The following is a 72,089-nucleotide window of genomic DNA, read 5'->3' as shown; positions in this document are numbered from 1 at the left end:
AAATTTGGATTTTCCTGAGGATTTCACTGAATTTCCTTAAGGTCATCAAGTCTTGGATGAGATTTATGCATGTATGCTTTTTGCATGATATGTAATGTGCTATTGGACTGAATGATATGATTGAGTGAAATGATGTTATTAATGCATGATGATGATTTATGCGATGATTGATCAATGCATGCACATGTTATTTGATGTGCGTCAAATAAAATTTAGACTTTGGAGTTGAGCTGCCAGACGAGAACTGACTTTGAAAAAGGACTACTATACGGGAACTGGTGGAAATGACAACTGTTAGACAAGAACTGACCTTGATAAGGGCTAGCAGATGAGAACTGGATTTGGAAACTCAACTTCCAGATGAGAACTGGATTTGATTTACCCGTCAGACGAGAACTGACTACCAAACAGGAACTAGATTTGATTTAGGCTACGAGACAAGAACTGGTGAAAGGCTGTCATACGGGAACTGACTTGAGAGTTAAGCCTCCAGATGGGAGTTAGGTTGACTACCATATGGGAACTGAATTCCAATATTAACTTTCAGACAAAAATTGGATTTGAAAAGTGATTGTCAGACGAGAATTAGACTTTGAGGTACCAAAGAAGGTTGGATTTTTTATATATATGGGTGACGCCATAATGCACAAGATGAAATGCATGATCTAATGCAAGAGAAATGCTAATGCATACAAACATGATCGATGCTAATGCATGAGGATGAATTGGTTGTTTGAACGGTGAGGACCAAGAAAGGTTTTTGCAACAAGTTTTCCGTCAAGAAGATTTTCTGCTAGCATAATTCCCCGAAACTCGCTTTGAACTTAATAGTTGTTGATGTACCTTCGAATTTCACTTGAGCATCTTGAATGTATAAAGAGGATTTATCCGTCTGTATCGTACCTTCGCCCAACATGTTGGCTCTCTGGAGAGATTTACCTTGAGAAGACATTTGGAAGTAGTATTACCGTACTATAACTTTAAGATGGCTTGCCATAGTGTTTCGAACCTCGAAGTAGGTTGCCCCTGATTAACCGATTCTTTAAGGGATTTACAGAGCCTTGAAGTGATTGTCCCAAATTGACTGAATCTTAAAACGATTTACCTATAACGATAGTGCCTTTTGACTTATTTCCCCTAGTCAATAGGGTCCGCTACGGCTGATCGAATTCTTCGACGATTGCTTATTGTTTAAACTTCTTTGATGTTAAGCGTTGAATTGTAGATAAAATTGTTTATTAAAAAATGGTAACTTTAATGCAATGTTTATGCAAGTTTTGAAATCAACGCCGTTATTTAAATAATGTGGAGAAGAAACAGTAAATAGGTCACATATTTATTCAATGTGTAAACAATGATATAGGGAATTTGTACCAATATAGATGATTAGTAATTATCTTAGGATTCAGGATAACATAACTTTGTTGAGTATGCTTTCAAAAGAAACCTTGCTACAATTAGGTCTTTTTAAGGTTGTGACGTAGCATGGTTCACGGTTTTTCGAAACAAAGGATATAAAGCTTAAAATTTTAATTTTAACCCACCCATTCTCGTTGATGATCTCCAGTCCTACGTTCAGTCAATTCGACATAGGCATTCAACTTCCAATAGGTTATTGAAGGTGAAGAGTTATGGTGTAGGAACCAATGACATTTTTTGCTTGAGGTAGCAGTCACATACCTTTTGTTTGGTAGTCATACAAGTTTATTCTTGTTTTTTATTTTGTTAAGGATTTTTAGTAATCCTCCATTTTGACTTTTCTTCTTATCCCTAACTTTTTCCTAGATTATTTCTTTTGAGTTGTCAGTCCAGCGGGATGTCCTAAATTTTCCTTAAGTTATCTTTAAGATTTTCGACTTAGCGGGTTTTTTTCTCTTTCATTTTCTCATTTTTTTGGGAATAACTTGTATGTCATTTGTCTATTTGATTTTTATTATTGAAATGGTTGTGACTGACATGTTTTGATGGTTTAAGAGACACAACTGTTGTAAGCTTTTGAATGTTCACTACTTCTTTGATATTGTATGATGTGTGCGAAGAGAGGATGTGGTTGAACCTCATATTGAATGGCTTTTTCTTGGAATTCGAATGTGTAGCCGAATTAATCGAACAACTACCATGCCCCATGTCAAGATTAAGGGTTTTTTTGCACAAAAAAGAAATACCAACTTCTAGGCTCAAGGAGTTGACTAGAGATTAACTTTTTATATCTTCAGCGTTTGAGGATTGAAACAATGTCTTACATCATCGACAAGGTTTTATTTAAAAGCATACTGTCAACAATTTAAGGTATTTCATTTTCATCATTCTCCCTCCAATCTTTGCTTAAATAAGAGTTTGATAAAGAAAAGTGAATGAGAGAAATATTTTTATTTTTGATATAAATGGGAAGTGAGTGAATTACAAATGGATTGATTCAGAAAATGCATGTTCGTTTCATTAATTTTACCATTTAAAAATAACAAATTCAAAAGCAAGTAGTACTTTAACAAACAAAGAAACTGCAAATGAAATTGAAAAATATGATATAAGAATCATCACCTTTGAGGATGATCTTTTCATCTGATTCACCAGCTTCAGGGAATTCTTCTTCTAGTCTTTGCATTCACTCGAGTATGGAGTTGTTGTTCACCAACAGGTTTCCTCCTTGAAGTGTTGTACTTTAGCTTTGAAAGCATTGCAGCCCTCGGTCGAGTGCCCTGTTGATCCGACATGATATCTGCATGTGACGTTTGGGTCATACTCAGATGGGAATGGTTGTGGAGGTGGCTTAAGATACTTGGGAACCACCAGCGAGCTTTGAACCATATGTGTCACAAGTTGACTGTAGGTCATAGGAATTGGATCCAAAGGAGCATTCCTTCTTTTCAAATTATTTTGATGTCTATGTTGATTATGATGATGATTCTGATATCTACAACCATGGGCTTCCTAATTTGCATGAGAAGCGACCCATGGTTACGGGTATTGAGGACTGAGATATAATGGTTGTCGGAATTGAATAGTTGTTGCATATGTATGTTGAGGCACTAGAGACGGAGCTTGTGGAGCTTCCCAGATTGTATCAGTATCATCCTCCTCTTCCTTTTATGAATCGCTAAAAGATTCCTTCTTACTAGTATGACTACTAGTATGACTACTTAAAGTGCCTTGGAGTCTTTCAATTTTGAGTGCGCTCTCGATGTGCTCTCCGACTATCACTAGGTCAGAGAAGCCTGAAGAAACAATGTCTATCATTCTTTCCAAGTATGGGCTTTGCAAGGTACTCAGAAACATATCAATCATTTCCCTATCAAGCATTGATGGTTGAGCACGAGGAACCAACTCTCTCCATCTTTGGACGTACTCCTTGAATGACTCATTACTCTTCTTAGAAAGATTTTGCAATTGAGTACGAGTATGAGTCATATCAGTGTTGTATTGGTACTGCTTTAGGAATGCCATAGCCAAATCTTTCCAGGTGTGGATATTATTTATTTCCGATAGCATATACCATTTCAATGATGCCCCACTAAGACTATCTTGAAAACAGTGGATGAGAAACTTGTCATCATGAGCGTACACGACCATCTTCTGAATAAACATCGTCAAATGAGTTTTTGGACAATTAACTCCTTTGTACTTCTCAAAATCTGGAATTTTTAACTTTGGCGGGATTGCAATGTCTGACACTAAGCACATGTCAACAACATCTAGACCATAGGCATCTTTTCCTTCTAGGGCTCTTATTTGTTCTTCCATAACACGACACATTTGAATAGATTTGATATCCTGATGAGTTTTGACATTGATCCCTAGATTTACTTCTTTAGGGTTTTCAGTAGCGTGAGGAGGCGGGATATGCCCAACTTGAACAGTGGAACATCCTTGCACCATAGGGATTTTATTGGATACAACATCATGCACTGACTGAGGTTGGATATGATTATCCATTTGGGGAGGAGAATCGTACAATGATTTATTCACCATAGTAAAGCCTAATGTAGGATTAACATTCTCTATAACGGCATGCTGGAAATTATTCTTCGACATAGCTAACAGAGCTTCCAAGATTTGGCCCACCTTATGGTTCATAGTTGTCATACCCCAAAAGTTACCCTCCTTTTTCCTACCTTTTGCTTAGTTTTATTTGCATACATGGAATCATATCATACATCATCATAACTTTAACATGACCTTTTGCATTTGGTCATTGGCTCACAAGCATGGCCATATTCTTTGTTTGATCTTAACATTAAGGTTTTTTCACTTTGATTTACTCATCAACTAACCAAAGCATCAATAAGAGATGGTACTTGTTTGTTCCTTTGTTCATATAGGTGATCATGCCTCAATTCAAGACAAAACAAAGGTTATTTTGGTCAAGAAAGATTCAAGCATGGTTCATTGATTGAAGGGTGGTTCATGTGTTTATGCCACATCACTCAATATTCAAGCCATCCTCAATATAATTCAAGATTTAATCAAGTTCTCTTCAAGGGATGCTCATTCCATCATCATTTTAGCTTGGTATGCAAGAGAACTTCAAGTTTGCACAAGTTTGGTTGACCTAATTTGCAAGTATGGTTTACTTTTGGTCAAAACCCCATAAATTCTTCAATTTTCAACAAATTGACAAGTTTCTTTGAGCCAAATGTTCATAATTAGTTCCTATACAACTTTACTTCAAGGCTCAAGCATCAATTCAACCCCTAAGGACCTCAATTTTGGAAAGGGCAAAGTTGTCAAATTGAGTCAAAACCTTGTCATGACCCCCACTTGACAACCATGCCATTTTCATCTCAAGCATCCTTTTAGTATCATTCCTTTTGCCCTTTGTTAAGCTTATGTCAAAGTTCATTTGGCCCAAGTTTGGCTTAAAATTCACAAGAGACTCAAAAGTTATTCAAGCATTAACATGAGGTCCCAAATTGCCCAAATATGCAAGAAGTTGCTTTACCTAATGTCTGACCAAAGAACCTTGCCACTACCTCAACTTTACCACCATGTCATTTTCAACTCAAGCCTCCTCTTGATGTTATTCCTTTTGCATTCAATTATTTGCAATTAAAGGAACAAAATACACGAAACAAAATAAAAAATGCACGAGTGTATTTCATTTGTCCTAAGTGGAAACATGGTACCATGAACTTTGTTTTTCACGCAAGTTTCAGGTCACCAAATCATTCATGCTTCAATCTGGGACCACCTTCACATGTGCAAACTTTGTGTAACACCAAAAGACACGCAAACAAGCCTCAAACGACCAAGTTTCAAGACCAACTCACACTTTCCATGCCTCACTTCACACGGGTGTTGAATTGAGAAAATTCGACCCTAATCCACACGATTTTAGATCCATTCCACATGTGTGAGCTTCTCAACACCTTTCCTATAAATAGTAGAGTGATTTTCCTTCATTTGCAAGCTTGAAAATCCAAAAGTCCCTGCCTCACTTGAACTCGATATCACTCCAAAACTAGTTTAGGGTTTCTCCAATTCAAGCTCTTTCAACCTCAAATATTCGCCCAAAAAGCTTCATCAGCATCATCTGAAGCTAACTGCATCATCACTTTACCTTGGAACCTCTTACACTGTGCTTCCAATTTCTGTCATTGTTGACCTTCGAAGCTTCAACTGGTAAGGTAGCTACGGGTTAAATCCTTGAGCAAAGAAGTTACCAGTTTCTTCGCATTGTTCCACATATAAAAACCCTATATTACATTTCATTTATCTTTTGTATTAGTCATTTAATTTTACTTTGAACACTTAGGGTTCTTCGTAATGTTGAGCAAAACTCTCCCTGCTTAAAGCCAATCAATGGTTCTGATGCAGGGAGACATGAACGATGATGTGTTGCGAAGCTAACTCCATGCTTGAGTGTAGCTAAAACACAACTTCATGGATTTGAAAAATCAAGCTGAAGGTTGAAGATGAAGTTGAAGATGCGCGTGCTAGGGTGCCAAATTTAAATCTCAACCAATCACATTGCGCCAACGCATTTTTTGAATCTCCTGACCGTTGGTGCCTTAATTCTTTATTTTCTTGTTCTTTTATTTCATGTCTTTTCTAATTAATTTCTCACTTATTTTTAATTCAATTTGATCCAAACTTTTTACACAAAGTCTCTAAAAATATTTTTTATCAATACATTTTTCTCCCATTTTTTAAAATCATTTTTGCATTTTTGGTTATTTTTATTTCATTTTATTTTTAATTTCCTTTTGCAATTTATTTTTTGAATCATTCTCAAACCTTTTGGCATCCAAATTTTGAAATGTTTAATGCTAGATTCCATTTTGGACTCTACCAAGGGTCCATTTTATCATAACTAAGCAATGTGATGTCTTACTCATGGATGAAAATGAGTCGATGGCCTACCAAGGGTCCATTTTAAACTTTAATGCTAGATTCCATGAAATATGAAATGGATTCCAGGCACACTAATAAAGTATGGACTTTAGTGGATCCACTTGAAGGTGTTAATCGTGTAGGATGCAAGTGAGTCTTAAAAAAGAAGACATACATTGATGGTAATGTACATATATATAAGCCGTGACTGGTTGGGAAAGGTTCAAGCAAATTCATTGTACAAACTATGATGAAACATTTGCATCAATTGCAATGTTAAATGTGTTTGAGCTTCACTTGTTATCATTGCATACCATGATTATGAAGTATGGCAAATAAATTTCAAGATTGCTTTCCTTTATATAAATCTTTCAATATTGCTTTATATTCATAATACATACATAGACAAAGTTTTGAGACACTTTAATATGCATGATTTCAAGAAAGGATTCTTTCCCATGTTAAATGGTGTGTGTCTATCAAAAGCACAAACCCCTTCAACAAAGGAAGAAAAGGATCACATAAATAATATTCCTTATGTATCCGCATCTGTATTTATCATGTATGTCATGTGGTGTAGTGTACTTGACTAGATGTCTTATATGCTTTGAGCACAACAAGCGTGTGCCCGTATGATCATGGTGGTTGTCATTGATTTGCTATCAAGAATGTCCTTAACTACTTGAGAAAAACTAAGGATTCGTTCTTGGTATTGGGAGGCCATGAAGAGCTTATTGTAATAAGTTACATCGATGCTAGATTTTTGACAAGTAAAGATGACTTTAAATTACAACCTCGTTATGTGTTTTGTTTAAATTATGGCGTTGTGAGTTGGAAGAGTTCAAAGAAGGAAATAATCGATGATTCTATCACAGAGGAGGATTATATATTTGACTTAAATGAAACAAAAGAGACCATTTGTATCAAAAAATTCATTATAGAACTCAACATAGATCCTAAAATTATGGATCTCGTTGATCCCTATTGTGATATCAATGGTTCTATAACACAAGGTAAGAAGCCTAGATCTCACAGGAGATCCAAACACATACTTCGGTGATATCACCCCATTTGGGAGATAACCGAAAGAAGGGATTTGAAGATATATATAACATCCACACTTGACAATATTGTTAATCCACTCACATAACCTCTTTCTTGATAGAAGCATTATGGTCATACTAGATCTATGTATATTAGCTATATTCTTAAGTGGCTCTAGTGCTAGCATGAGAGTGTTGGTGTAAGCCCTAGAGGTCAATGGTTTTATGATTGAACTTAAAACTTGTATCATGTTTATTATTTATAATAAATATTTTTCTTTATTATGTTTGTTTTCAAAATAATAAAGTCCCTAGAATAATTAATTTGTTTAATGGAACATTAAATGTGACTTAATTATGATACACCATTAAATATAAGGATTTCATTGTAAAAGTATTATCGGTCTTAATTTATTGTGAAATATGACAACATTCATGCATAGAAACTATTGTCGCGGCGCGAAAAATACCCAAGCGTAAGGAACGCTCGAAATATAAACAAAACAGAGTCGCCACCAATCTTTATTTATTCCCAAAGAGGGACAGGGGAAATATCGATAAAACCCACGAAAAACAAAAAGAAATGGTCGTCACAACCAAATCGGGTTCGGGAGTCGGTTATGCAAGGGGAAGGTATTAGCACCCCTCACATCCATCGTACTCGATGGGACCCATTTAGTTAGTTTCGTGTTAGAGTGTTAGCGTGATATCGTTTGTGAACTTCTAGTTATCGAGCGAGAAAAAAGAGAGAAAGAAAGGAAAGACTTAAGGTTTTTTAATATTAATGTGCCTGACAAGATTTCACAATCCTGCTCCTACGTATCTCCAGGTGCTATGAAGAACTCAAGGCATACGTAGTTCTACCTAAAGAGAACTACTGGGTAGATCGCTTTTAAAGAGAGTGATGCTTGGATCACATTTGAGCGATTAAACCTTTACTTGCTGCTCACTCTTGGAGGCTGAAGTCTTTGTTTGTTTCGCATCAAAATAGATGTTGCATACTCTTTTCTGAAAATGTTTTCGGAGTCGCACAAGGGCAGAAAACAAGTTTGATGAGTTTTGAGTTGATTTTAAGCGGAGACAAGTATCCAAGCAGGGAGCTCTACTGCAGTACCAGAATGCCTGAAAAGGAAGAGGCCTAAGCCTAATCACTCTCTTTTCATCCAAAAGTTTATTTATGAAAATGTGTGGCAAATTAGGTCAAAGTTTATTAACAGAAGACGATTAATCAGACAGAGAGCTCTACAGCAGTGTCCAAATAATTGGGAAAGAGAAGGTCGATACCCAATCAATCTTTTTCTTCTATAAGAGAAATGACCTAATTCTAGTAATTACTGTATGTTAATATGGAAGACGAATGTTTGGACATTGAGCTCTACAGCAGTATCCTAACATTCGAAACAGAGAAAGTCTAAACTTAATCAGTTTCTTCCATTTTTATTGTGAAAAGATTTTAAAAACAGGGGGACGACTTGGCGTTAGATCAAGTGTCTCAAGTTGACTTATGAAAATAATTTGGATGTGGCGGGGGTTAAAAGTTTTTTTTTAACATATGACAATTACTCGAATGGCCGAGTAAGGCTACTCGTATCCAAGTAATTGAGGAGAGGAATCGAAGGCTCAAGACCATCTCCTCTTTCATCCATTTTAAAACAATTTTTAAATATGATTATGTATTTTGGATTTGATTAAGGAAAATGCACTCGATGTTTGATCAAGGTTCATATCATTTGCGTTTGAAACGAAAGACATGAATTATGAAAGTGGTTTTGAATAGGAATGAGATGGAATTGGCTTGGTTTGAAAAAGATTGTGAAATGATAGTGAAATTAGTCAATCAACTTTTTTGTTAACAACATTAATTGACTGAAAATAGATTAATAAAGTTAATTAAGATTAATTATCAAAATTATTTGATTAAGTCAAATAATTAAGTTAATTAAAATTGATTACTTAATTTAAACGACATAAAATTTTCGAATCCACAGATGACAAACTTGACTTATCGCAATGAAATAAATAATAGAACCATATTATTGTATATTATATCACCAATCACGCTATCTTACGAGTCTCCACCCAAAAGTTCAGCGAAACTGGAAAAAAATAAGATTAATTGCTACAGTATGTTGCACCAAAATATGAATCAATGCTAAAAAAAAACTTAAGTTTTATTTGATCAATACTTCAAACCTGTATTTTAAAAATAAATAAATAAATATGATATATATAATATTTAACCACTAAACTCAACTAGGGGTGGCAAAACGGGCCCGGCCCGCGGGCCATGCCCGTTTTACCCGTCATTTTTGGCGGGGCGGGCCAAGGATTTAGGCCCTCACCCTCAAATGTGTCCGCCCCGCCCCGCCCCGTTTTTTTCGCGGGCTTTTGCGGGCATGTGTATTTAGATAAATTTTTGTATTTTTAGGCTTAAAGAGTGCAGTGCCCGCGGGCTTTCCCCGCCCCGCCCTCACTTTTTTGCGGGGCGGGTCTAAGTTTTAGGCCCACATCCTCAACTATGACCGCCCCGTCCCGCCCCGTTTTTTTGCGGGCTTTTGCGGGGCGGGCCTAAACGGGGCGGGCATGCCCGTTTGCCACCCCTAAACTCAACCAACAATTACATTACTATAACAAAACGAAAAATCTAAATAATAGTAGAAAATATTCTATAAACTAATCAATGCTAACAATATTAGTGGATAATAAATTGTAATTTTAAGATCTCAATACAACAACAATTATATTATTATAACAAAAACAAATCTAAATAAATAATAGAACACATACTACTAACTAATCAATGCTAACAATATAAGTTGATAATAAAAAGTAAATGAGTTGTAATTTCAATATTTCAATACAGTAGCAACTATCTTACTAAAACAAAACAAGTATCTATAATAGTAGAACACATATCACTAAGTAATTAATCCTAACAATATCAGTTGATAATAAAAAGCATATGAGTTGTAATTTCAAAATCTCAATACAGTAGCAACTATCTTACTAAAACAAAACAAGTCTATATAATAGTAGAACACATACCACTAAGTAATTAATCCTAACAATATCAGTTGATAATAAAAAGCATATGAGTTGTAATTTCAAGATCTCAATACAGCAGCAACTCACAACTTAATATGCACAAACAATATCAAAAGTTAAATGACAAAAATGAAACAATCCGAAATCAAATCGAAAACTAAATGCGACAAACAAACTTAGATTCTAACATCAACACAGAAAGCACAATCCAGAATGTAAAAACTGACCACAGATGGATCTAAAACTCGGAATTGAATTATAACATAATTGGAAACTAAATCAAGCTAGCAAACAAACAAGAACATAACCAAATTGAAATGATACACAACTCAAACAGGATGAAATTCGGATAGAAATATACCGAACACTATGCGAGTGAAACCGTCAATGGAAGCTGCAAGTTGTTGCTGTTGTTTTGAAATCTCCTTTATTGTTAAGCCTGAATCTCTTCCTGATAAAACCTGACTGAGTTGATTCAAATGATACTTAATGCCTTTATGTTACTAACCGTGGAAGTGAAATCGTGTTGCTTCAACATGTGCGGTCATATGAAGCATGGTCGTTGTGTTATGCGTGTCTAAGGTCGGTCGGACATGGTGTTGGTTCATGTATGACGGATAAGGGTGGATTTCACTGTGGTTGAAGAATGGAGAGGTTATGGGTGGGTGGTTGAGAAGGCAGAAAAGGAAGTCATGATGATGAAGGCGGCGTGGCAGAGCCAAGGAGAAGAGGAAGATGGAGTGTGGCACGATTGTTTATGTGAAAGAACAAAGATGCAATCAGATTTTGGATTTTTTCATGATGAGTTGAAGGTATCAATTTGAAGAGAGAGGTCTATGTGATTAGATTTAAGAGAGAAAAAAAATAGTGTCCTTTGCTTGCTGATGGGAATCGAATATATGAAGGAAATTTCATGTCAGCAAAGTTGTGTTATCTTATCAACCAAAAAGACAAAATTAATTTTCCTTTGCCAGCTCATCTGATCATTACTAATGAGGAGGAGATATTTTGTTTTCTTAATTTTTTTATTTTAAAAAACTTAATTTCTAAAAAAAATAAAATCAAAGTCTAAAATAAATAAAAATTTATAAAACAAAATAAAATTACATTTATGAATATAATTGATTCTAATTAATTAGACTAATTAAAATGGCTAAAAATAAAATAAAAATAATTGGATAAAAAGTAAATAAAACTCGGATCCAAAAGTGTCTCAAAAAATAAACTGAATGCGTCTAAATTATCAGTGTGAAACAAACTTCTCGGAAACATACAGATTTTGGTCAAATTTTGAAATAAAAATTGACCGGTCAAAACACTCAAACTGATCAGAACGCGGTTGAAAAAGTAGTCGAAAAAATAAAATGAGCACCCCAGGTTGAACTATGTGAACTGTAGATAAATAAAACTGACGTCTGAAAGCCCAATATTTAAATTTTTCATCCGCTAATTCGACATACAATTGAGAAACGATTCGACCGGTCTTTCTGTAGATTCAAAAAATTATTCCGAGCGACATTTTAAGTGTTTATGCAAAACAAAAATTCATGTTGTGATGAGTATACAAATGCAAACATCTTGTAAATGCACCGAAATGTTAACTAAATAAACGTAAACAGACAATCAGATGCAAATGAATCGCTCTTGGACCATTTGCTGTTGATTTTCAAACACAAATAAAACCTATAAAGATTCAGACGATGACAACACTCTTGATTATCATCTTCTGAACCTCTGAAACAAGATGCAACATAATGAATGATGCATGGAGATTTGAGAAATCAAGTTTTTTTTTATTTCTTAATCAACAGATGACTGAATGAGTGTCATCAAGACCAGATAAAATGCCAGAATTCATGACTTTTCATCTAAACTCTGATAAATGCTTTTAACTTATGAAATGCGTGACAAAATGGATCAATTTTACTATAAGGATGCAAGTGAAAACTCAGGGTAAAATTTAGGGTATGACAACTATTATATGAGTAGATCGAGGACAATATCTCACAGGTCATGGATATGAGATATCAAGTCTTCACATTGATATAAATATTAGGAGTAATATTTATATTGGATTTACCCATAATGAGAATAATGCATAGTATGTTATGTAAGTTTCATAAGTTATTCTCACTGTGATAGTATTGTATATCACCATTTGGCCCGAAATAGTTGTAGTCCCTACTTGAGGAATTGATCACTTTAGTACCTTCAAGTAATGTCTGTAGCGAGACAATTGTGAAATCAATTAATTGGGTACTCAACAAGTCATATAGAGGTACATATGTGACCTATATGATGTGTTCCCCTCCTATATATGTAAAATCAATATCTACGAGCACTAATCGAGTATGAAGGTAAAAATGCATGGTTATATTGTAACAAGTCAATATGGGATATCGAGCTTATATATTGTTACTAAATAAACTCAAGTATCAAGGAATATAATGTTAGACTATAAAAGAGAAACACAAACGATGCCTAAGGGGAAAAGGGTAATATACATGTCATAATTATCACATACAGGTTATGTTAAATCACATGACATTCTCGTCACTTAGGTAGAAGTTTTATGTTTATAAAAACTACTTTTTTCTTATAATATTAAATAAAAAGATTTAGTATTTTTACATCAAAAAATTCTTAAAGTCAAGTATGCTTCTAGGATTTTCACATGGCCAATGTACATCTCGGGAATTTTATGAGGTTGGGGAATTATTGTGAAGCTGGACAACGAGTTTCATACTCATCCTAGACTCAATTTACCGGGCTCTAAAGGACCGTCCAAGTTCGAGTCGTTATGACATTCCAATGGACGAATCCGTTATAGAACAATTAATAAAAAGTCAGTTACAAATGGTTAATAGTTACTAATTAATTATTTAATCCATGCATATTCAGTATCCAAGAAGGAGGTGGTAAGGTTTGTAGATAAATAGGTCATGAGACTAAACAAAAAAGGGGGAGATCGATGAATAACCCAAAAAGGAGAAACATGTGAAAATCTTGGACCACCAACAATGGTGGCCATGATCCCTTCCTAACATACCTCCTGCCAGACAGGACGATTGTGATCCCACCTGACCAGCTTCAGAGGGATTTATCAAATAATATTTAGCATGAACATTTTCCGCCCACCGTGGGGCTCCTGTAAAACTCTTTCTGACCACACAATCAAATCTCAAGCTAGCTATGAATATGAAAAGGATTAGAGGAAGGGAAAATGGATCTATTGATCCTTAACCATGGAAAAATATTTTCATTCCCATGATCCAATAACCTTTTAGTAACCTCATTTCAAGAGTTGTGGACAATGAGGTTGTAGGTCTGCTATGGCGAAACCATCAGTCTATGTCACCGATTCGAAAACAACGTTAGGTTAAGAAACGGTCTCCAAGTAGAGACTTAGACAAGGGACCACCACCTGGTGGAAATTGATGTCATTCGCAAAGTAATCATTTGTTCTCAGTGATGATCACTACGACAAATAGCACTTCTTATGACGAAGCTTTCACCTCGAACATGCCAAAAACCGATATAGTTCCTGGGAGCGACATGTTCGATTTTAAAAAACAATAACTTTTTCCCTCGATTTTATAAAAAAAACGAGGTAATAAAGCTATAAGTGAGCGTCATATTTTCTCCATATAAAAACCTATTACCTCAGTGTTTTTGAAAACCGAGGGAATATAACTATAAGGGAACACACTTTGAATCTCTGTAACTGCATTTAAGGGTTTTTTCAATGATTTCTCACTTGGCGCCTTCCAATCTTCCCTTTTTTCTTAGTTAATTTTTCCCCACTTTTTTCTTGTTAATTAGTAATTCTCAAAATTTTTGCTATCAATAAAAATGAATAGACAATAATATGAAAATGAATAAAACGAAGTGTCAATGCAATGTTAAATGTTCTTAGGAAGTATTGATGTTGTTGATGTTCAAAAGACTATATGTACCATGAGTATAGTATAGTTCATATGCATTAAGTGACTTAGCAGAGATTTGTTTTTTAGTGTTGTTATTGAGTAGTATGGTTCTTGTTTACACAGAGATGAGAAATTTTACTAGCAGCTATCATACAACCTCTGCTAATAATAAAAGTAAACAAAAAACTAGAGGTACTATGATATTGACCAAGGTGTCAAAATCAATAAAAACATAGGGACCTTTTTATCTCGGTTAGAAGCTTGAAAAATCTGAGGGGAAAAACAATTCAGAAACCTTTCATAATTTTTTTTAACTAGATGATATATCTCGTCAGTTTCCTTAATACCTAAGGGGTAAGATAATCAGATTTTACTATTAAAAACACTTGTTAAACATATTTTACCCTAATCCTAACTTATATGTAGTCGCTTGAAACTCGAATGCATCATTCTTTTGGGATCCATCTCACAAAATGGTGTTGATGTTGTTGTTGTATTTAGAAGCTTGAAAAAGTTCTCTATGATGGATTGCAAGTGCGGAAAAACATTTTTTCAATGTTGGAACAAATAATTCCTTTAGAAGTTGGATGCATTCAATGGTTAGAACAAATAACTCATAAAAATTGGATGCGTGCAATATTTGGAACACATAACTTCTTACACCAAAATTCTTCTTTTGTTGTATTATTGTTTTTCAATATTCTGTGTAAACAATGTAATTTTAAAAAAAAAAAAAATCATGTTCACCTCGGTTTTTAACAAAACCGAGGGGATAACTTAGCGTGATTATTTTAACAAAATCGTCCTTAAACAAATCTTTGTCGTCCATTTTATAATTATCAATCCTCAAGACACTAACATTAGTGATCCACGTAAAACCTAAATTTTTTCCATTATAAAGGCCCTATATCTATAATTGATAAAGAAACTTCTTGATTGAAACTATATACATCCTCCACTTTAACTTAGCCATTAAGAGTTCTCTATGATGGATTACAGTGCAGAAAATTATTTGAATTCAAGGTTTGTGTTTTTAAATATTCATTTGAGCAAAAAAATCATTTTTTTTTGTCTAACCCTCTTTTTTTCTAACCCTTTTTTGTTTTATATCAGAAATAAATAACTGCAAGGTGAGGCATTTGATCTTGCCCAAATATCAAGGAGTCGAAGATCCAACATATGATCTTCAGAGATAAATTAATTTTTATTTTAATACTCTGTGTAAACAACGTAATATTCTGGGTAAACATTGTAGTTTGTAAATAAATTATTTTGATTTATTTTCTGTGTAAACAATGTAAGAAATTTCAATTAAAAAAATCTATCTTACCTCTCGGCTTTATTATAAACCGAGATGTACGAGGCAATAGTTTTGTAAATAATAAAAATGCAGATGTTGGGGTTCGAACCCATGTGCAAATTAATTTACTCCTTAGTGTTTAAAAAACCGACATGATAAGCCATTATTTTTCATGACACCCTTCATTACCTCGGTACTGCAGCTGAGATAAAATGTATTTCGCGTTCAATGCTAAAAGCACTTTTTGTAGCAGTGGATATTCCTTGATCCGATCCACGACGACGATGATGATGAGATTTCACATAACACATCAAAGTGGAAGGCCTCTGAATTGGCAAAAGATCAGAGCTTCCTTAATAATTACTTATCTAGTGCAATAAAGAGATAAGTTATTCATATTTATTATTCTCCCTTTCTAATTTGTAAACCGAAAGTTATTGTACTGCTCAATTTTTAAGGTATTCATGTGTGCAGCAGAAAGTGACCCTTAATGTGTAAACACTTCGGTTTTAAGGTGTCGACTGCTTATTTTACTATGAATATTAGGTGTTTGATTAGTCGAAATCCACTCAGAGAGGTGATGTATGGCTAGATTTTAGATCGAGACGATATATATTGACTTCACCGGGAGCAATTGTAGAAGAAGAAGGGGTTTTCGATAAAATTTGTTACTAGAGTGTTGAACTGCAATGCTAACATGATGTTGGCACTAATGATAAAGGACATAATTATAACTCAACGATTTGAGCGAGAGTGGTCATGATACTAATGCCGCTATTAAAAGATAAGTAATTATTACGTTTCTCATTGACTGTTCAAAACTGACTGCTATCTATTAATCAAAGTATCTAGGATGCTTTTGTGATGATATGGTTATTGTGAGTTATGCTTATATGATGAGTTGGTTATCAAGTATCATGTACCGCATAAAATAAGTTTACAAATTAATATACCTTAGCTAAAAATGATTTTCTTGATATTGTCGTGATCTTTGATGTCGAGGAGAGTTATAGTTTAATTTTGTTAGTATAGTCTCAATTGTGGTTGCACACATTTTCTAGTTAAACCCTGAAAGTAGAATCAATATTGTGTTGTATTTGATAATATGGTTAATTTGTGGATTTCTAATAAAATGGTTAGATGAATGGATGGTATAAATTTACCATGAAAGAAATTGGTTTAAAAACTTTTTATGAAACTTGATTTGAAGAGTGTAGTTTGATTGCATAAAATAACATAATTTGAATTATACTAAGATGACGTTGACGTCGATGATAAAGGACATAGTTACAACTCTACGATTCAAGCGACAGTGGTCACGATACTGATACCTATATTAAATAATAAGTAATTCTTACGTTTCTCACTGACTGTTCACAACTGACTACTATTTATTAATCAAAGTATCTAGGATACTTTTGTGATGATATGGTTATTGTGAGTTATGCTTAGATGATGAGTTGGTTATCAAGTATCGCGCACCGCATAAAATAAGTTTATAGATTAATATACCTTAGCTAAAAATGATTTTCTTGATATTGTTGTGACCTTTGATATCGGGGAGAGTTACGGTGAATTTGGTTAGTATAGTCTCAATTGTGGTTGCATAAATTTTCTAGTTAAACCCTGATAGTATAATCAATATTGTGTTGTATTTGATCATATGGTTAATTTGTGGATTTCTAATAAAATGGTTAGATGAATGACTGGTATAGATTTACCAGGAAAGAAATTGGTTTAAAAACCTATGAAACTTGATTTGAAGAGTGTAGTTTGATTGCATAAGAGAACATAATTTAAATGTTTTTAAATGAAAACATGATGGCGTGTGTAGGAAAATCAATGAGATAAGTTTGTTGTTTCAAAGTGTATGAGCGATGTCTCGATCAAAACGGCCATGATACATGAGAAAAACCGAAGACGTCAGTCAATGACTCATCCATCATTCACGTTTGGAGAAATACATGTTAGACGATATGTTTAGATCTAGAGAGGGATGAATAGATCGCTACTTAAAACTTTGATAAAAAAATAGTTTTGAAAAATTTATGGCACGCAGAAGCAAGCGGAAGTATCCCATACCAACATTGTCTAACCGAACCCGCTATCAAAAAACTCGAATATGCGTAATCGTAATCACAGTATGATAATGAATAACAAATTGACCACATAATTAATCATAACCAGTTGAATGCAAAACAACAAGGATAGTCTACTTCCAATGATAATACACATAAAAAATCTGTTGAGGTAATTTGTTGAACACCTAGTGTGCAATCAATATTGTTTGAAATTTTATGTGGTATTGTTGATCTTAAAACCCAATCAACACCTAAGGAATTGTGATCAACTTAACAACATCAATTTCAAAATGTAATAAAAAATATTATCCAAATAAATTGATCGTACAATCGATGAAATCAACAATTTGCAAACAGAAAATAAAAGATAAATAGATAGATAGATAGATAGATAGATAGATATAGAGAGAGTACACGGGGACTTTTTAGGCAATTGCCTAATCGGCCTCACTATTGGTACGTCAACCCTTAATTTGAACTCGAATTGAGATAATGAAATTAACCTCACTTTGCAAAAGTATGTATACAAGAGAGATGTAGCAATCCAATCCTACAAATCCTAAGTTTGATATTGATTCTGACATCTTCTCTTTCCTTGATCAAAGCTTGATCAAGTAACCCAACAATGCTAATTTGATTCACCGTCTTACGCTACTTCTTTGTAAGAAACCCCTTGTTCTTCAAAGCTTTCACTAGATCAGATCCAAAACATTCAATTGTTGTAACTCAAGATTTACCAATGCGACCCACCGTTCCATGCTACTCCTTTGCAAGAACCTCCTGTTCTTCAAAGATTTCACTCAATCGGATCCAGATTGCGTAATCTTGTCCAAAAACTTCAAATCATAAACGATCAAAGGTCTCAATCCAATTTACAATACAATCAACCTAAATTGGAAATTATCAAGCCTAATTCTAGATGGTATCCAAACAAAGAATGATCATGTGTAGTTTGTTTGTGTGTATGCAGAGAATGAGGTTAAAGATGATGAGAATGCTTTGAAATCCTGATTGCGTATAGGTTTTACTCTCTAGAAACCTTCCTAGAAAATGATGCTTGTATCAAGTATATATATATGTAAACAAGTATGAAGCAAAATAAATGCAAAAGGAATATAAAACAATGCAAATTTTTAAGATTTTTAATGTATGTGTCGTCCTATGCAAGTCATGTGTCGACACATATGATGCATGTGCCGGCCTATAGAAGTAATATGTCGACATATACAGGTTATGTATCGATCTATAGAGGCGACACATCTAACAGAATCTACATGCTTTAAAAATGCAGTACATGAGTCGACCTATAAAATATATGTGTCAACCTGTAGAAGAAATTTCCTTCTATAGGTCGACCTATAAAATGGATGTGTCGACCCGTAGTCTGTTTTTCACATAAAAATGAGTTTTTGATGCATAAAACCTTCTTTTGTTGCATGGATTTTTTCTAAACCTTTTCCAATATGTTGTCATGCTTCCTAATGCTAAAATGCACAATTAGACTCAAATGATATCGTTCAATATAAATAAACGCTAAAGTATCTTAATTTTAATATCATACAAAATACATCTAATAAAAAATTACACTTACAATACTCATCGACATTCAAGAATGTGAGAGATACCCGACATTATTCTTTCAAGGCTATCGTCGAGCTTCACTAATTCCACCTTTAAAATAACAAATGAATATGAAGGAGACCAACCTATAAAGATTAATTATGGTCCATGCTAAGCAAAGCATATCAGATTTTCTTTGGGATAGTTGATAGGATTTTTCTAATATAACGTCGGTGTATGAATATCTAAATGACAATATATCGGCAAGATCTCTAGAGAAAGTTACAGGGATGCATCTGAAAACAAGAGCTTGGTCGTCCAACCTTTGTGTTCCTATGGAGTCCTGCATTTAGTCCAAATAATGAAGAGATTCCTCATGGTGTTATTTTTAGTACAAGAAATACTTAACCTCAAACGTTGACGATTAAATAGTTTCATACCAGTAATGATATCAAATTTGAGGTCCAAAACGAAATGTCTGTCTACTAATTCCAGCATTAGAAAGTGTTCCTCCCACGGTTCGATAAAGATAATCAGTCCAAGAAACAGGTGCAAGACCATATTCAAGTGTAGCATATAAAACATCAATCCATGCTAGCCATGTCAAGTACAACTCCATCACGTGCCATGGCTTTTCCATTTGTGGAATGACCTTGTCCTCCAGTTGATATGCTGAAATGAAATGAGCTATTGTATGAGAGTTTTATTAAGGCTGTTATGTCTTGTATTGAAGATGGATGAAACGTTGCTATTGGAGATTCATGAACCATGTTGCCATAGTCATTGGAAGCCGGTTGGATTTCTTCAGGGTCGTAATGGAGTTTGTTAGATTATGATGTCGGTGTACGCACATCTAAATGGCAGTATACTGGCAAGATCTTTAGAGAAAATTATGGGGCTGCTATGGCTATTACTTCTGATGAAAAATAGCCTTGCTTGTTCCTTCCAAAGCAACAGGTGGCGGTCTCTCATTTGCCGGATGCATTCAGCTTCTCGGCTTCTGTACTTTTGAAAGTTGTGTTGGCATATTCTGGCCATCTATTATAAATATGAGATCCTGATACATTCCTGAAGAATTCAGGAGCGCCATCATGAACTTTTTCCGCATTCCTCTAAACATTTCTGTGTGTGTGGTGTTGTACAATATTGATGCATTCCTTATCACTGTTATGTTTGGAATGTGCTCATTTTTTCTCTTCATGACTAGTATCTTACTAAGGTAACTACTGGTGATTGCAGATAAGCCAAAATCAGAAGATTGGCAATTGAAAGAAAGGGACACCGAGTCAGAACCATTGAACCTGTAATTAGTCATTAAGTTTTGGGGAGGCATTGAACGTTGCTGCTTCGGACTTACATAACGCAGTTTCTGTCTAAATTGTGTAGTTAGTCATTAACTAGCAATTTTTTTATGTTAAACACGTGTAGTTGTTAGGAAGTGATCAGTTGATGCTAATCATTATCTCAAATGACATGTTGCTAATATCCTTTACTTCCCTTTACTTGTCGAGTCAATATTTCGCTCACGGTTTACCGGTCTAGCAACAATGGTTATGTAAAGTGATTTTCCATCACATATATGTTCATCTTATATTCATGTAGCCAAAGCTTACTGAACATGGTTAAGTCACAATCCAAATATTTCGTAGATTTACATGTTTACAGTAGTTTATTGAATAATTTACATAATTGTCGATCAAAAGGGGAGGAAAGAACTCTCTGATTTTTCCTTTTCCGGCACTAGCGCGATGAGTGTGACAACATATATCGTCACTAGCGCGATGGGTGTGTATGTGCTTCATAGGTCCCAGAGTTGAAGATGTGTGATGAAATTCTTATCAAAAAAAGGAATGATAAGCTTTTTATATATGATTACCTCCCTAATAAAAGCTTAGATAACGAACCAAGGAAGTTAATCTTTAATACCTCCTTAAAAAAGGGGAGGTGGTCCACATTACATCATGTGAACGAACCAAGGAAGTTAATCTTCAAAATATTTATTTATCAAGCGAGATCGTCGATAAATAAGAGAGTTGGACACATGAAGTATTGTGCTTTAATTAATTATTTATATTATTGGATAAGACGAACTAAGTTCTCTGTCGTTTGTAACTAATGACCCATCTATAATTTACTTTAGGCAATAGGTGTCGCTCATTTCCCCTGCGATAGCGGGAGACATCTTTTCTTCTTTAACTCTTCAAAATTATGCATGGTAGTTGTCAGAAGAAACTATATCCTATCAAAGAACTCAATTTTTTCAGTACGAAGACATCAAATACTATGATCGAAAGAAACCAATGTGTCACACAAATTAAGCAAATCGGAAGTTGAAGAAGAGAAGTCAGTTGATCTTGTCGGGACAACAATCTAATGCAAAATTTGACATCACCTTATGAGTATTATTAACTATTTATGATTTTTTATGTAGTTCATTAGGTATAAAGTCTGACATAGACTTATTCTCTGACAAAAGTAGGGACCGAGAACGACAAAGACCTCCACTGAGAGCATTCAACCCAAGACCTCCATAGGGGACACATCGGCCACGTAAATGAGAAACCTTTGGTGGAGTTATGTTAATAAAACCTTTAACCTAAATAATCGGCCACGTAAATGAGAAACCTTTGACCGGATTATGTTAATAAAATCTCCGACCTAAGTAGTCGGCCACGTAAATGAGAAACCTATGGCCACGTTTTGTTAATAAAACCTCTTACCTAAGTAAACAACCATGTAAATAAAAACCTCTGGTTGTGTTATGTTAATTAAAACCTCTGACCTTAAACTAAAGTCCAAGTAAATAATAACCTATGGCAAATCGGTCAAGTGAATAGAAATCTCTAACCGAATTATGTTAATTACAACCTCTGATCTCTGGTTTAAATCACACCAAAGATTCTCGAACATTAGACCCCTAACTCACGTAGGTCATGTAAAGAATTGAGCAAACTCGAAATTTGCCAATACCAGATCATCTGAATATTTCAGGATTTGGTTAATACTAATATTCGAAAATCCACATGGCTATCACAATTATGATAAAGCCTTAACTTAGTTAAAATGGGAAGTTAACTGGTCGAGATGCCACCTGGGGCTCTCTGACTTATATGTCTAGAACTTACTGAGTTCTACGACTGCAACGGATCGAGATCCCACTGGAGCTCTTCGACTTCTTTATGTCTAAAATCTACCGAGTTCTACGATACCAACAAGCTGATATCCCACTAGGGCTCTTCGACTTCTCTATGTCTAGAACTTACCGAGTTCTACAACTCCAATAGGTTGAGATTTCACAAGGGCTCTCTGACTTCTCTATGTCTATAACCTACCTAGTTTTACGATGCCAACAGGTCGAGATCCCACCGGGGCTTTTCGACTGCTCTATATCTAGAACCTACCGAGTTCTATGATGTTAACATGTCGAGATCTCATTGAGGCTCTCCGACTTCTCTATGTCTAGAACCTATTGAGTTCTACGACGACCAATCGATCGAGATCCCACTGGGAATCTCTGACTTCTCTATGTCTAGAACCTACCAAGTTCTACGATGCCAATAGATCGAGATCCCATTGGGACTCTCTGACTTCTCTATGTCTAGAAACGGTTTGAAAACCTTGTAGAACTAGATTCATGACTGCATTCCCCATAAAACCAAATCGGATGAAAGCACAACCCATTCAAGAAGAAAGAATTTCAAGATTCTTTGTCCGAACATTTCATCCCATTAGGCTTCATGACCAGTGGGCTTATCTACACCCCAAAATTCTTAGAGCCGAGTATGCTTCTAGGATTTTCATATGGTCGGTGTACATCCTGGGAATTTTATGAGGATGATGAATTATTGTGAAGTCGGGCAACGAGTTTCATACTCATCCCGGACTCAATTTACCAGGCTTTGAAGGACCATCTAAGTAGCAATCGCTATGATATTCTAATGGATGAATTTGTTATAGAATGTTTAATGAGGAGTTAGTTACAAATGGTTAATAGTTAATAATTAACTATTTAATCCATGCCTCTTCAGTATCCAAGAAGGAGGAGGCAAGGTTTGTAGATAAATAGGTCTTGAGACCAAAAAAAAAGGAGATCGATGAATAACACAAAAAGGATACACGTGAAAACCTTGGACCACAAACAATGGTGACCATCATCCCTTCCTAAGATACCTTCTGCCATACAAATAATGTTTAGCATGAACGATATTATTGTCATCGTTACAAGAACCTACACCATCACACAGACAAGGACATGTTGACAAGAGATTAAATGAATGAGATTCATTTTTTATTCAGTGGTTAACTCTTATGATGCATTAACGCTAATTAGGGAAACCCAGTGTACTGTAAGTTACAATGTGTATAAGTAGGTCTATAAATATAAGCCTTATACTAAAGTGACTGCCACTTATACACGAATTCTGAAAACCCGTCATACTAAGATTCTGAGTCTATTTTCTCTCTCTAAGACTTTCGTTCGTTCATAAATAGTATTTCAGGTAGAGGAATCACTAATTAATTTGTTACATATTTTGTTCATGTGGATTAAGTAGAAGTAATACCATTCTTTTTGTTCTCGTGGTTAACCTATTTTGAATATCAAAAGTTATGAGTTACAAGAGGTAATAAATCGTTTCCCGCCTCATGACCATGCATAAGGATCCATCGTAATGTTTTTTTTTGTATTTTATCAGATGCATTTACACCAATTTACCTTAAATAAAATATATATATAAAGGGGAATAAGGAAATACATGTAGTAAGACTTCGTGATAAGGTGAAGAAAATAGAGTTCATAAGAGCAGATGAAATCGCAAGATGAAATAATTTATAAGTTAAGCAATTACAAGGCAAGTGTGTAATAGAAATGGGAGACAAATGTTTTGGTATTTATAAAAGGAAGCAACTCTTCTAGCTTAAATAATCGTCATTAGCATATAATCGCCATTAACATAACATAACATCATGGTCTCTGCTCACAAGCATGCAAGTCAATGGATGGCCTAGATCAACATGTCCTTCTTAAGACACTTTTATTCATTTCAGTCATTAATGACACACTTAATCTTGTAATTTGACCTTTTGATTATAAAACCAACCGTCTACACCATTTGGACCACTACGATCAAATTAAATCATAATTCTTTAAATGGAATTGCATATGTATCACCCTTAACCACATCGCCCTTACACTCCTCGTGCTTGCGGGATTGCGAATTGCCATGTCTCTTACTTAACTACATCTCCCTTACAAGCCTCATTGTTAAGGGACTCTGTCATGTCTCTTACTTAACCATTCTGTCATTATAGCCTCGTGTTTGACTATCACGTCTCTTGCTTAACCACTTCGCCTTTAAAGGCCCCGTGATTGAGGGAATATGGACTATCATGTCTCTCGCTTAAGCATTTCACCCTTACAAACCCCGTGTTTAAGGTGTTATGGACCTTTATTTCATAATTTAAACCCAATGAGTGTCAATGTTTTTAGCCCATTAATATCTCAACTCGGAAGTAGGACATCAAATACTAAAAGAAAATATGGTGAGGTCACATGGAAGACATGAAGGCAAACTTACCATGTCCTTATGTTTTATAAAGGGTAATGTGTCAAACACATTCCAAGCAACTAACTAAACTTTTTTGGTCATAACCGAAGAACTCTAAGTTTTACTGATTGACTAATCATGTCTCATATATTAAAGGGATACTCTCATTATTAGATCAAGGCAATATTGCATATGGCTGAAGTTATAGGCAAAAGAATCAATGTCTCTCAAGAATGGACCATAACTATAAATATCTAACTTAATAGTTAGATTAAATCATCACTTATTCACATATCAAAAACCTAAATATTATTGCTTGATTAATCAAAGGCATGGTCGTGTCTATGTACTCACCATAAGTACATAATCCTATCATATTATTAGTAGGGGTGACAAATAAATATGCATGTCCCGTTTCAAAAAATTGGGCAGGAAAAATAGAGAGGGCAAGTTGGAACCTTGGCTCGGACTGTCAAAAATGGCGGGCTAAACAGACAACTCTAACCCATTTGCCATCCCCAAAGCCTAAAAATAAGATGCAATCTTGTTCGTCCCATTTAGACCCGCGCCTACCAAAAAACGGGATGAGACAGACAAAATAGATTAAGCGAGTTGGAAACCTTAATAAATCCGTCAAAATTAGTAGGGATTAAATGGACAGACTCGACTAGTTTTAGTACCCCTAATTAGTAGTAAGATCCAAGTTTATTTGTACTTCAAGAACAAAAGCAAATTTTTTACTCAATAAATAAAACCATATCATTATACTTTTAACCAAAAAGAGAGTTAAAACCATATCATTCAAAGTTATATAACAATAACAACACTCAAGCCTTATCCCACTAAGTGGGATAAGTTACATAGATCAACTTTCACTATAATGTTCTATCTAGGACATTGCTTTTATCCAAATCGTTAATCTCGAGATATTTCTTAATAAATTCTCTTATAATTTTTCTAGATCTTTCTCTCCTCTAGTTGTTTGACTTCTCTCCATCTAATATATTCTACTTATCATAAAATCTAGAGGTCTTCTCTCTAAATGCCCAAACCACTTAAGTCTATTTTTCACCATCTTCTCAACTATAGGTGCTACCTCAACACTCTCTCTAATATTTTCATTTCTAATCTTATCATATATAGTCTTATCACATATCCAGCACAACACCCTCATCTCTGCTACACTTACTTTATTCTTGTGTTAATTCTTAACTACTTAACATTCTATCTCATACAACATTGTAAGTCTTACCATATTTTGATAATAAAAAATCCCTTCAACTTGAGTGGTACCTTAACGTCACATAAAACCCATGAAGCTCTCCTCCATTTCAACCATCCAACTTGAGTTTGATGGTTTATATCCCTTTTTATTTCTCCATCATTTTGTATTACACACCCAAGATATTTAAATAGTGTGACTTGAGGGATGATATAGTCTCCAACTTTCATCTATAGGTTAAAAACACTTATTCTTTTGTTGAACTTACATTCCATATACTTTGTCTTACTTATACTTAGGCGAAAATCATGAGTTTCTAAAGCTCATTCGAAGTCTACAACCTCTTATTTAAATCCTCATTTGACTCTCTAAGTAATAATATATCACCTACAAAATGCATGTTTCTTAGTGCAGCTCTTAAATGTGTTTCATGAGTACATCCAACATTAAGGTAAAAAGATAGAGGCTTAGGGTTGAATCTTGATGCAAATCTATTGTTATGAAGAAATCGTTTGTCTCTCCATCCTGTGTCTGCACACTAGACGACATTCCTTCATACATATCTCGGATAACTCGAATATATGCAATCCCGACCCATTTCTTTAATTTTTCATAAAATCTCTTTACACACTCTATCAAACACATTCTCCAAATCAATAAAAATTAAATACAAGTCTTGTTGGTCAATATGATAATACTTTATCATACATCCTAATAGATAAACCACTTTCATAGTCAACTTTTCAACCATAAAACCAAATCAAATTTTAATAACTTGAATATCTTTTCGTAATCTCCGTTGAATCACTCTTTCCTTTATTTAAGTCAGATATAAATATAAATTTTATTTCAAGATATTTTGTATTTTCAAAAATGATAATATCTTTTATCTTTTTTGAAAATGTTAGAATCTTTTCTTCATCTATGATCCTCTAACCATTTTTAATTAGATTTGGCATAGGTAACAACGTTATGGAATCGGATTCCTTTCCAATTTCCATATATAAAATAATACTATATTATTTTCATAACACGTGAAACTATATATCTTTTTACATTTCCTTGTAGTAACCGTCTTTCATTTATATCCTCCAGATCTAAGTACACAAATATTCTAATCCTCACCCAAACCCACCAAAAACCGTCATTAAATCCCCATCACCCTTTCTCTCTCCTCACTTCACTCTCTCTCCGAGCACGATGCAGTACAACAACCTCGGCCGATCAGGTCTCAAAGTAAGCCAGTTATCCTACGGAGCATGGGTAAGCTTCGGAAACCAACTCGACGTCAAAGAAGCCAAGTCACTCCTCCAATGTTGCCGTGATCACGGCGTCAACTTCTTCGACAACGCCGAAATCTACGCCAACGGCCGAGCCGAAGAGATCATGGGACAATCCATCCGTGAACTCGGCTGGAAACGCTCTGACATCGTTGTTTCGACTAAGATCTTCTGGGGCGGTCAGGGTCCCAACGACAAGGGACTTTCGCGGAAGCATATCGTGGAAGGCACGCGCGCTTCGCTTAAGCGCCTTGATATGGAGTATGTGGATGTTATCTACTGTCACCGGCCTGATGTTAGTACTCCGATTGAAGAAACGGTTAGAGCTATGAATCATGTGATTGATAATGGATGGGCGTTTTATTGGGGGACCAGTGAGTGGTCGTCGCAGCAGATTACCGAGGCTTGGTCGGTTGCGAATCGGTTGGACTTGGTTGGACCGATTGTTGAACAGCCTGAGTATAACCTCTTGAACAGGCACAAGGTAAATTCTTCTCTTCCAATTTTTATTCAGGTTTCTTACTATACTATATTTTATTTTGTTTATCATGTAATAGTGTTGGACACTTTATTTTAGGGAGTATGTGTTTTTTATTCATTTTAATTGGACATTTGAGTTGATTTGATATGAGTGTGAGAATGTGTGTTGCAGGTTGAGACTGAGTATCTTCCACTGTATTCTACATATGGATTGGGTCTCACCACTTGGAGCCCACTTGGATCTGGAGTGCTCACTGGAAAGTACAAGAAAGGAGTTATTCCCTCAGATAGCCGTTTTGCTTTGGAGAATTACAAAGTAATTAACTTTTCAACTGGTTTTTATTTTTTTTAGAAATAATTCAGAGTTGTCCATTTTTGTGTGTTGTGGTTGCATTTTGCAATTTAAAATGATTGTAGATTGAGAGAGCATGATAGAAGAGGGAGTGATTTGGGTTTATGAAGGGACTAGGAAGGGACCAATTTGAGTTTTTCTAGATGAATGAGAGTTCAAAGAGGAATAACAATATAACATAGGGACTGGTTTGGGTTGGTAACCAGAACGAGAGATCATAATATACTAGGGGACTAATTCGAGTCTATTGTCAGTGACCGATTTAAGATTTTTTTAGTATGAACAAATTCAGTGGTTGATACAGGGACTAATTCAGCCCAGAATTTTGACATATGATTACTGTTTTATTGGTGAGATTGACGGCCATATCAACACAGTAACTGTGTCCATCATCAAGTTATTATCTATTGGAGAGAACTAAACAGAGGGAGTAATGTATCGCTCATTTGTAATGAATGACTGCCTTCTAAATTGACATAGGTTGTAACTTCATTGTTGTATGATGGATGGGAATGAAATTTTTGTCGCCCCTTTTGTTTAGGTTACTGAGTAATTGTTTTTCTTTTCCCACTTTTTCTCATGTGTTGTAGAATCTTGCATCTCGATCACTGGTTGATGATGTGCTAAAAAAGGTTGATGGCTTAAAGCCGATAGCAGATGAATTGGGTGTGCCATTAGCACAACTCTCAATTGCGTGGTGTGCTGCCAATCCTAATGTTTCGTCAGTTATTTGTGGTGCTACCAAAGAGTCTCAGGTTAGTTTTCACATTATCAATACATTTTGTAAGGACATCATTTCAGTATTGAGAGCAATTGTGTCTCTATTTATTACATCATACATTCTTTTCATTCTTGATACATTGTGCATTTAGCAAGGAACACTAGTCGCAACTGGAAAATGTTTAGTTACTTACGTCTGAGCATTGGCATGAGATAACTCAAACTTTCTGTTATGTGTTATTAATACGGAGATGTATTCACATATTACCCAAGTGTGTAGAGTTTGGAGATGTTCATTGTTTTCCTAATGTCGTGAAACTTTTTCAAATAGAAGTGAATGAAACTAGTAAAAGAGAAATAGGGGCACTTTTAGTTTTGTTTACATTTTCTGGTTTCACTTGCTCTTGTATAAATCTGTGACAACAAAAAATTGACTGAAATCAAAATGACGTTTTTGTTATTAAAAGTACTATAACAAGAAATTAAAACAAAAGAGTGGAGAAAAAATTGAACAAACTCTATAATGGTATTGCCCTGCTATTAGCTGCAAGCAAATTTTAAAGATGCAAATAGAATTTGAGGCAAATACTGATGTATTCAATGAAACAGTACAATCTAAACTGAAAGTACAACCAGTTATGAGTGGAGACCCATGTAGGAATTTAACTAATATTAGAAAGGTTAAAAAGTCGCAGCAAAATAGAAGGGAATGGAGACCCATGTAGGAATTTAACCCATCGAATTTCAGAAATCAAGCATAACATTTCTGACCATAAATGTTGTGGTGGGAGTGTAGTAGAGGCCATAGGTGATGCAGCAAAAGTTGCAGAGCTTAGATGTAAGGAGCTCAAGTGTGATTTCAAGCAATCCATTCAAAGCAGGTCACTAGTGCAGTGTTAGAGATACTCAGCATGATGCTTTCACTGTCCTCACATTTTCTTTCATGAGTGCAGCAGTCAATGTTTTGAGCTCAGTTTATAATTCTTGCATATGTGTATCGTCAGCTATTGAGAGGAAATGAGTCAATGGAAGCACCAAATATAAGGAGGGTATTGACCCTTTGATGGTAGCTGCAAGCAATTTTTAAATATGCAAATTGAATTTGAGGCTTAGTAATGATATGTATTCAATGAAACAGTACAATGGAAACTAAAATTACTACCAATTATAGATGATGATTTATCTAGGGAATTTAATTTAGCAAATACTGAAAAGGTTGAAAAGTAGCAGCAGAGTAGTTTTATATTTTCTTTCTGTTTTCTTTGCTTAGACTCAGGAGAACATGAAAGCAATTTAATGTCCTTAATTTGAGACATAACTTGCTAGAATTCACTCTGCATTCTTTGCCATTGTAAATTATCTTATCTTTTCTATTTTTCTTTGCTTAGATTCAAGAGAACATGAAGGCTATTAATGTCATTCCACTACTGACTCCTGCTGTGATGGAGAAGATTGAGGCTGTTGTTCAAACCAAACCAAAGCGCCCTGATTCATATAGATGAGTTTAAGGGTTTTCATATGATACACGACATATATGTGCATTCAATGGGTGGTTTCATGATCCCATTTCATGGGATTGCAACTTTATGTGAAAGTTGATTGTTGTTACTGATGTTTACTCTGGTACTGAATATGCCTTTTCAATTTTGGGTTTGAATTTTCCCAATGGGTTTTAGGAGCAATATACTCCAATGATTTATAACTTGGGTTTATTTTCCTCCCTAATTGATATATGCTTATGGTTTTGATAGTTTTTTTTCTTCTTAAAAGTTTGGATTTTTATACTATCCAATTGTTTCTCTCAATCCTTGTAGTTATCTCTGTCGTGGGACAAGACATGATTAATAATTTTAGCTGTTTGAAAAATGAATGGGTATACTTTTATTTCACTGATGGCATATAATTGAAATGCCACATATCTTTAGCTGATGATTCTTAAAAGCTAAAATGTTTCATTAATGGTTTTTGTTTGTTTGAGAGGGAGTAGTTCTCTCTTTCTCTCTCTCACATAGTGGCACAGTTTGGTAAGCAGCGCCTAACCTATCTCTACTAGGGATATGCCAATACAAAAGCACCTATGAGGCCACCGAAACAAACTTAAAACTAGAATAATTGGGCCAAGTGACCTGCCAATAAACCTCTAAGCCACTGCAACAAAACCAGAAGAATAAAATCCAATGCAGTAACATTAAGCTATTAGAAGAACTCCCAAAACAAGCTCCAATGATTTCATGATCAGTCTCCACACTCAAACCTTCCTCCATGCAGCCACCAACAACATTCTTGACATGTCCAGAACCGATGTTCAAGTATGAGAGCTTGACAGGACTGATCACACGCACTACTGCACCTGAAAAGCACCAGAATTCCTAAAACTAAAAACACAGCAAGCACATCCAGCAAAACTACAAAGATTACTATGCTAGCCTCCTAGAAATTGCAACATAGCTAAAGCCATGAACATCCAGAAAAACGAGCTAAAAACAAACAGGCAAGTCTAGCAAAAACAGCCACCCAAGTGCTTCTCACAACGCTTGAGTTTTATTTTCTCTAACATGTGCTTAATCACCAAACTTCTACCAATTTTTTTTAAGAACTTTATTGACAAAAACAAAATGCTCTATCAAAACACTTTTGAATAAACAAATCAATTTTTATTAAATTTCTCTCAATTTGATAAAATTCTAGTATATTAATTAAGTTGTTTTTTATTGGACTTTGGACTGGGTTGTTTTCTTTAAAAGTTTTTTATGGGACCCTAACTATTTCATGTAAATTTTCACAAATATCTCATGTTTTTGGAGATATATCTCCGGATTCATTCAAATGTAAGGTAACATTAAAATATTTTGAGATGTATATCCGGAATATTTTGGAACATAAGAGTCGCGTCAAATTCTTCTCCCGTAACATTATTCAACTTCATCAAAATCATCAATTTCAAGTAAAAAATTTCGATATTTTTTTTAAATGTTTGAGATTGAGTGTAAATGAGTAGAAATCAATGATTATGGTTAAAAATGTGTGAAATCACATGTAACATAGTTTAGACATAGTGTATAAGTTATTTGTTGGTTGAAAATGGCAATCATAATATGTTTTTTTCAACTTACATGTGGTACATTCACCATTGATGCAATTTTTGAGTTACATAATATTTCGGAGATGCATCTCTAGAATTGTTAAGCATTTCATATACTGTATGAAATTTCAGAGATCTCCGAAATATTTAAATGTATTAGTTCTCTGTTGCTTCCGAAGATGCATATCTGAAATATTTAAATGTATTAGTTCCCTGGTGTATCTCTGAAATTTTCTGCAGTATATATATATATATATATATATATATATATATATATATATATTATTTTCTTGCTTGTGTTTTGTTTGCATGCACTAATGATATGTCTTACTTTAACTTATTGACATACATGACAAATTGAGTCGTGGCAGGAAGCACTAGGAAATGTCCATAATGTTACAGATGAGCTTGATGTTGCTTTTGTTTGTATAATGTTACAGATGAGCAACATATACAAGCAATTATATAATGTCCATGTCCGAAACAACAAGGCGATGAGAGTGGATATAGCGGAAATGTAACAATTGTTGAAACTTCTGAATAATAACCATTATGTATCTAAGTGCCGAGTGTGCGAGGATGGAAAAGCTATTTCAGATATATTTTGGACTCACCTTGATTTCATAAAGTTGTTCAACACAGTTTCCACTGTATTCACTATGGATTCAACATATTACACTAATAAGTACAAACTTCCACTATTAAAAATTGGTTGTGTCACTTCTACATAAAATAATTTTTCTGTTGGGTTTGAACTTTTGGAAAGCAAAAAAGAGGATAATGTGACTTGGGATATTGAAAGTGTGTCAGACAATGTTAAATGACAGAGAAAACACATTGAAGGTCATTGTTATCGATCACAATACCACATTGATGAGTTCGGTTGTAAATGTGTTTCATACATCATATGTATTATTTTGTAGGTATCACATCACAAAGAATGTGAGAAGTGGACTCAAGCCCGCGGTAAGGACCAAACAAATAAAAGATGAAGATAGGAAAATGGTCAAAGCTAGTGTGATCATGGAAAGAATAATAGATGCCCATAATATTACAATAAATTCTTCTACAAAAGAGTTATATGCCAATTATGTTATTCTTTTCAGAAAGGTGTGTGAGAAATATCTATATTTCTTGAAATATCTTGAAAGTACAATTCTAGAACAGGAGAAGGAGAAGATTTGTTGCGCTTGAACCGATCATGTTAGACACTTTCAAATATAACAACTAACCGAGTTGAATCTGCCCATGCTACTTTGAAGAATTGGTTGGGACTGTGAACTAAATTATCCAAAATCAACATAATGAGATACATACATCATTTGGTTACAATATTACAATATTGGAACACAGATTCAGAGACAACCGTCTCTATTCACTGTTGGTGGGTAATATATCTCAAGTGTGATTGAAATTTATTTTTACGAAGCCTAACGAGATAAGAAAATAGGTTTACATGAATTAAAGTATGGTTGTACAATTAGGAAGTCATGCGGTTAGGTGCATCAAGGCCTTGATTAATGGGGATAGGATTTTCTTATAAGGCCTTGGTTAATTCTTAGCTTTGGTATCGACCTTCTCAACCTTAGCATCGTAGAGCAAACTCTCTTCCAATAGTGGTCGGAGGAGGTCTCGATGCGCTCTCTTGGACACAATCGATTAGCAAGTCAACCAAATAACAAGAATCCCTTAAAGAAGGTTTCTTTAACAATTTTTCCATAATGAGTTCAATTTTCTTTTCTCCTACCTCAAAGGTCAATTTCCTTCTCTTGACACATATGATGGACCGCTCCGTAGCTAAGAAATGCCTACCTAAAATTATTGGGATTTGGAAATCTTCATCGATGTCCATTATAACAAAGTCAACTAACACATAATGCTTTCCAACTCTCAGCGGGACATCCTTTAACACATCTATAGGATACTTGATCGATCCATCGGCAAGTTGCAAAGACACATTGGTAGGTTTCATGTCTCCCATATCTAACTTGTTACACACGAACAAAGGCATCAAGCTAGCACTAGGTCCTAGATCACAAAGTGCTCTCTCAAAGTCCATGGTACCTATATGAAAATGGATAGAGAAACTTCTTAGATCATTGAGCTTAGGGATTACCATGTTTTTAATCACAACACTACTATTAAGGGCCATGGCCATGATTTTATGGTCCTCTAGATTTCTTTTATTGGAAAGAATCTCTTTTAAGAATTTAGCATAAGAGGGCATTTGAGTTAGTGCCTCAGTGAAAGAAATATTGAGGTGGATCTTTTTGAGAAGTTCCACAAACTTTTTAAATTGGGCCTCCAATTTGGATTTTAGAATCCTTTATGGGAAATTAATAATAGGTTTGTAGGGATGAGGAACAACATGGGGTGTTTCCTTCTCAACCTCTTCAACAACCTCCTTTTTTGGGTGGTGTTGGCACACTCTTTTCAACCTATATCTCGCTCTCACTAGAAATATCCACTTGCTTACCACAACAACTTGTCACGACATTCAAATGTCTCTTAGTATTTTGTCTGGGTTGCCCTAAAAATGATTCGGGAGGGACGGAAGAAGAAGCTTGTTGTTGTGCTACTTGGGAGATTTGAGTCTCCAACATTTTGGTAGGAGTGATAACATTATTAACCTTAATGTTCAACGGCCTAAGCACCTTAATAGGTGTGGAAAGTGTGGTGCTTAAACTATATATCTTTTGGTAAAGGGTATCCACCTCAGCGTTCATATGGTCAAACACATCAACCTCATAAAGACCACCAGTCTTAGAAGTAGACTTAGTGGCAATTTGTCACATGCTTCCCCATGAGTGGTAGTTTTTGGCCATCTCTTGTATCAATTTATAGGATACATCTTGAGGACTATTCATTAGGGCTCCACCATGAGCCGCATTTAAGGTCATCCTTGTGGAGCAAAAGAGACCATTGTAAAAGGTATGGATGATCACCCATTTCTCAAGCCCATGGAAAGGGCATAGTCTTAAAAAATCTTTATAACGCTCTCATGTGTCAAACAAGGATTCTTCATATTCTTTCCTAAAACTGTTAATCTCATTCCTAACTTGGGCATTTTTGCTTGGCTGAAAGTACCGTGCAAGAAAGGTCACTTTCAATCGGGTCCGGGAAGTAATAGAATTGGGGGGCAAGGATTGAAGTCAGGCCCGCACACGATCTCTAAAAGAAAAGGGAAACAAATGAAGGTGAATGGCGTTTTGATCAACACCATTAGCCTTAACAGTGCCACAATTATAAAAAAATATAAAAAGGTGAAGATTCATATTTTTCGAAGGTAAACCGACAAATTGGTTTTGAGCACCATACCAAACAAATAAGGTTTTAATTCAAAATTATTAGCCGTAATCGACGAGTGCACAACACTACAATGCGGTCTCTCTTTGGTGGGAATCACATAATCCTTAAGGGGCTTAGTATCAACCAGATCAACCATAGTTTGTAATCTAAAATTTCAGCGTTTCTTAAGTAAGAAACGCTTGATTTCGTCTACGGGCTCAACTAAGTAACCAAAAAAACGAGTTCTTCGCATACAAGAGTAGCGAGAACCATAGAAAACAAACACAATAAAGTAAATAAAAAAATAAGCTCTAGTTTATACGACAATCAAATAGAAACTCAATATTAAACGTGATTGGTCCCAGACAACGGCGCCAAAAACATGATGCAGCCGCAAGTGCACGGTTGTGCAAAGTAGTAAAAGATATCGAATCACAAAGACCAATGGCTTAAGTACCTAATTTCTTCTTATCGGTGTATATCTAGAGAAATCAAAAATATAGATTTTGGTGAAACAACTTAAATGAAAAAGCACTTAATTTAAAAATAGCTTATTTGAATAATCCATTAAATCTTAAATGGAGAAAGCCGGACTTGGGGTTATGGTTCTTACTCTAACACAATCGCATGATCTGTGTCACTTATGTTACGAGAATTCCGCATAAATTAAAGAAAATAAATAAATTTGGGCAATACCTGTTTTCGCCAGCGTATTGCCCATCGACGAGAATAATTCGTCTGCTTTCGCACGCCCATGTTTTTTTCTAAAATGTGTCCAAGCGCTTTTGTTGTTTTGGACTTGGTTGTTTAAAAATATGCGCTCCGATATCGACACATATCCTTTCAGACTACGATCGATACCTAAGAACACCTTACTTTTGTAACGAAGTTAGAATGCATGAACTCAGATTATAAAATAAGTTTAAGCTAAAATTCTCATAACCAATTGTGACAGATGATACAAGAGGTCATAAGCCCATAGTCCTTAATGGACTACTCACTCATGGTTAACCAAATTGGTATTCAACATCAGATTCATAACAAACAAATATAGTAGATGAACAATTGAGTAAGAATGAATAAGAAAACATGAATTAAGATTAAGTTTTTATTCAATCTTGCTCTCTTAGAGACTTGATTAGAGAGAAAAAGAGAATAAAAATACGTGAAAACTTTCTAGAATAAAACTTGGATTCCAAGACTTATAACATGCTATGAGTTTTCCAAAATTTTCACCATTTTTGTGTTTCATAATAGGTTCTATTTCTATATCAGGTTTTGCGTGAATAGTTCATAATGAATCCAAAAATACATTTATGGACACATCCCAATTTTAAAAAATGCTACCATGGGTTTATTCCGAAATGCATTTCCAAACTCACCCCATACTATTAAAAAATGGATAGCATGGATTTTTCAGGACTCATTCTAATTTTAATAAAATGAAACAAGGTGTATTCAGAAGTACGTCTCAAGAATATCCTCTGAGACATGATTGGGTTTCTAAGGTCCATATTGGTCTAAAAATTGTATAAATGTGGATGTTATTATACGTGTTAGCATAAACACACAAAGAACACACAGAAAATGCCTCAATATGTATAGCTCACTTTTGTCTACTTCAATGACGAGAAGTCCCCTCTTCAATTTAGATTCTTAGGGATCATCTGTCTTGTTGATCTAAAATCAATACTAGAGAATTTATACCCAGACAATCGAAGAGTTGTGAAACTCTATTATCGTTCACCTTCAATTGACAACGAAGGGAAGATACAATTCAACTAGTTTAAGCTAAAGATGGATGAATATTTAACTGTTATGTGTAGTACATTTCACCGTTACGAAACTAAAGGTCCAACCAAAGCGGATGCTAAGACTGCGAGATTGACCAAAGATATTCTGAAGATGTCAAAACGCTATGCTTGATGATGAAATGTATTGTTATATTTACGTTAACGATTAGCTGTGTAATTTTTTGTTTTTAATGTATGTCATAACAATGATTGATGTTAGCTTATCATCCGTTTCTACATCTGTTAGTAGTTTTAGGAAATACATTTTCAATTTTTTCTGAGATTTGGATGCGTCCGAAAATGTATTTCCGAAGTTAATGTGGCATTTTGGATTTTTCACGAGGGTGCGAGAGTAACTCTTAGGGTGAGAAAAGTAACCCCTAAGATATTCTGAAGATGGATGCTAAGATTGCGAGATTGACTGAAGATATTCTGAAGATGTTAAAGTGCTACGCTTGATGATGAAATGTATTGTTATATTTACGTTAACAATTAGCTATGTAATTTTTCGTTTTTAATGTATGTCATAACTCATAACAATGATTTAGTTTATCATTTGTTTTTACATCTGCTAGTAGTTTTAGGAAATACATTTTCAAACTTTCCCGAGATTTGGATGCATCCGAAATTGTATTTTCAAAATTAAGGGACGTTTTGGATTTTTCACGAAGGTATGAGAATAACTCTTAGGATGAGAAAAGTAACCCCTAAAATAAAAAATTTGAGGCCTTTGATTTTTCGAGGCCATGTGTAGTAGGCAAAATTGCATAAGCCCAAATTCAACCTTGAGTATATTAACGAACTAATTATCTAATTAAGTCTCAAACAATTTCCGAATCAGCTCGGTTCAATGAGTCTTACTTCTAGTCAATCTAATTTTGTTTGAAATAAATTAATGTGTTAATTTAATATTTTTTTTAAAATATAAAGATTTTGAAATTTATGATTTAAATAAAAATATAATCTTAAATATAATATTATGGTAATAATTGATCTTGCATCGGATCTTCCTTTTAATTGGATAAAACTTTAATTCTTTTACAGCAGGATAAAATTTTAATTGTTGATGTAATTTATTTTATAATTGATTTGAATAATATAATTTATAAGTTATAGAAAACAATGTAATCTAATTAAGTGTATTGATTAAAAATTGCTAATACCTTTGAAATTTCAAAACAATCTTATAAAAAATGATAAACAAAGAATTAAAAAATAAATTAAGAAGCTGAGTATTAAAGAGGTTGATGTTTTTATTAACAAAGAATAAAAAACAGTCACTTTATTTTTTAACGGTCACCATCTAATCAAGTTAGTCTCTAAGCTATGCAAATCAATAAAACAAAATCTTTAAATATATTAAAAATTAAGTAATTAGATGAAGGAATACTTTATAGATTTTATAACTGATTTTAATAAACTAAAAAAACAAAAATAATAAAAGTGTTACTTTGAAGATTATCAACAAAGAATAGAAGCAAACAAATAAATATGCATCATTAGTGGGAGTGACAACTTTGATTTGCTTATGTTTAATTATCCACATACTTATCTATCCCTTTACAACGTTGCTTCTAAGAAAGAAACAAATCGAGGCAAACATCCCAATAATTTCAACTGGGACATGTGGCACAAATTTAGTTTTGTTTAGTTTTTTTTTATAGTACTCCACCTAATCTCTATTATAAAAAAATATTTTATAAATTTATTGAATAATTAATTTATTTAATATAGACTAAATAAATTTTGTTTAAGAAATATATAAAATATTTATTTTACAATGAAAAATAGAGTTTAATAGACATGTATTGTTAGGGTAAAGAAATTTTATTTAACCGTCAAATAAGAAACTATCAAATTATTCCAGACGTTGTATAATACCAGTTGATTTGACGAGATATACATCATTTATTAGATGACGGTGTAAATTAATTTATATCGTTAATGCATTTTCTATTTTTCAAAATGATAATACTCAAAAGTGATGAATTTTTTTATTAATTTAATAAATAAACTCTAATTAATTCTATTAATTTATCATTTATATGTATCATTTATAAAATTTATTAAATAAAAAAATAAAAATAAAGTGTACGCTCAATATTTAGTACAAAATTTAATAAGTAAACTCTGATGAAATTCTAACTATATAGTACATGAAAACGAAAAATATAATATATTTGAGAAGGAAGTAAAATATAACCTATCAGTAGGTTTTTGAGTGAAGCTCTACTCAGGTATTTTCCGACACTTTGTCGATGCGGTGGCCGACGCATCTTCCTTCTCGGATGTATGGCACAAGTTCTTTTAGGAGTTATTCATAGAGAATCAAAAGATATTCTTTGATAATGCCTTTATCTTAAGAAGATTCGTCTTCTTTCAATGGGCTTCTCTGATCTTGATTTAAATTCCTAGTCATAGGGTTAGGGACCTGGTTAGTAGGGGCGCTAAGGAAGAAGACCCTGGTCTTCTGTTCTTCTAGTCTTTTTTCTCTGTTTTAATTTGTCTTGTTTTTCGTCTTCATGTATGGCATCGGCACCGAAAAGGTTTGCCCTCGCAAACCTTAATCTTCAAGAAAAATCCTCTTTTAGCAGAGATAGAGTTGATTATGTGAGTGATGAAATTCACAAAGTTTCTATCACATATATGGAATCTAAGTCTTCTTATGTTCTTCTACCTGAACAAATTTCATACAAGAATATGGTCACAAGGGAATTCTCCGAGAATTTGGATCCAAATGAGGTAGAAGAATTTGAAATGCAAGAGTTTGAAGAAAATACTCAGGATATTTGTGTCGAAGAAAACTCGATTGGAGGATACGAATGCCCTGAATTCCTCCTATCTACTTTAGAGGAAAGATGAATTGTGAAACCTTGGGAAAAAAGAGTAATCATTAAAATGTTTGGTCGAAGTATCGGATTTAGGGCGTTGGAAAATCGGTTGCAGCTCGTGTGGGCTAAAAGAGGAGTGCTGAACATTATAGATCTTGGGAAATAATTCTATCTTGTTATCTTTACTAGCCTAGAAGACTAGTATGTTGCGCTTCTCGAAGGTCCGTGGATGATCTACGATTGTCATACCCCAAAATTCACCCTACCCCGATACAATTTTCATCTGATCCATGACCCTACTGCACATGCATACATTCATTATTTCTATAAAAAAAATAAAAAAAAATTGGGTAACCGATTACCCAGACCAAAAACTGTTTTTTGGCCATTTTGGGACTGTGTAACCGATTACCCTAATTAGGGTAACCGATTACACCTGCGCAGACAGCAGAAATGACTCTGTTTTTTACCCAGAGGACCTTTTTTTTCACCTACTTCAACCCCTTCGCTTCCCCTATAAATAGAGCACTATCCCCACTCATTTTTCAAGCTTGAAAGCCACAAAACCTCTGCCCAAATCACCTTCAAGCTCCCTCTTTTCAACCTAAACCCTAACTCACCCAAACCCTCTTTTCTTCTTTGAACCACCCAACCACCATGTAAAAAATCCACCATTTCCTTACAACAACAACAACAGTAGCAAACTTATAACCTTCACTTACATAATCATTCACCACCACCACATAAACATACACCTTCCTTCTCTTCCATTTTCCTACTACAACAGCCATAGTCACCATCTTCCAAGCTTTTTGCTTCACTCTCAAACCCAAACACAACAACAACCTAGTTTTGACACCACAATCTTGGTAATATTTTGGACTCAAACTCCTTGACATTTTTGGTTTTGCTTTGTGTTTGAAAATGGGTTTTTACTCTTGGGTTGTGTTTTGAGAGAGTTTTGAGTTAACTTTAAGACAAGTGTTTTTTGTTGGGTTTACACCCTTTTGGGGATTTTTTTGCTCTTACTACTTTTTATCTATCATTTTCAATCAAACTTTGTTTCTTGTTATCATTTATATTTATTGGTTGATGAGATCTATTAAATCATGACTATGGTTGTTTAGAGTCGATAAAACCTTCAATGTTTCAAACCTATTAATGATTGATCAATAGATCCTTCATGATACTTTGAGGCATTGATAGGTTGCCTCTATTTTAACCATGTTTGGATCATTTGATACATAGATGAAACCATTCTCTTTACATTAACTTGTTATTCTATTTGCTTATTGTTATTCTACTAACCACTAACCATTAACTACTAACTTCTAACATTTATATTATTGCACTTTACTTCCTTGCAATTTATTTTATTGTTCACTAACCATGGACTTAGGGTTGCATAACTTTCTTTGTTACAAATCTATTTTTAGTTGATTTTTCAATCATCTTCAATACTTTGCATCAATGATAAGCTATCCCTTAATGTGTCATTTACATTAACTAACCATTATTATTGTGATATTATCATTCTTTATCTTGTGATTTACTTTTATGTCATTACCTTGTAATTTACATTCAAGTACTCATTATCATCATCATTGTACAAACTCATCATGCATGTTTATCTACTTGTTATTTATTTTATTGTCATCATACATTAAAAACAACAAAAACATGATAAAATGGAAAGACCAAAAATATTCATTCCACTCTTAATCAACTTGGACTTAGAGGATTTCATCTTAGGACCTTGGCTTGGAAGCCTTCCTTTACTCTTTGCGATACTTTGTAAACACTTGGATTTTCATCTGTAACTTACATGCATGTTGTAAGAATGGCATCATGGCACCACCTTAGGGGGACATGTTTGTAAGACCATTATCCTTTGTCTAGCTTAGGTCACTTTTGCACACAAAAGGCTTTCTCTTGGGCTACCTTACAATGAGACTCTTTAATTTCTTGTTGGTTACTTTGCATTCATGTTGCATAAGCCAAATTTCATAATTAAATAAAACAAACCCTTAATTCAACGTCAAGTGGCATTTTTATAATCAAATTCAGAACACTTAATAATTACGATTGTTATTGTGCGCCACAAGCCTTAAGTGGTGGAGAATGAAGCATTCCTACCCTTACTCTGATTATTTTGGACGCAAGACGTTTGGCTTGATGTCTAGAATAATCGCCTCCGCCCATAGACTTTAGTACAAAATAATCACAAACATTCTTTCATAAAACCCTTATTCAAGGTAAAAGCAATACAACTCATCAAACTCATTTTTGTGCCTTAGGGCATCATCCTGAAAACCCTTTTCTCAAAGGTAAAATCAACCAACACACAAATATTTTCTACTCCGAACTACGGAGCTCTGATTCCTCATCCCCGAATGAGGCACAAGGGCCACAATCCTTGGCGAGCACTATAATAACAAAAACACCCCCCTCTTTTCACACATTCTTTTAAAAATAAAACAATAATAGATAAATCCCATGTATGTAAAACAACCCAAATGGTTCCCATGGAGTACCATGAACGTAAGGGGTGCTAATACCTTCCCCTTACGTAACTGACTTCCGAACCCAAATCTCGGTTGCGAGACCGATTCCTTATTCTCTTTTAGCGCTTCCCGTGCGCGTCTCTTTTCCGAGGGTTTTATCGACTATTTCCCCTCTCCTCTCCGATAGAGGTAAACTAAATAAAATTCGGTGGCGACTCTTCTGACTTTGCCTCTCTTTGGCATCTTTTTAGTCCTGGTTTCGTTATCGTGAAATCCCGGTAGCGACAACGATCACTACCTAATGACTCATGAATGGAGTCCCAATTTTTGGCATATAAAGATATGGTAAATCAGCTTGATGTATGGGTCAGAATATTGAGTCTCCCTATTGAATATTATGATTAAAAAGTCCTCACTTTCATTGGAATGAAGTCTCATTATGATCATACCGAGAATTCTAAGAAGCAGGTTGATAATGCCACTAATTGCAACAACTCGAAGCTCAATCAAGTTAGTTTGGAAGAGTCAATGAATCCTGAAGGCCACATTAATGTTACAAAATGGAAACAAAGGGCGAGGAAGAATAAAAAAACCAAGATATTTGATAAACATCTAGAGATAGCGTCAAGGCATTCATAAAGGCAAGAACACTGATCAAAGTCGTGAGAAAAACAAGGAAATTTTTTATTGTCTTCTGGAAGAGTGATCCGTAGAAGACATCCTTAAAGTTGTCCAACTCAATACTTCTCAAATAGTGATACATAATAATCATGAAGGATCGTTGGAGTCTAAAATTCCAATAATACCCTGAATAATTGGTCCCGAGACTCACATCTCGTTCTCACCGAGCATTCGTCATTCATCTAAAAATATCCAACACATCAATTCTTGTTCTCGCCCATATGCGGTCGAAAATCTTTTCAAAAGAACATTGTCTAATCCTTTCTAATGTGTATATAAACTAGTGCTTAAGTCTCCACTGCAAGCACACATGCCAACGTTTAACCGTTAGAACGTGATTTAAACACATGTTTAATAAAACAAAATAACCAATCAAACATATCTTTTCTCACCTCTGTGCAATCAAAAACCTTTTTACAAAAGAACATTGTCTATTCTAACGTGTATAAAACTAGCGCTTAAGTCTCATACGCGAGCATGCAAGCCAATGTTTAACCGTTAGAATGTGATCTAAGCACTTGTTCATTAAAACAAACCAACCAAGAAAATGCAGTCTTTGTCGCACCTCGAAAAATGAGAACATGACCTCACAAAGCACAATCGCACGCTCGCGGGATGGAATTAACAGAGTTGCCACCGAACTTTATTTATTCCCAAAGAGGGAAAAGGAAAATATCGATAAAACCCCTAAAAGAAAGGATAAGATATGGTCATCACAAGTAATATCAGGGTTTGGGAGTCAGTTACGCAATGGGAAGGTATTAACACCCCTCACGTCCGTTGTACTCAACAGGAACCGTTTAGTCAGTATCGAACTGAATGTTAGCTTATATTAGTTTGTGGTTTTCTACTTATTTGGGATAGAAAAAAGAGATAAGAGAATTTTTTTTTTGAATTTTATTAATGAGAGAGGACCTAAAAAGGTTTTTATTATTATGGGGCAAAGAAGAAAGGAATTGAACCTAAATTTTGTATTAATGGGTCTGACAAGATTTCACAATCTTGCTCCTACGTATCTCCGGGTGAAATAGAGAATTCAAGACTTACGTAGTTCTGGGTAGAAAATATTTGTTTGTTAGTCGATTTTAGCGAAAGCTATTTTGTATTAATCGATGGAAAATATTATTTTACCCAAAACAGGTGAGGAACAGACGTTTGCATCACATTGAATGGATTTACAAATCAACATTCATGGGAAAATGTTACTTATCTCAACTCAACAATTGTGGATGAAGCATTATTTTTCATCATCTTAAGACAATATGTCTTTCGTTTATAAAAAGTTTTTAGATCAATCACACGACGGCGAGAAAAGAGTTTGATGTGTTGAATGCTTTTGAAGTGAATGATGAACGTTTGATGAGAACGAGACCTAAGCCTCAGGATCAAACATTCAGGGTTCCACCGGGATGCTAGATTCCAATAGTCCTTTTTCATTCAATATTAATTGAGAAAATTGTTTGATGGACAACAAATGCTTGATAAGATTCAATTGTTCAGAGAGTTACGCCAGAATGCTTGATCCCAACGACCATAATTTGTCCAAGTTAATTTAAGTGTTTTAAGAATGAAAGAAAAAAATGAAGGGTTAACCCAAAACACGTGGCTCGGGATCGTTCATTCGAGGGTTCCCATCGGAATTCTAGATTCCAACGTCCTCTACTTTCGTATTTATTTAACAAAATGATTTGATAGTATGTTTGATTTAAAAATTTCACTCGATGCTTGATAGAGATTTGATTCATATAAATGATTTGAGAAAGGTTTGAAATTATGAAAACTATGTTGATATTGATCAAGATCTCATTGTAGGAAAGTCAAAGAGTAAGCCATGTGAATAGGATAGCCACACACAAGTTATATATACAAATCATGCATTCATAATAATCAAATTGAAAGAAGTAAAATCAAAGCGTGCACAGATTAAAATCGTGATGCGAGGATGTGAATGGATGTCACATAACGCAAGGACGTGCAAGGCAAAATGGAATTTGAGAAGCGCATGCAAAACCCTTGATAATATGCTCAAAGCCAATTTGGGCATATTGATAACAACGGAAACATTGTATGCAAAGGGTCAAAACATGGCAAAATACGATTAATGTATCGATAAAATAATCGGTGGAACAACGACATGAGAAATGTCGAAACCACATGCTAAAGTCCAATGTTTAGCAATGAAAAGATTCAAAGGAAATGGAACAAAAATCCACATGGATCACACTTTATTAATCAATAAAAATGTGAATTTACAATGAATCGTAATCGAAATAAAATAATGGAATAAATAAATACAAAAAATTAAATTGCAAATGTAATGTCAAAAGCAAGAAATATATGTTACAAAAATTAAAAAGAAAAACAATTTGTATGGTTAAAAAAATGAAAAAAGAAAACAAAAACAACGGTTAAAACATGGAAAAAAAACAAAGAAATGAGAAAAATGGCAATAAGGTGTTGAACCCAAGACATAGGGAGTTGGGAGGCATGTGCCTTAACCACTCCCCCATGGTCCTCTAGTTACTAAGAAAATACAATGAGAAATATATATAAAATAAACATTGAAAATGGAAACGAAAAAGAAATAAAACACGAAAATACAAGGGGGACGCGCAAGGATCGTACCTGGGTCATGGAGGTTAAGAGACCGAGGTCTCAACCACTCCTCTATGACCCTCTTTCTGTCAAATGGTTGCATCCATAAATACATAATATATAACAACTCGATAAAATGAAAAAATGAAATGAAATAGAAAAGTCAAATACCAGCAAGCCATGAACAACAAATGTTCATCATCTTTTCATGTGAAATGCAACAAACCAAGCAAAACTAAACTCATCTTCTTCATAAACATCAATACACACACAAACATGGATTTTCACCATATATTATCATGAATCGTGTAGGTTAGTGGAAGATAAAGAAGGTGAGTATTGTCTTGGCGGGATTTTTTTGAGATTAAGGTATTGGTTAAATTAACTCAGAAAAGTAAGAGTCGCCACCGAACTTTATTGTTTCCAAAGGGAATGGAAAAAGACCGAGCAAAACCCACAAAAAGGTAAAACAAAAGAGAAATATGGATACATGGGTTGGTTATGCAAGAGGAAGGTATTAGCATCCCTCACATCTATTGTACTCCATAGGAACCACTTGCAAATTTGTGTTTATGAAAAAGTTGGGTTGTTTGTTGATTGATCTTAATTTGAAAAGACATTTTATCGTATTCGAGTGGAAAACTAAACTTACTATCCATAAATATGAGGAAATGAGCATTTGCATCATCTTGATATAGAGAACTTTTACTTGGACTTTCTCACGAGCATGTCTCATCATTCAAGTGGAAAATGTCGATCATTTTTCAACATATTGTAGAAGTATAGTGGTTTGCATCACTACAAGAAGAAGTTTGATGAGGGTTGTCTCTTTTTAAAAGTTTTAAAAAAAAGTTTAAGTATGCTTAATTGTTTTAGCATTTATTGAGAAAAATATTTTTTGAATCGTTTGACAAAGTCAAGGTTTATTAAGAAAATATGTGAAGTTTGAAAACAAGAAGTTTTTGAAATAGGGAAAAAATTTGAAAATTGAAGAAGTGGAAAGGAGAAGAGGAGACTATCCTAAAGCATAAAGTAAATGACCTGAAATAAAAGGTCTCATTGTAAGGTATCCCAGACATATGGCACAACATAGGGATGGCCTATCACTAACTCAAAGTATCAAAAATATGATCAAATGATCATTTATCAACATATTAAATTAGAGAAGATTCAATCAACCTAAGATACCATCTATGGATGACTTGGAATGTAGAAATATTGATCAACCAAGTCAACAACTCAAGCTCAAACATCAAGTTGCACAAAAATCAATAAAAAAAAATTTAAAATTGATTAAAAAGGGAAATTAAAGAGAAAATTCAAATTAAACACCAAAATATAAAATAAATGGTTGAGAAAATTATGAGAAGTCAGAAATATTATAAATAAAAGGATCTCAAAAGTTGGATGCAGTAATATTTGAAAATGGTTGAAAAATAAATTGAAATTGAAAATGAAAATAAAAATAAAAATGAAATAAAAATATTAATAAATGCTAAAATGATTTTCAAAAATATGCAAAACATATATGTGATGCAAAATATTTTGATGGATTTTATGTAAAAATATTGATGAAAAATGAATTAAAAATTAGGGTTAAATTAAATGAAAAAGAAAGTTTATTTATTTATTTGCAACTACTCCAAATCCTTATGGTTAAGATATTCAATAGAACCATGATTTTTCACCAGGTCCAACACTAACACCAAAAGCAAGTTCACCAATAACAGTACCATTTAATGGTATTGGTGACACCATACCTTTTATTAACAATAACTCTGCAATTCTTATAAGAAAGGAAATTATTGACATGATTTTTCTTTTCCATCCCATTTGATGCCTTTGACATAATATTAGTAAATATCAAACTCTAGATTTCTATCTTTTAGTTTCTTTTACTAAATTATTTTATAGTTGTTGGTGGTGTTATTGGTTTTTCTCCATTCCTCTTTCTAATTTGAATATTTGTGAAGATGTTTCTTGATATGATTAATAGTATCTATTTACATTTACATTACACATTCTACTTAAATGTGAGACAAAGGGTTCTAATATGCAGTTGAAAATATATGTACAACTTTTTCCTTTCTTTTTGATTAACTACTTGATGTAATATGCTAAAGTTATAAAGATCTGCGAAACAGTTTAGCTACTTAACTAAGTAGACTGTTATTATGACACCTGCCATTTAAAAAGTCATCATGAATTTAGTTTAGTACTAAAGACGCTCAAAATCTATATAATCTCTTTCTTATTATTTCTTAAATATTTTTCAAAAATAATATAATAATAGTAACTTAAGATGTTGATACAGATACATATTTATGAGTTGTAAAAGCACTAGCTATTTAAGCAAGTGATGAACGATGAAACTACAAAAATAAATAAAATTTTGGTGCAACTAACTTACATGAAACAATATTATTAATACCTAACTTATTATATATATATATATATATATATATATATATATATATATATATATATATATATATATATATATATATATATATATATATATATATATATATATATATATATATATAATAAATGTGAAAATATCTTAACTTTTCATACACATGCTTTTGGATAATACAACCATACATCACTATAAAGATAAATGCTTGTGTAGCTAACTATAAAATATGCTGCTAAACTACAAATGTTGTCAATCAACATTAAATGAATGTCAAAGAATTAGTTCGATCTCAATTTTGTTTCTCTTTGTTTAGTCCCATAGTTTTGTCTTATGGTTGTAAAGTTAGGAAAAAGTGGTTCTCGGAAATTGATAGGTGGATACATTTCGAGTATTTGATCTTAATGCCACTTCCACAAAAAAATATATTTCCAAAATACCATACTTTGAAAATAATGTCCATAATTGCCATTTTTTTTTTAATTTTGTGTCAATATTTAATTTGTTTTCAGCACCCTCTATCTTAGATGGCGGATACCTTAGAAGTGCAGTTGAAGTGCGCCACCTAGGATGGAGTACTCTTTGTTTTTTAATTTTTGAAGTATTTTAAATTAATTAAAAGTATTTTTTAATAATGAATAATAATTAAAATATTATATTTAATATAAATTAATTTTAAAAATATTAATAAATTAAATAATTTTTTACATAATATTTTTAATAAATATTTAATACTAATAAATTAAATTCTTTTTTACATAATATTTTTAATAAATAGTTAATATTAATTAAAAATTAATATTTAATATAAAATTGAAAAAAAAATTAACACATTAAATAAATTGTTATATAATATTTTTAATAAATTTTAAACATTAAATAAAAAGTTCGGTGGGTGGTCTGATTCAGATAATCACATAATAAATTGTTACATAATATTTCTTTTTACATAATATTTTTAATAAATTTTGAAACAGATAATCATATAAGGGTTTCTTTGAATCCACAATGAAAACTTAGACAATTGATTTCTGCCATCAACACTAGTTTTGGACAGCTGGGTGGTCCGATTCGACGTGTTAGAAAAATTGAATATTATTGTCCTTACATAACTCTAACGGATGCTAGCCCAGATGGTACATACATGCTGTCATACCCCAATTTTGTCCCTACCCCGATACAACTTTCATCTGATCCATGACCCTACTGCACATGCATACATTCATTATTTCAAAAAAAAAGAAAAAAAAATGGGTAACTGGTTACACAAACCCAAAATTGATTTTTTGGCCATTTTGGACTGTGTAACCGGTTACCCTAATTAGGGTAACCGATTACACCTGCGCAGGCAGTTGTACTAGGTCTATTTTTTACACAGTGTACTTTTTGGATCACCCCCTTTTTCCACCTACTTTCCCTATAAATAGAGGTACTATTTCCCCTTATTTTTCATGTTTCCTAACCCCCAAAAGTTCTGTCCAAGTACCATTTACTCACCTCTCTAAACCTAAGCCAAAACAAAAAATCTTTCTCTCTTACATCATTCATGATACTTTGAGGCATTGATATATTGCCTCTATTTCAACCATATTTGGGTCATTTGATACATAGATGAAACCATTTTCTTTACATTAACTTGTTATTCTATTTGCTTATTGTTATTCTACTAACCACTAACCATTAACTACTAACTTCTAACATTTATATTTTATTGCACTTTACTTCCTTGCAATTTATTTTATTGTTCATTTACATTCAAGTACTCATTATCATCATCATTGTACAAACTCATCATGATGTGTATTTACTTGTTATTTATTTTATTGTCATCAAACATTAAAAACAAAACATTTTAAAACCTCGATCCAACGTCAAGTATTTTCGCTCAAACTCAATTGAAATACCCTGATTAAATCAAAACATTTTTTTACAATAAGTTGAATAAAAAAGGAGTTGACTTTGGGTTTTCAACTTCACTCCTCAATAGGACGAATACGAGTTTTCTTACTCGGCCAGTCGAACAATTATCATTTTTCGCCAAACATACAACTTAATCAAATCATTTTCTTAAAAAAAACTATACGAAAAAGGAGATGGTTTTCAGCTTTCAATTCCTCTTCTCAAATGCTTGGATATGAGTTGTCTTACTCAGTCATTCGAGTATTTGTCGTTCATACTAAAATACGTCAATCTCATACAACCTTATTTTCATAAATACTCAGATGAAACAGATAGTGGTTTAGAGTCTTCTATTCCCTTTCTCGGTTATTAGGATACGAGTTGTCTTACTCGATTATCTGAGTATTCGTCATCCATTCAAAATACCTTAATTATTATCAAACCCTTTCTATAATTAAGGATGAAAAAGAAAGTGGATTAGAGTCTTCTATTCTCTTTCCCGACTATTGGGATACGAGTTGTCTTACTCGACTATCCGAGTGATCGTCATCCAACCAAAAACATCTCAACCAATCAAAATATCCAACATATTAGTCCAACTTGGCACCCCCGTGTGACTGAAACTCTTTTTAAAAAGAACACCATTTAATCCTTTCTAATGCGCACAACAAACTAGTGCTTAAGCCTCCGCCGAGAGTAGACAAGCCAATGTTTAGCCTTTAGGATGCGATCCAAACAGTTGTTCATTAAAAAACACCAACCAACCGTAGTCCCCGAACTATGAATGCTCAGACTTTCTTATTACACCATAAGGATACGTAGGCAGGAGATTGTTGTATCTTCGCGAGCACACTAATAAAAAACCTCCCCTTTCCCTTTCTGAGGTTCTCATCCATTTCTATTTTCAATATTTTATAACCCAAAGATAACAAACAAACACAAATTAACACTCGAAACACAAATTAGAACTAAAAGGTTCCCGTTGAGTACAACGGACGCAAGGGGTGCTAATACCTTCCTCTTGCGTAATCCACTCCCGAACCTGAATATGGTTGTGATGACCATTATTCTATTTCCTAAAGGTTTTATCAATATTTTCCTATTCCTTCATTGGGATAAATAAAGTTCGGTGACGACTCTGTTCGAACGTAAATTTTTTCCGCGACCATCGCGAGGAATTGTATTTTTCGAGATGCGACACATGCATTATTGGGATCATGTAGAAAATGATCTGGATGCTACTTATATGTTTTTTGCACATAGTGGAGAAGTTAGTTGATGCGTTGAAGATCCACTTGTTTTAGCTGGTGTCGTTTAATAGGATAATATGATAAAATGTGTTGGAGTGATTAGCTGTTATAATGTGTTGGAATAATTGTTGTGTTTTATCTTTATTTGAAGTTGTTATTATGTTGTCACCTTTCATGTGTTGTAGACGGAAATGTTACGCTCTAAATAAAAGTTGTTGTTGAAAAAGAAAATACATGAAATATAACGATGATTGAATAAACTAAAACTTCATACATAACTAAGTAGAAGGGTCAGGCATGTTTGAACATTTTCTGTGCATATGTCCGATTTCTCGACAAATACCACACCTCCTTTTTTCTTTTTTAACATTGTCCATTTCAGTTCTAATCCGGCAACTGTTTAGGCGACCTTTCTTTTTTCTCCGCATGCTCTCATTATGGCAAAGTGTGTCACCTTCATATTGCGGCCTAGTTGTTTCGGTCAGGATCCCGAGGAAACTCTCCTCGTAGACCTTAAATACGTTTACAACTTTGAACACATCAGCTATATGCATAGAATAGTCTTGTCTTATGCTTGAACACGCTGTAATAACATGTGAGCAAGGGACATGAAATGTTTGGAATCTTCCACACTCACACGTCAGATTCCTAAGGTCGACGTTGTAATGGGTAGTCGGCCTGTCGTCATTATGATGAACAATTTCTTGGACTAGGAAGCAGAACCTCTGATGGTCAAATTGCATAACCGTGTGGCTATTTGATTTGATTACCTCCTCCTCAGTTCCATTCATGCAGTTATCAATGTACATTCGGCTAGAACCCAACATTTTAGTCCAGTCATGTCCTTTTTTCCAAACAGTGTGCCAAATCGATAATATGTTGATTTTACCAAAGCAGTAATAGGTAGGTTGTGTGTGACTTTTAAAACTGAGTTCATTGATTCAACAAGGTTGGTAGTCATATGACCCCATCGTTTCCCTCCATCTAATAATCTCGTCCATTTTCCCCTTGGAATATTGTCTACCCATTGTAACGCTTCTATGTTAACTTTACGTATCTCTCCCCTATAGTATTCATATGTTGCCTCATTTAATGCATACCCTGTGTATGAAAATGAAAAATAAATTAGTATATAGAAGTTAATGTTAGATATCTTAACAAAGATATGTTTAGAAAAATACTCATGTTAACAACTTTTTTTCGTATTTACGTACTGTGCTTCTTCATAGTCACTATCATCCCCGACATCCTCATATGGGAAAAAAGGTTCATTTTGAGTGGTTGTTGGATTTGGTGTCAACGATAACATAGTCTCCTGACTCATTTGATATTGATGAGATTGAGAAGATTGTGTCGAATACGTTACTTGTGGACCCTCACTGTGGTCTAGTAAACACACGTATAATTCAATCACACTTGACAAATTATAAGTCGTGTTTTAAACAAAGTGAAATTGTAGAATAGATTTTGGTTGAGGATTTTATTTGATTCTGGTTGGTTTTGTTTAGGCATTGCTTCTATTTTGTGGAAATCTCGCTCTAAAACCAACTTCTTCCAAAATAATTTTTTCTTTGATGGTATTTATTTTATGAGTTATTTCAATTTGATATATGCGCACCATGTGTTTGATAAAATGTTGTAGAGGATTTTCACCAACATTAGCATCACTAGGTTTGATATTTTTTTATTCATGAATCTTTTATTAAATTTTCTTATTTGTCTGGAAAAGTATAAGGTAAAGACTATGATTAGCAAAAAAATGTTTATATAAATTCTTTAAATTTGCAGCACCAAAAGCTTCTTCTCTAATTGCAACTACTCCAAGCCCTTATGGTGAAGATATTCAATAGAATCATCCTCTTCATCTATTTGGCCTTTTTTCCCTCACCATGGTTTTTCACCAGGTCAAACATTAACACCAAAAGCAAGTTCACCGATAACAGTTCCATTAGTACCATTTAAAGGTATTAGTGACACCATGCCTTTTATTAATAACTAGCGTTCAGACGGGCACTTCCGTGTCCCTCTGCCCATTTTTTTCAATGCGAACAACAGAGAAAAATAAATATATGTTTTTCTTTTTATGAGGTTTCTATTGTACGTCACATTAAAAATAATATTATTACACTTTGAAAATGGTAAACAAAGACATTCAAAATTATATTGAAGCATGCAAAGTACTATTGATATTGTGTAATCAATGACATTCTTTAAGAGTAATGTTGAACATGAAATCTTTATTCGAAGTAGTTTCTTTTTCCCTGCAATTATTCTTCGTAGTTAAGAAAAAGTGTAAGATTCTCAAATTAGAATTTTTTTTAGAGAAAAAGATAGTAAAATTAATAGTAAGTAGTGCAATATAGTTTTTTTATCTTATAAAGATTTGAATCAATTCTTCGTACATCCCTTTATCAATGCGCTCTTGAGATTTAAAAAACTACAAATACATGACGAAATATCATATCATCAAAGAAATACATTCAAAACATCTGATTCATTTGGTAGAACAATGGACTTAGTAAATATATATGGTTTTATTTACATAAACCATTAATAGAAGTTAAATTCATGCATTCAAAAATATTCTAGAGTAAAAATATTCTTAAATGAATGAAATAAAAACCTCTCCATCCTTTGGGATATTCTTTCTCTTTTCACCATTTTCCAAAGTTGTATTTTATCTGTTATCACTTTGGAGCTACAACCGACAGAGTAAATTTTTAGACATTTAACCTGTTTTAAGAAGAATGGTAAAAATGTTAGTGAAAGAGTGCTGAAAATGAAAGAAATCGTTTTTTATACGTATTGCAGAAAAGGTAAATACACCTTATTGTCGAGTTTGCCGATGAATAAAATTGTTTGTTTATCCTTCCATGTGTTTCATTTATCTGCAAAGTCTTCTATCTAAAATTTATTGCATAAGAATAGTGAGAATAAGTATGACCCGAGTGATGTCTAACATAAAAGCATAAAATAAATTATTAAGTATAACTTACTTTTATGTCGAAGCAAGTTTCAACATTCTTTCGTCTCAACTCCTTACATAATTGGAAGATTTCACTGTGTTCTAGTTTGGTTATATATTAAAGCAAAAGAAAATTATATTTAGTTATGATATAAAGAATACAATATAATCTTGATTTGTCGTGTAACAAAATGGGAATCAATGTGTGAGCAATTCTTTTAATGTACTTAATAAATACTTGCGAGTGCGATAAAAGAATTTGTTTAAAGACTATATTTTTTATGTAGTCACCATCAGTGGCGGAGCCAGATAAAAAAATTTGGGATAGCCGCTAACGTAAAATAAAGATTATAAATAAAATGTAAATAGTATTTTAAATAAAACATTAAAGTTAAAATAAATACAAATTTAATTACTAAAAATTTAAATTACATGACTTAAAACTACCTTAAAGTAATGCTTTACGTGTTCCGAGTGACTTGAAATCATCAATAATTGACTCCGAACTAATGCTTGCACTAATCTCCCTTCCAATATATACTGTCATGCTATCTCCAAGAAATCCATCATCCATCTTGTTTCTCAACTTAGTCTTAATAATTTTCATTGTTGAAAAAGACCTCTCAGTAGTGGTCGTAGAAACGGAAAGAGTCATGATAAGACGAAGTGGTCTATCAATCAAGAAGTAAGTTTCAGCCTGTCCAGATGCAACCAAACATGAACATAGTTCTTGAATAGTTGATAAATTATTCAAGTTTGATGCTTGACGAGCAACAAATAGAAAATGTTGGAGTTGAAATTGCAAATTATTCTTCTCTTGATCACTAAAATCCATAGGATAATATTTTTCAACTAAAGAACAAATAGTATTAATGCTAAAAGCTTTATATTCATCCTTAGGAGATAAAGAACAAGAAAGAGTTAACAAATCCATTGCCTACTCACTGAATCTACTATTCAACTCTTGTAACTGTTTGTTAATGGTAGTAAAAAAGATTTCAACTTTAAAGTAATGTTGAATTGTGACTTGATTCTCTTCAAGACGAGAGTGTCCAAATCTTGTTGTTGAATGAACATCATTAAGATCAGGAATCTCAATACCATGCTTTTCACAAAAAGATACCACTTTAGTAAACAATATATCCCAACCATTTTCTCTCAAACCTTGAATAAGATGTTTTGTTGAACGAACCAAGTTCATAGCATTAACTACATCTTGATTTTTTTTTGTAAGGCTTGACAAAGCATATCTGTTATTCTCATGATTTCTTTCATCAAGTGCAAAATAAATATAAAATCAAATGGCTTCAAGTAATTGTAACAACTATATGCATCCCCACGTGTAGCATAACTCCCTCTATCTTTTGCAATTTTTTTTAAAACTAAACAAGTTGCTTCATACATGTTTATCAAGCTAGAAATTGAATCGTAATATGATCCCCAACGAGTATCTCCAGCTCGTTTCAATGTACCAACTTGATTTGCACCTTTACCAGTTACAATCTCATCAATCTCTAACAAATAAGCAATTTTTTCTAATTGGGCAGCTTGTAACTCATCATGACGCTTTGTAGAAGAACAAACAACATTCACAACAAAGATCAGCTTCTCAAAAAACTTATGAACAGGTTTGACTTCTCTTGATGATGTAACTAATGCAAGTTGCAATCGATGAGCAAAACAATGAACAAAGTATGCATAAGGACAATCCTTCATAAAGAGGGCTTGTAAACCATTCCATTCTCCTCTGATATTGCTAGCACCATCATACCCTTGGCCACGAATGTTAGAAACATCAAGGTTATGTCGAGAAAGTATATCACATATTGCTTCCTTAAGAGTTAAAGATGTGGTGTCTTTAACATATGTCACATCAAAAAATCTCTCTTGTATTAAACCAACTTTATCAACAAATCTTAATACAAGAGCCATTTGTTCCTTTTTTGACTCATCACAAGCTTCATCAACAACGATACAAAATTTGGAATCACCAATTTCCTCACGAATACTCTTTTTCACCCTACTAGAAAGAATTTGCAAGAGCTCTTTTTGAATTTGATGTGAAGTATACTTGCAATTTGGTGGAGCATTTTCCAACACAACTTTTGCAACTTCATCATTGTAGGATGCTAAAAGTTTCAATAACTCAAGAAAGTTACCTTGATTTCTTGATTTGCTACTTTCGTCGTGACCCCTAAAAGCACAAGCTTGTAGTGTTAACCAACGAACAGTGTCAATTGAAGTCTTGAGTCGTAACCGATTATTCATTCTTTGACTTGAACTTTGCACTTGAATAACATTTCTAATATGACCATCTTGATTCAACAAGTCTTGACAAGCTTTCATTGCATTGTTGTGTGGTGAGCAAGGATCCTTCCCTACGTGTTTAAGAAAGGAACAATATTTTCCATTCCTAACTTTCTTCCAATTTCTAAAACCCATAGAAATAAAGACAAGTGATCCGGGACGTCCACTTAGTTTTTTGCTAAAAAGGTAACATGGTAAGCAATATGCGGCATCTTCAAATGGTGAATATTCTAACCATGATGGAAATATGCTAAACCAAGTATGTTGAAACCTTCTCGGATGATCCTCGTTACTGGACAAAGGATAGTTTTCTAAATGAATTTGATATAGACCCCATTTTAGATAAGCTCTTCGTATTGCATCCACTTGATTTGGTGGATATTGCCAAATTGGAGGACGCTTTCCAGGACCGTGTTCCAAAGAATTTTCAAAACCATGATGCTCTTCAATTGTTGGATTCTCAAGAACTGTTTCAGATTCGGATGTCGGGATTATAATTTCTTCATCTCTCTCTTCTCTTTCAATTTCACATGCTTTCCTTTTGAAAAAAGAATCAATTTTCCTATTATTCGTCTTTACTCTTCCTATAATATCATATCAGATCCAAAAATCAATTTAGAGAACATAAAAATTAAAAGAGAAAAAAATTAATAAACTTAATTAATCAACTTTAATCTGTTTACAAATACCGGTAACTTCACTATTAGAAATTAGCAGCAACAATGATTAAATAAACCTTATTACAGTGTATAACTATATTTGTAAATTACAGTGTTATGAATTGACTTAATAAACCTCATATATATTATTTTAACACATCAAGAAAGAAGAACCCTAAAAATCTCAAAAACACAAATCAAGCAATCACTTTAATTTGTTATGTTAGATGCCGATCACTTTAATTTGTTCTGATTCCAGTGCCAGTAGCAAACTCATATGAGAAAGAAAGGAAAGATAAGAGTTTTTTACCTTATCTGTATTTTAACCTAACTTTGAATGAAAAATAAAAAATAAAAAATAATTTTAATTTAAAATAAGGATGTTTTGGTAATTTAATATATATGAATTTAAAAAAAAGAGTTGAGGGGTGGCCGTGGCCTTCCCACGTCCCCTCTCAGATCCGCCACTGACGATGAAACTGCAAGAATAAATAAAATTTTCTTATTATATATATGTATTATAAATGTGAAAATATCTTAACTTTTCATACCCATGCTTTTGGATAGTACAACCATATATCACTATAAAGAGTAATGCTTATGTAGTTGAAGTTGAAGATGTGTATGAATAAGATGTGTATGAAGTTGAAGGTTAGTGTGTTTGTGTTGTTGGTGAGGAAGAGAGTATGGCATATGTAGTCTCTTGTGTTGAATTTTTTTTCTTTCCTTTTTTAATACAGAGTGTGAGGGTGTGATCGAGGAAAAAAGAAAGGAATATTATGGTGTTTTATTGAGGCCATGTTTGGATCTTTTGTGAAGAATGAAAAAATATTTTATTTCTTCCTTGGACAATAAATGGCTGTGTGGCCCTCTTCTTATGGTTGAGAATCCTTATAATCACATACCTATGATGTACATATATGTAAACTGATATTAATTTTAAATTAATGATTTAGTGATAAATTATACTAAACTAAATGGAATTAAATTAAAATATGGAAAAAAATTAAATTGAACAATGATTAATAATTAATGATTGATACAAATTAATTTGAACAAAATTAAACTATTTTAAATAATTAACTTAAAATAAAAAGTGATTTTTTTTAAAATAATTAACATTGACATATTGAAAAAAAGAGAGAAAAAATCAGATAAAAATGAACAAAAATCGGGCGCAAAGGTGTCTGAAAAAATAATTTGAATGCACCAAAATGATCAGCACGAAATGATCGGTTAAAAGACTCAGACTGATTAAAATGTGACTGAAAAAGTAGTAAGAAAATAAAAAATAGCACATCAGGTTAAACTACGTCAACCGTAGATTAAAAAAATTGACATCTGAAAGCTCAATTTTGAAATTTTTCGCCCGCCAATTTGATGCGCAATTGAGAAACGATTCGACCGATCTGTCTGTAGACCCGAAAAAATTTATTTGGTGGATATTTCAAGTGTTATGCCAAATAAAATACATGTTGTGACAAGTATAAAATGTAAACGTCTGGTGAATGAACTGAACATTGATCAAGAAATCATGAATAGACAATCAGATGCAACCGAATCGCTCTTGGATCATCTACTTATGATTCTAAAACACAAACAAGGCTTTATAAAGATTCATATGACGATAATACTCTTGATTGTCACCCTTTGAATCTCTGAAACACTGAGTAATGGATTTGAACGAATGCACAGAGATTGACAAGTCAAGTCCTTTGACTTCTTAATCAACAAATAACTGAATGAATCGTTATCAAGATCAGATAAAATGCCAAAACTTCCAATTTTTAATCTAAAACCCTAATAAATGCTTTTAACTGATGAAATGCACGACAAAATAGATCGATTTATGCTATGCTGATGCGAGTGAAAACTCAGGACAAAATTTACGGTATGACATTGGCGTGTGTTTTAGTGAAAATCATATGGAACAGTAACGTGAAAAAGGTGGTGTGTTCAAAAAATGTTCATCTTTTTTTTACTCGTTTCCTTTTTTCTTTGAAGTTTTGAGAGAGAGAGCCTCTGATTGGAGAGGGTGTGCCACTGATTTGTGGTTGGTTGCCCTCTTCTTTCATGCAATGCATTAAAGTGTAAACATATACTAGAGTTTTATTAATTTTTTAAAAGTCCAAAAATGCCCCCTTTGTATTTTTAAAGTGTAAAATGAATTGGCAACAAATTAAATCGAATAAAATTACACTAGTTTAAATAATCAAAATTAATTCAAAACAAAAACATAGAAAATTATATTTATTTATTTCGAACATTTTGACTAAAAAAAAACCGACTCAAAATGAATAAAAGTCAGACGCAAAAATGTCCGAAAAATTAAAATAACTACACCACAATAATCAATGTGAAATAAACTTCTCAGAAACATACAAGTTTTTGTCAAATTTTAAAATAGAAAACATCGGTTAAAACGCTCAAACGAATCAAAATGTGACCGAAAAAGTAGCTGAAAAATAAATCGAGCACACCAGGTTAAACTACACGAAACATAGATTAATAACACTGATGTCTGCAAGCTCGATTTGGAAATTTTTCGCCTGCTATTTTGACGCACATTTGTAAATTGATTCAACCGGTTTGCATGTAGATCCAAAAATTTATTTTGAAGGACATTTTAGGCATTATGCAAGATGAAATGCATGTTATGTTATGCAAATGATGTTGATGTCATTATGTATGTATCTCTTTATTGAATGAGGGACAAAATTGGGGTATGACATCCTTCCCGCGAACTACGAAGCTTTGAGTTCCTCATTGTACTCGAAGATACGTAGGAGTGAAACCCACAATCTCGTCAAGCACCCTAATAAAAACATTTTTGAGACCCTTTTTATTTTAATTTTACATCTTTTATCATTCAAAGAAAACAATTAACATAAGCTAACATTCAATCACAAATTTAACTAAAAGGTTCTCGTTGAGTACAACGAACATGAGGGGTGTTAATATCTCCCCTTTGCATAATCGACTCCTGAACTCGAATTTGGTTGTGACGACCATCTTCATTTTTGTTTTAAGGTTTTCATCAATATTTTCCCTTTCCTCCTTTGGAATAAATAAAGTTCGGTGGCGACTATGTTCGAATCATTTTTTGCGAGCGCACGAATGTCCCGCAAAGGATCATATTTTTCTAGATGCAACAACTTTGAAGCAGGGAATGCTTAAGATATTGAATTTATTATTAGAATATATTACAAATTGTTAAAGTAATGAGTTAATTCAAGAGAAAATGAGATGTAGTGGGAGGGTGTATGTTCTAGATGAAGTCGAGTTGAGAAAGACAATTTGGGACGAAGCTCACAAGAGTAGAATAAGAATCCATTCAGGAGAAACTAAGATGTACCAAGACTTGAGACAACAAATTTGGTGGCCTAGTATGAAAAGACACATGACAAAGTATATTGTGTCATGCTTAACTTGCCAAAAAGCTAAGATGGAACACTAATGACTTGAATGGATGTTACAATAATTGGATATACTTGATTGGGAGTGGCATCGTATCTCCATGGACTTTATTACTAGTTTACCAAAAAAAGAAAAAGAATGAATGAACTTGGGAAATAGTTGATCGATATACGAAGTCTTCCCATTTTCTTCCAGTGAGGACTACATACAACGTGGCCAGATTAACGAAAATCTACATTGTAGTGATAGTAAAACTACATGGGGTTCCATCAAGCATTGTTTCAGATAGGGATCCCAAGTTTACATCTCATTTTTGGAAAGAATAACATGTAGCTCTATGAACACAATTGAGGTTTAGTTCAACCTATCATCCACAAATGGATGGCCAGACAAAAAGGACAAACTAGTCACTAGAAGATCTGTTGCGAGCGTGTGCATTAGATGACCAAGGAAGTTGGGATGATGTATCGCCACTGATAGATTTTTACCTATAACAAAAATTATCTTGTGAGTATAGGTAACGTAACATATGAAGCATTATACAGGTGAAAGTGTCAAACATCGTTGTGTTGGTACCAAGACTGTGAGAATTTGATTTTCGGTCAAGAAATGGTGCAACAAACTACCGACAAGGTCAAAACGATTAGAGAGAATGAAGATTGCACATGATCGTCAAAAAAGTTATGTTGATAAGTTATGTGGACCCTTAGAATTTGAAGAAGGTGATCATGTGTTTTTATGTGTTACGCCAACTACAAGTGTAAGTAGAGAAATTAAGGCAGGGAAATTGGTGCTAAAATTTATTGGACATTTTTAGATTATGGAAATAGTAGGACCAGTGGCATACCGCACTGCATTACCACCGATATTATCCCAAATTCATAATGTGTTTCATGTGTCTCAATTCAGATAATATATTTCAGATCCGTCGTAAATATTAGTTCTAGATACCATTCAATTGAAATAAAACTTATCTTTTGAAGTACTACCAGTAAGGATTGGGAATAAGAAAATATTGTTGGACAAATTAATTTGGACCAAGTCACTGGAGATGCGACTTTAGAGTTGGAAATTAACATGAGGGAGTAATACCCTAGTTTGTTTATGATGCGTGAGTTTCGAGGATGAAACTTCGTTTTAGAGGGTTGTAATGTAAGACCCATAATTTAGAAGTAGCTAGTTCTAAGGCTTAAGCCAATAAGCTTGTTTTGAGTTGTTAATTTACTCAAGATAATTTAAATATGTTGCTTGATAGATTATAGATTGGAATGAAAAAAAATGTGAACCTGTTTGTGTTTATGTTGTTATCTAATTTAAAACATCATAATTTTCGCTTCTTATCAAACGATTTCATTATTAATAATGTAGTTCAAATATGAGTTTTGATTGCTATAAGTAGCATCCTACTTGGAGGATATGTGTGTCTTACATATTTTATTTAATTATTTATTGAGTCGGGAAGTAGGGTGTTACATAGTGGTATCAGAGCCTGGTTGGTCCGTCCGACCAGGTTTTTGATTTTTATATGTTCCCTGGTATGCGACATATGTGCGAAACACTATCGATACTCGTTTTTTTCTAAACACTTGTTGGTAGGAGCATGATTGAAGCCAGTGGGGGAGAAGCTTTTGTTTCTCTAAGATGTTTCAGGAGTGGAGGTTGGTTCAGCGTGTCGCTGATTACAAGGGTGCATGTTTTTGGATGAGACTATGTTATTTCCTGAACCTGGAGAGAGTGTGGTTCAGGGGCCACTTTGTTGGTGCGTGTGCGAATTGTCCTTTGATAATTTACGGTAGAGATTTTGGGATTGACATAGTGTGTTTGCCTCTAAGTCAACTTGATGTTATTCTGAGAATGAATTGATTGGAGTTCAACTATATGTTTATCAATTGTTTAGATAAATCGGTAAAGTTTCTTGAATCCGAGGAGTGTACAGAGTCGAGTTTGATGACTGTGTGGTAGGTAGAGATGTCCTTGAGAGAGAGTGTTTAAGTGTTCATGGTTCTCGCATCCTTGATACGGGGAATCAATATAATGATTACGGATCTACCTGCAGTGTGTGAGTTTCCCGAAGTATTCCCACATAATATTAGTGATTTTCCGCCAAAGTGTGAGGGGGAGTTTGCTATAGACTTAGTACCTAGTACTAATCCTGTGTCGATGGCTCCTTATAGGATGTTTGCTTCATAGTTGAGTGAGTTGAAGAAACAGTTAGAGGAACTACTTTAGAAAATGTTTGTTCGAACGGGTGTTTCATCATGGGGAGCGCTGATGTTGTTAGTTAAGAAGAAAGATGGTAGCATAAGATTGTGTATTGACTATCGACAATTGAACAAGGTTATTATCAAGAATAATTATCCACTTATGAGGATTGATGATCTGATGGATCAGTTGGTTGGTGCTTCCGTGTTTAACAAGATTGATTTACGTTTGGGTTATCACCAGATTCGCGTGAAGTTAGACGATATTCCGAAGACTGCGTTCAGAATGAGATATAGTCACTATGAATATTCAGTGATGCCATTTGGTGTGTCTAATGCGCCTTGTGTTTAGAAGCAAGAGTTGGAAATGATTCATGTTATGGATTGGAATAAGGAGTTATTCACCCAACTAAAATATTCGAGAGTTGTATTAGATACAATTGGAAGGAGTTCCTACCTAAATAACCTAGTTTTGTGTAATCCGCCTACGTGGACTTAAAACAAAGTGAAATGTGGATCTCGACCCACTAGAAAATCTTCCAACGGGATTTTCTGAATCAAATGATGAGGGTCATTTGTTTTGAGTAAAATAGTGGGAGCATATTTAATTAAAGGCCTAATTAAATATGTTATTGATACTTATATTTTAATTAATTTCATGTAGATTACCATGACAACAAACACCTTTAACAACATTTTGCGATCAATCTTTGACAAGGAAAAATTGTCTGGGACAAATTTTCTGGATTGGCACCGAAATCTGAGGATTGTCCTCAAACATGATAGAAACTTGTATGTCTTGGAGAAACTTGTTCCTGAAGAGGAACCTCCTAGTTCTGCACCTAAGGCAGAAAGAGATGCTTATAAGAAGCATGTCGATGATGCCAATGAAACTGCTTGTCTCATGCTAGCTACCATGAACTCAGAGTTGCAAAAGCAACATGAGAACATGGCAGCGTTCGATATGATTGAACACTTGAAGATGCTCTATCAAGAGCAAGCAAGGCATGAAAGGTTTGAAGTTTCAAAAGCCCTTTTTCAAGGCAAGTTAGATGAGGGAGCCCTTGTAGGTCCCCGTGTGCTCAAGATGATTGGGTATGTGGAAAACCTTGAAAGGTTGGGTTTTCCCCTTGAAAAGGAACTTGCGACTGATTTGATCTTGCAATCGTTGCCAGATAGATTCAGTCAATTTGTCCTAAATTTCAATATGAATGATATGGAAAAATCTCTTCCTGAACTGCTAGCCATGTTAAGAACTGCTGAGCAGAATCTGAAGTCAAAAGGGAAGTCCATTCTAATGATTGAAAATGGAAAGAGACAGAACAAAAGACTTACCAAGCAGGGTGATAAAGGGAAAGGCAAGGAAGTTGCCAAACCCAGACCTATTGTTGCTACTTTGAAGCCTAGTGGAGGCATAGCAAAGGCAGGCACCTGCTTCCATTGCGGTAAGACCGGACACTGGAAGAGAAATTGCCCAAAGTACCTGGAAGATATGAAGAATGGAGTAGAGACTTCAACTTCAGGTATTTTTGTTATTGAAATTAATTTATCTACTTCTGCATCATGGGTATTGGATACTGGATGTGGTTCTCACATTTGTACAAATGTGCAAGGGCTAAAAAGGAGTAGAGATTTGGCAAAAGGTGAAGTTGACCTACGAGTTGGCAATGGAGCAAAGGTTGTTGCTTTAGTCGTAGGAACTTATGTATTGACTTTACCTAGTGGTTTAATAATTCAGTTAGAGAATTGTTATTATGTACCTGCAATTAGCAGGAATATTATTTCCGTTTCTTGTTTGGACAAGTTTGGTTTTTCATTTATAATAAAGAACAATTGTTGCTCAATTTATTTGAATGATATATTCTATGCTATTGCACAAATGAACAATGGACTATATGTCCTTGATCTTGAAATGCCTATTTATAACATTAATACTAAAAGAATGAAGCCTAATGAGTTAAATCCAACTTACCTTTGGCATTGTCGATTAGGTCACATAAATGGGAAACGCATTTCCAAACTCCATAAAGATGGACTCTTGGACTCTTTTGATTATGAATCATATGAGACATGCATATCTTGTTTAATTGGAAAGATGGCAAAGTCTCCATTCACAGGAAAAGGTGAAAGAGCTAATGATCTTTTGGCCCTCATACATATTGATGTATGTGGACCACTGAACATACCAGCCATATGAGGTTTTTAGTACTTCATCACATTTACTGATGATTTCAGTAGATATGGTTATGTGTATTTAATGAAACACAAATCAGAGTCCTTTGAAAAGTTCAAGGAATTCAAGAATGAAGTACAAAACCAACTAGGTAAGAATATTAAAACTCTTCGATCAGATCGAGGTGGTGAGTATTTAAGCCTAGAGTTTGATGACCATCTGAAAGAGTGTGGGATCCTATCCCAACTTACTCCTCCTGGAACACCCCAATGGAATGGTGTATATGAGAGAAGAAATCGAACCATGTTAGACATGGTCCGATCCATGATGAGTCATGCCGATCTCCCAGACTCCTTTTGGGGACATGCACTACTGACAGCAGGTTACACACTTAACCGTGTTCCATCCAAAAAGGTTGAGAAGACACCATATGAGATATGGAGTGGTAAGAAACCACATATGTCTTACATGAAGATTTGGGGTTGCGAAGTTTATGTGAAACGATAAATTTCAACTAAGCTTGAGCCCAAATATGACAAATGCTTATTTGTGGGGTATCCTAAAGAAACAAGAGGGTATTACTTCTACAATCCTTCTGAGGGCAAAGTGTTTGTCGCTCGAACTGGAGTTTTCCTAGAAAAGGATTTTATTTCCAAAGAAATCAGTGGGAGGAAAGTAGAGCTTGAAGAAATTCAAGAATCACAAAGCATTAATACACCTATGGAGGAATTAGAGCAGGAAACACAAGTAGTTGTGTAAGAGTAACCTGCTCAAGTAGAACAAGACCAGCGTAGGTCAAGCAGGATACGTCACCTACCTGAGAGGTATGAATATCTCATAACTGATCAAGGTGATGTATTACTCATGGATCAGGATGAGCCTGTGACCTACCAAGAGGCCATAACTGGTCTCGAGTCTGAGAAGTGGCTAGAAGCCATGAAATCTGAAATGGATTCCATGTACACAAACCAAGTTTGGACCTTGGTAAAGCCTCCTGTAGGAGTTAACCTATAGGATGCAAGTGGGTCTTCAAAAAGAAGACTGACATGGATGGTAAGATACATACCTATAAGGCAAGACTTGTTGCAAAAGGATATAAACAAATTCATGGGGTTGACTATAATGAAACCTTTTCACATGTTGCAATGCTTAAGTCTGTTCGGATTTTACTTACTATCGCTGCATATCATGATTATGAAATATGGCAGAAGGATGTCAAAACTGCTTTCCTTAATGGGAATCTTCTTGAGGATGTGTACATGACACAACCTGAAGGATTTGACATACCTGAAGAAGCCCTAAAGATATGTAAGTTACAAAGATCAATCTATGGATTGAAGCAAGCTTCCAGAAGCTGGAATCTTCGTTTTGATGAAACAGTAAAACAATATGGATTAATCAAGAACGAAGATGAGCCTTGTATCTACAAGAAGGTTAGTGGGAGCATGATCGTTTTCCTGGTATTATATGTAGATGACATATTACTCATTGGAAACGATGTCCCTACCCTACAACAAGTAATGTTTTGGTTGGGAAATTGCTTTTCTATGAAGGACCTAGGTGAAGCAGCCTATATATTAGGAATCAGAATCTATAGAGATAGATCACAAAAACTGCTTGGCCTAAGTCAGAGTACATACATAGACAAAGTGCTGAGACGCTTTAATATGCATGATTCCAAGAAAGGATTCATACATATGCAACACGGCCTATGTCTATCAAAAACACAATCCCCTTCAACTAAGGAAGAAAGGGATCGCATGAATAAGATTCCATATGCATTTGCAATGGAATCTATCATGTATGCCATGTTATGTACTCGACCAGATGTCTCGTATGCTTTAAGTGCAACGAGTAGGTACCAATCTGATCCTTAAGTATTTGAGAAGGACTAAGGACTCATTCTTGATATATGGAGGTCAGGAAGAGCTGGTTGTATTTGGATACACCGATGCTAGCTTCCAGACAAATAAGGATGACTTTAGATCGCAATCTGGTTATGTGTTTTGCTTAAACGGTAGCGATGTGAGCTGAAAAAGTTCAAAGCAAGATGCAGTTGCTGATTCTACAACCGAGGCCAAGTATTTTGCTGCCTCAAGTGCAGCAAAGGAAGTTGTTTGGATCAAAAAGTTCATTAGTAAACTTGGCATGGTTCCTAATATTGTGGATCCCATTGGTCTCTACTATGATAACAATGGTGCTATCGCACAAGCTAAGGAACCTAGATCTCACCAACGATCTAAACATATACTTAGGCGTTATCACCTCATTCGAGAGATAGTAGATAGAGGAGATGTGAAAATATGCAGAGTATCTACACTTGACAATATTGTTGACCCACTGACAAAGCCTCTTGCGCAGCAGAAGCATGATGGCCATACTAGATCTATGGGCATTAGGGGTATGCCTGATTGTCTCTAGTGCTAGTGGGAGATTGTTGGTGTAAGCCCTAGAGGCCAATACTTTTGGTACTTGTATCGAATTATTTATTAATAATAAAAGGCTTTTTCTTTATTATGTTTGTTTGATAAAGTCCCTAGGATATCTAGTCTGTTTAATGTATCAAGTGTGACTTAATCATGAGATCACATTAAACATAAGGACGTTATTCTTAAAGTATTCATAGTCGAGCTTTATTGTGAAGTGGGATAACATTAAAGCATAAGACTATTATGTATATAGACTGATGATCACATCTCATGGATCATGGATAAGGAGTTATCAAGTCTTAAACATAGGTATGAATATTAAGAGTAATATTTATACTGGATTGACCCGCTATGAGAATACTATATAGAATGTTATGCAAAGTGTCATAAGTTATTCTCATGGTGATAATGGTGTATACCACCCTTTGACCTGAAACCACTATGGATCCTAGATATAGAGTCGAGTGCCTTGTTGCTGATCAAACATTGTCCGTAACTAGATGACCATAAAGACAGTTGATGGGTATTCCACGAAGCATGCTAAGGGACATGAGTGACCTATATGGAATTTGCCCATCCCGCATAACAGGATAAATGTCTATGGGCCCAATATTGAACTGGACAAGGATGATACGGTATATGCCTTGTGTTCAATATATACATAAGGGCAAAAGGGTAATTATACACATAAGTATTATCACAGAAGGATTTGTCAGATCACATGAAAATTTCGTGTCTTGGGTAACAGTGATGTGTTGCTAGATACCGCTCACTATTTATTATGTTAAATGCGTGATTTAATATAATTGCCAATGCCGCGAAAACCTATAGGGTCACACACAAAAGGACGGATTGATGAGAGATAAAGTAACTAAGGAACACCGTAAGATACGGTACACTTAAGTGAATTGTAGAACATCGTAAGGTATGGTGTACTTAAGTAGAATACGAAATATGGTAAGGTACCACGCGCTTAAGTGATTTTGGCATATTATAAGATATGGGCCACATATACTTAAGTGGGCTTTTTAGCTTGCAACCCACACAAGTGGTTCTATAAATAGAACCCTTGTGCAGAAGCATTTGTGCAGTTGCAATTTCGTTTCTCTCTCTCTCTCTCTCTCTCTCTCTCTCTCTCACTCACTCAAAGCCTTCATTCGTAGCAGCTAGCACTGAGATTGAAGGAATCCGTTCGTGTGGACTGAGTAGAGGCGTTGTCATCGTTCAACATTCGTGATCGCTCCATAGATCTGCATCAAAGGTTTCAATCGTCACAAGAGGTAACGATTCTATCACTGATCATGCCCATTCGTAAGGATCACTAAAGGAGAAAAATTTTAATTCCGTTGTGTTTTGGATTGCTATTCTCCTTCAATGCTGACCAGTGGTATCCTTGAAGAGATTATAGCAGGTCAAAAGTCGATTTGGTATTGGTTGGTCAATCGGTGTTAACCAATCAAGGTAAAATAGGTAATTTCAGGATCAATAAGAATGGTGTGATGAGATTCAGAGACAAAGTTTGCATACCTGATGTGCCAGAACTTAAGAAGAGTGTTCTTGACGAAGGTCACATAAGTGGTCTGAGTATTCATCCTGGTGCTACTATAATGTATCAAGACTTGAATAAAAAAAAATTCCGGCCATGAAGGAAGAAGGAAGTAGTTGAGTTCGTTTATGCGTGTTTGACTTGTCAGAAGTCGAAGATTGAACATTATAAGTCGTTGGGATTGAAGCCAGCGGAAATATACCCGAATGCATCACACGCTCGAACATACAACAGAGTCGCCATCGAACTTTATTTATTCCCGAAGTAAAGGGAAAACATCGATAAAACCCCGGGGAAAGAGATATGATAGGTAAGGAAGTCGGTTATGCAAGGGAAATATATTAGTATCCCTAACATCCATGGTACTCCATGGGAACCGTTTTGATTGTTCTAGCTCGGATGGGTGTTATACCTAAAGTTTACTCACAAAATAATAAGGGAAAAAGAAAGAAATAGATAAAGTGCTCATTGAGGATTGGGGCCCTCATGCCTACGTATCCTTATAGTTGAATAAGGAATTTAGAGCTCCGTAGTTCATAGAACTAATGGTGGGGGTGAAAGGAAGTTGTGATAACAAATATAGTTTGAACCAAAGGATAATATGATTTGAACTCCAACAAGGGGTGAAATATGAACCCAAGAGTAAAACTCGTATGGACCAACAAGTGAGGGGCCTACGACATGGTATCGATGTATTGGAATAACCAAAAACAAAGGAATTAAGTGTTTGGTTTTACAGCACAAACAACTTTCGGTTCACAAGGAGATACAAGAGGGAGCTCAAAGGGATAATGTATTTGGCTCAAAGAATAGGGTATTTCACATGAAGTGAATGAATGTAGAATATGAATGTACTATGAATATGAATGGGGAGAAATAAATAAGTATCCTCGCGGAGGATTCGAACCCTTGTGCCTACGTATTCTCATCGTGCAATGAGAAAATCAGAGCAATCGTAGTTCAGCCCACTAAGGCTGAAACAAAGGAAGATAGATTGATTGCCAAGAGGCAAGGTAGCTTGCTTAACAAGAAGGAATGTGGTGCTAACAAATGATGGTAATCAACCACAGGGACTAATGAGATATGATTGGCCTACACACGAGAGGATTTATAAGGCAAGAGATTCATCTAAGCACGAGAGGTCTTATAAGACGAGCAACAAATAAGAAATGATTGACCTACACATGAGAGGATTTATAAGGCAATAAATTCGTCTAAGCGCGAAAGATATTATAAGACGAGCAACGATTAAGAAATGATTGACATACACACAAGAGGATTTACAAGGCAATAGATTCATCTAAGCACGAGAGGTCTTATAAGACGAGTAACGAATAAGAAATGATTGACCTACACACAAGAGAATTTACAAGGCAATAGATTAGTCTAAGCATGAGAGGTCTTATAAGACGAGCAACGAATAAGAAATGATTGGCCTACACACGAGAGGATTTACAAGGCAATAAATTCGTCTAAGCACGAGAGATCTTATAAGACGAGCAACAAATAAGAAATGATTGGCCTACACAGGAGAGGATTTACAAGGCAAACGAGCTCAAAAGGGGTTCTCATAAGCATAAGAGGTCTTATAAGGAGAACAATGATTGGGGGGTTTGCCCAGGCACAAGAGGACTGATAAGGCAAACACTGATTGAATGTAGTGGGCCTAAGCATAAGAGGCATGATAAGGCTCACAATGAATAAGGGTTTGCCAAAGCACAAGAGGACTAACAAGGCAAACAATGATTGAGTTTATTGGGATTCAAGACTTGATCACAAGGTAGTTGATCCAAAAGATATATGAATATCAAAAAGAGTGTGATTAATGATCCACTGGAGGAGAAATAATTGAAGTGCAATGGTGCTTCACTGTTGAAGTGTTGAATGATGCTTGCTTGAAGAAGAATAAGACTTGTCAATTGTATGATTCAAATTGCACTATAGTCTATGAACAAAGGCGAATACCTTGAACAATTGGGTCATTCGTCCTATACTCAAGGATATCCTAGACAAGGATAGGAATTCTCCACTCTCGTCATTCTTTGTTTCTTAAGGCTCATGGCGTGCAACTCGAATTAAAATTGATAAGTTGCTGATAGGAGATCATGAGTGTTGATCTTGTTGATGTAATGTTACTTGTTGTAGAACAAGACTTGTCAATTACGTAATTCGAATTGTACTAAAGTCTATGAATAAAGGTGAATATGATGAGCAACTGAGTCATTCGTCCCGTACCCAAAGATATTTAGAACGGGGATAAGAATTCTCCACTCTCATTCCTTCTCAATTTCTTAAGGATCGTGATACACACTCTTTATGATCGACAAGTGTTGATACCTTTGTTGTGCTTGAGAAGTAGTCTATTTTGCTAGCTATGCTTGACTGATGTTGACTTCGAAGTATTGATCTTGCATTTGAACCTTGAGGTGTTGAGCTCTTGAGATTTAGCATATCCACAATAGCTTGAGCACAATAAACTTGCCATATCAAGTGATCAAGGATCTTTTGATCACTTGAATAGGCTTGGGGCTTACAACATAATACAAAGGATTTGGTTGACCAAAGCGACCTTTGGTCAACACTAATCAGCGAGATTAAAATAATAGTTGAACTATGTACAATAATAACCTATTGAATTAATCAACTAGATAGAATTAGACAATTCTAATTAAGGCCCTAGACTAAGGGAACATGTATTAAAATAAAGATTTCAAGCCCTAAGGGCAAATTGTCATTATGTCGAAAAATGAACTAATTAGGAAAAAGTTTCTAACAATCAACATTTAATCAATAACTAATTACCTAATTCTACCTAATTATACCTAATTATGCTAAACATCTAAATCTAATTATCATAATTAGACTTAAACCTAACCAAATCAATTAAATTCTACAAAAATTAAGTAGTTTTAGAATTCTATTTTTAAATCTCAAATTTTGATTTCACTAACCTTATTAAATTTATCACTAATCAATTCTAAATCCACATTAATTATAATCTAATCCAAACTCTAAACAAAATCTAACCTTAATTAATAAACTAAATAATGATAATCAAAACAAAAGGATCAGAACATGGGGTACAAGCCCATAGACCAGACCCATGTTCAGTTTGGCCTTTTCTCGACTAGGGTGCACGAACCTAAACGGAGCGCAGCAAACAAGTTT

At 34.2% G+C, this 72,089-nt stretch overlaps 3 protein-coding genes and 1 non-coding gene across 4 annotated transcripts; 2 read left to right on the top strand and 2 right to left on the bottom strand.

Moving 5' to 3' along the window:
• Positions 1 to 27,087: 27,087 nt before the first annotated feature.
• LOC127092338 (probable voltage-gated potassium channel subunit beta) lies at positions 27,088 to 30,635 on the top strand. The gene is made up of 4 exons (XM_051031188.1): positions 27,088 to 27,817; positions 27,986 to 28,129; positions 28,756 to 28,920; positions 30,274 to 30,635. The coding sequence occupies exons 1-4, from the start codon at positions 27,254 to 27,256 to the stop codon at positions 30,385 to 30,387; spliced, it is 987 nt and encodes a 328-aa protein (XP_050887145.1). The 5' UTR covers positions 27,088 to 27,253; the 3' UTR covers positions 30,388 to 30,635.
• Positions 30,636 to 31,025: 390 nt separating this feature from the next.
• On the bottom strand, positions 31,026 to 34,125 carry LOC127093955 (uncharacterized). The gene is made up of 3 exons (XM_051032841.1): positions 33,780 to 34,125; positions 31,140 to 31,235; positions 31,026 to 31,033 (listed from the first exon to the last, which is right to left on the bottom strand). Exons 1-3 carry the CDS (start codon positions 34,123 to 34,125, stop codon positions 31,026 to 31,028), a joined length of 450 nt encoding a protein of 149 aa, XP_050888798.1.
• Positions 34,126 to 34,921: 796 nt separating this feature from the next.
• On the top strand, positions 34,922 to 35,028 carry LOC127098955 (small nucleolar RNA R71). The gene has a single exon (XR_007793636.1). It is a non-coding gene; the product is annotated as a small nucleolar RNA R71 (small nucleolar RNA).
• Positions 35,029 to 51,502: 16,474 nt separating this feature from the next.
• On the bottom strand, positions 51,503 to 52,051 carry LOC127093954 (uncharacterized). Its single transcript, XM_051032840.1, has one exon. The coding sequence runs from the start codon at positions 52,049 to 52,051 to the stop codon at positions 51,503 to 51,505; it is 549 nt and encodes a 182-aa protein (XP_050888797.1).
• Positions 52,052 to 72,089: the final 20,038 nt, after the last annotated feature.

Source organism: Lathyrus oleraceus, chromosome 6 (genome assembly GCF_024323335.1).
Source record: "Lathyrus oleraceus cultivar Zhongwan6 chromosome 6, CAAS_Psat_ZW6_1.0, whole genome shotgun sequence".
Classification (NCBI taxonomy): domain Eukaryota; kingdom Viridiplantae; phylum Streptophyta; class Magnoliopsida; order Fabales; family Fabaceae; genus Lathyrus; species Lathyrus oleraceus.
This window is presented reverse-complemented; position numbering and strand designations above follow the sequence as displayed.

What these genes read in the sequence shown, in the direction of transcription:
- LOC127092338 (XM_051031188.1), top strand. Translation starts at nt 27,254, where the DNA reads ATGCAGTACAACAACCTCGGCCGATCAGGTCTCAAAGTAAGCCAGTTA. An exon ending in ACCTCTTGAACAGGCACAAG is followed by an intron (nt 27,818 to 27,985) that starts GTAAATTCTTCT and finishes TGTGTGTTGCAG; the next exon opens with GTTGAGACTGAGTATCTTCC. An exon ending in TTGCTTTGGAGAATTACAAA is followed by an intron (nt 28,130 to 28,755) that starts GTAATTAACTTT and finishes CATGTGTTGTAG; the next exon opens with AATCTTGCATCTCGATCACT.
- LOC127093955 (XM_051032841.1), bottom strand. Translation starts at nt 34,125, where the DNA reads ATGGCCATGGCCCTTAATAGTAGTGTTGTGATTAAAAACATGGTAATC. An exon ending in CCAAATCCCAATAATTTTAG is followed by an intron (nt 31,236 to 33,779) that starts GTAGGCATTTCT and finishes GGTGCTTTTCAG; the next exon opens with GTGCAGTAGTGCGTGTGATC.
- LOC127093954 (XM_051032840.1), bottom strand. Translation starts at nt 52,051, where the DNA reads ATGTTGGGTTCTAGCCGAATGTACATTGATAACTGCATGAATGGAACT.